The sequence below is a fragment of the Lolium perenne genome, chromosome 1 (genome assembly GCF_019359855.2).
Source record: "Lolium perenne isolate Kyuss_39 chromosome 1, Kyuss_2.0, whole genome shotgun sequence".
NCBI lineage: Eukaryota > Viridiplantae > Streptophyta > Magnoliopsida > Poales > Poaceae > Lolium > Lolium perenne.
The window spans coordinates 145646809-145718897 of NC_067244.2; positions in this window are offsets into that span (position 1 = coordinate 145646809).

Consider the following 72089-nt stretch of genomic DNA (forward strand, 5'->3'; position numbering starts at 1 on the left):
TTGGATGAACGAAACTAAAGATATGATTTTTACAAGTTTCTATGTTTCTCTGTCTAAAAATTCGAAAACAGAAACATATATGACAAGTGGCAGAATCTGGTTGGTCAATACCCCTTCGTTTAAGTGATCAGATTAGGGCCTTAGGATCAACATCCTGTGGTTGCAAGTGAAAAGAAATAAAAGGAGAAGAGTATCAAGGAAGCAGGGCAGCTCAGGAACAGGAAAAAGAACTTCGTTGATGCTGGCGTTGCACTTGTTCGTGGATGGAGTCGCGTTGCAGCGGTTCTTGGCGTCCGCGAAGTGGTGTACGAGCTGAAATCTACGACGAGTTTTACGTACGGGCTTTCTCACTGGTGCGCAGTCGCTCGCCGGTATACTGTCCCGCGGACGTGCTCACAGATGAAGATGGCGCCGTCGCTGTGGTGCATCAAAAATCACGAAACAAAATCTGAGATGTGCGCAAGGAAGAAATAGGAAGTTTGGAAAAAACTAGAGATCAAACCGTGGACTGAGCTCACCGAATTCGACGATGTACTGCGGCAGTACCGCGGAGTTGCGAGGCCAAATTCGAGCATCCTGGAGGCTCTCGGTCTGTGTGGTTTGAGGGGAAATGAAGAGGAGGGTGTGGAGCTTAAGTAGGAACAAACGGCTCGTTAAATGGTGGCTTAAATCACCGAGAATCAATCCGGGATGGAAAGCAAGAAACTGAAAACGTACGCAGTCGACTCGTCTGTTCGTGTCCTGGAGCTTGATGGTGATCCTACGTGGCAGCGGACCCCACGTGTCAGCAGAAAAATAAAAATAAGGAAAGGAGGCGTGGCTTGCTATTTGCTTGATGGCTGAATACTGATGCGTGGCCTTGAGATGGATTTGGCCACTCGGCCATGGTGTGCGTGCGTGCTGGCCTGGCTTTTGCTGGCCAGTGTCCCGCTCGCTTTCTTTCTTTCTTCTTCTTTTTTTTTACCGATTAACTTTTTTTTCGTTTCCTGTTTTAGTATTTGGGAAATTAAATTGAAAACCGAATTTGATAAAAAATGAGTCAAAACAAGTCAGAAAAATACAAATAAAATATCCACAGATTCCTTATTCAATTAAGAATATTTTGGAACCACTTTTAAAACATTTTGAAAATTTTGAATTTCGCGCATAGACCTATATAGTTTTATTTGCATTACTTCGGGTTTTAGGTTTCTTTAACAAAATTTAAAATTTCATTAAAGTTTTTCCTAGGGAATGCAACGATGCCATGATGCTCATGAATGCAATGCATGCATAAAAAAAACTCCATTTTTGGAAAATAGTTTTAAGTAACAGCAATTTTTTTTATTTCATTGTAAATTTTAAATCAAGACAACCAATCAAGCTTAAATTTTATTTTTATTTCACATATCAAAATTTGGAAAATTTTGGGATGTGACAGACTACCACCCTTAAAAGGAATCTCGTCCTCGAGATTCGGGAAAGGCTAGAAAGAAGGATGGGTTTGGGATATGTTGGGGTGGCTACCACCCTTAAAAGAGACTTTTGTAGGTAGTCTAGGTCTCGGGTTGATAGTTGGCTCATATAGGGAATGACTTGGCAATGTGTCATCTTTTGGAACATCTATAGCTTGTGACTTGATATCTAGTAGGTGGTTGTTTATTCACATATAGTGAACAACATATCTCTTCATGGTGACTTGAGTAGGCTTTTCCTCATGGTTCGGTTTCTAATACATATGGGATGGCTGTTGAACTACTTTTTACACTGAGGGGTCACTCTTTGGGTCAAACGGAAAACCAATGTGAGAGTACTTCAAGGCATCCTTCATCTTCTTACTTGAAGGTCTTCCACTATTTTTTATCTAGTGGTTAGGTCTTCAAACTCACCGTAGTCCTACGCTTGGCAACACTTGCCTACTATAAGGGTATAATATATCTACACCCTAAGGTTCAGGCTTATTCGCCGATATCTCTTTTGTAGGTACGTCTCTCTAGATTTACCATTCCTCATAACAAGAGCGAACAATATGAGTATTCGTCATGGGGGCCAGTCCATGTCGCACCCAATCATTACCTTGTTTTCAGTTTGGTATATCTCGTATTCTAACTCTTGGTCAACCTCACAAGTTTGACAAAATTTCCATGGAAAATTGAATCAATGTTTCAATTCCCATTATTGAATTGTTTTCAAAAACTTTCTATCGATCCTTAACTAGGGTTTTACCTATCTCACACTCCACGCTTCTTCACCTTGTAGGAAACATCAAGGTTGGTTTTTCTAAGGTTATCTTCATGACGTTTTGTCAAGAAAACACTTGTTGGATTGGTTATAGATGAGAATAGATAGAAAGAATTTAAAGAACATTCCTACCCAAACACCACAGATCAAAGCAATTTAGCAAACAACAATCATCTAACAAGCATCAAGCATCATGGTTCAAACATAAACAAACTAGTATGGTCATACCACAATTTGGTATGATCAATGTGTTATTACTATACCGTTGGTACGATGAAAGATAACTAATGGTGGTCTCTTCTATTTCTATTTTGGATGTTTCGAGTTTCTATTCTACTCCATCGGTGTATCTTCATGTGTTGTGCAATCTGCATTGAAGTATTTTTTCAAGTTCTTCATTGGTCTTCCATGAAACACTTCTGCGGAATTGAAGAATATATCACCTGAAGCATCAGTCCCTCACTTCAGGAACAATGTCAAAATCTCTACTTCCTTGATGGTATTCACGAGGTAGGTCATCTAAGGCGAGAGGGAAAACATTTTTGAAGATGGAATAGAAGAGAGTACTAGAAGTTCACAAAACACTCTTTTTTTTTGAAACAAGATTGGATAGATTTTTCATCCTAGGGTCTTCCTATTCAAATCCAAACCTAGGGTCACGAACCTATGGTCAACACAATGCTCTGATACCATCTGTAGCGACCTCACCTTTTAAGGTGCCGATCTCTGTGCGTATCTGTGCTAGTCCCTGGATCAATCGCTAGCACACACAGTACAAGATGTAATACCAAGAAACAAAGGTCTTTATTACATCGTATGATCCATAAATTACATAATGTATTACAAATTGCATAGCACAAGGCTAGCATATCATCAGAGTTTTACAACAAACAAACATAGACAACATGGAGTCCTTCGTCTTCATGTGCCACAGGCGAGCATGTTGAGGATAGACTCGTAACCCCTAACGTTTCCTTACTCATCGTCTGAAAAACCTGCAACATGATACGTTGCAGCCACGAATGGTCAATACATTTGAATTGTATTGGCAAGGACACTTTTGTGGACTCGAAAGGCATCCTATACCTACGTGCACATCTGGCTGGTAGAGCTCAGGTTCATTTTGCATAAAGCCAATTTTTCCCTATCATTTATCAAAACATTTTTTTTTGATCTAATTTACATTGGTAAATCCCCAATGTAAAAATTAACAGTACCATTGGTAAAGCCCCAATGTACCTTCCTACCCTTGTTCACCCATTCAAATTTTATTTAAGAAATTGGGATGAGGAGATCTTCGAACAAGGACTTGTCAGTTCGCTCAAGTTGTCCATAACCGGGGACACGGCTAAGTACTTAGATTTTACACTCTCGAGAGGTTGTACACCTTTACCCACATGGCCAGGTCAATCCTTCTACCTCGATGCACATTTTGCTCAGAGGACAGGTGCAGACCGTGGCCGAGACCTTCTGTGTGTAATCATCCGAACCATTCCCTAAGGGCCCCGTTCCACCTACAGTATCCCTCTACCACCACCTGGCCCCTAGGATCCGGGTTCATACAACATACTTTGTCAAGCCAGAGCCCATATAGCATGTGGTTGTACGGTAAGCTAATGAGCAAGGTTGTCTATTATCTCTTTGTTCCTGGGTGGCCGTCCACAAGTGCGATGCACACGGCGGTTCATAGACATGACCCCGTTGCAACCACTCAACATAAACCAAGCAATACCAATTCCACCCAGGTAGTTCATTAAACTTAGTTGTTTTTCCATAACTCGCTAACAAAATCTCTTTTATAGCATAGCTGAGCTACAACTAAATTTAATAGCGACAAAGTAAGTCAAGTAGGGGTAGCTAGACTACTCGGATTACAAAAGCAAAGCATATCCCTAGACTTACTACAAAAATCACTACGGTGCATGAATAAAATCTAGGACATTTGTGAGGGTGTGTCACTTGCCTTTTTGGTGATTGAAGAGCGTTCTCTTTTCTTTCAACAAAACACGTCGCTCTCCATACGAACTATAAGACAAAAATAGCACAACATAAGCACACATTCCAACAACAACAAAGTCAAGCAAGGCAACAAAGAATTGTTATTCATTTTATTTTAGTCTTGATCTATCTTATGGCTTAATGGAAAATGAAGATATGGCAGGAGGTATGGCTTGCAAAGATATGACTTTGGGAGATTGAATTGGAAAGGATAAAGTCAAATACTTAGAAAGAAATGTATCACTAATGATAAATTAGAAAGAGTTGATATGCTACAAAAGCATGGATAAATTAGGATAGGTATGATCTTGGAACATGAAGATAATGTAGAAATAGTTTTGGTAGATGGGTATGACCATAAGGATCATTTTGGCAAAAGGAACGATGTTGAAAATATTTATAGGATTAAACCTATGATGAAAATACACAAATTGACATATTTTTGAAATAGTTCAAAAGTTAAATTTTATTATACCAATGTGTTGTTCATATTTTTCTGAGTTCAAGGGTATAACTTTTGCACGATTTGGATAAACAGACCCAAAGATATTGATTTTACAAGATTAAACATTTCACGGTTAAATTTTAATGATGTCCGAAAAGTCGCCAGAGAAAGTTGTTTGGATGGAATAACTTTCTACACAAAAGTTGTACAGAATTTAATTACGAACTTAACTTCCGAGAAAACATCTAAAACGAAGTTCTAAATCTGAAGATATGGAATTTCAAAGTTTCGACGTGAGCTAGCACATGAGGATCGATCGATTGATGTGTTTTTTTTTTTTTGCGGGGATCGATTGATGTGTTGATGTGTTAGTGTTTTGGTTCTGCTAATAGGGTAATCGTGGGTTCTTGGATCTTGATCTAACGGTGTATGATGGACTGCTCTGATTCTGATCTAAACTGCACTTGCACGATTCAGGAAACGAGGTGCCAGCCACTTACCGTGGTAGAATGTGGCCGACCGAAGTCTCGACGGTGGCAAGTCAGACTTGATCGTTTACGTCTGTCCGGTGCTCCCCAGGTCTGGAGAAGTGGTCGACGAGGTTCCGTGAAGCCTCCCGCGCCTGTGGCTGCGAGCGGACCGTGCGACGGCGACGCGGCCAACATAGATGATATCAGAAATGTTTAATAGAACAAGTTGCTTGGAGGAAAAAGTTGATATGAAAGTAGTAGAGGATCACTAGATCAATCTACTGAACAAAGGAAAATGAATTTGGTGTAAAGAGGTGGGAGAAAATCTGGATTATACCTTCTAAGTCTGAATCTTGCAACTTGAATTTCTGCCTGCTCGGTCAACGAAACGAGATGAGACTTGCGGGAATGGATCGATCTTGACAAAGGGAACAACTTCCGTGTTGAAGACGCAGCAATCCGAGGTCATCTTGAAGTTCCAATTGAGTGGGGAAGAATAGAGATGAATTTGGACGAAAATGGTGTTCTCTGTTGATAGAGAGACCAAAGGAAGGAACTAGAATGACTGGGGGAGGGAGGAGGACGTTCTGGGTAAGGGGTTAGTGGAGGGAGAGATTAGAGGACCAAATGGGATAATTAGGAGAGCAATTGATCACGCATAAAGGAGAATAAAGGGGAGGAAGGGGAAAGGACAAGGTCGTGCAACGACCTGGTGTTTTGTGCGCCTGCGCGCGTGCGCCTCCTGGCCGGCTGGTTTTTTTTTTATTTGTTCCTATTTCCTTTATTTGATTAATTTCTAAACCATTTAAATTAGAAATAGGGTCAAACATAGTCATAAAAATGCAAATAAAATATCTATGGATTTCCTGGAAGATTTACAACATCATAGAACCATAAAAGATTTAAAATAAAGTTTGAAAATTCAAAAAGTGGTATGTTTGCTTCTATGGCTATAAATGCCTTTTCTAATTTATTACTTTCTTGAATAATAAGTCAACCTTGAAAACAAAGTAAATTTGGGTTAATATTAATTTTGAAAATAATGTTTTTGAATACTCCATTTTGAGAAGCAATTCTATATAATTTTCAAAAAGTTTTATTTCATTGTAAATTTTAAATCAAGACAACCAATCAAGCTTAAATTTTATTTTTATTTCACATATCAAAATTTGGAAAATTTTGGGATGTGACAGACTACCACCCTTAAAAGGAATCTCGTCCTCGAGATTCGGGAAAGGCTAGAAAGAAGGATGGGTTTGGGATATGTTGGGGTGGCTACCACCCTTAAAAGAGACTTTTGTAGGTAGTCTAGGTCTCGGGTTGATAGTTGGATCATATAGGGAATGACTTGGCAATGTGTCATCTTTTGGAACATCTATAGCTTGTGACTTGATATCTAGTAGGTGGTTGTTTATTCACATATAGTGAACAACATATCTCTTCATGGTGACTTGAGTAGGCTTTTCCTCATGGTTCGGTTTCTAATACATATGGGATGGCTGTTGAACTACTTTTTACACTGAGGGGTCACTCTTTGGGTCAAACGGAAAACCAATGTGAGAGTACTTCAAGGCATCCTTCATCTTCTTACTTGAAGGTCTTCCACTATTTTTCATCTAGTGGTTAGGTCTTCAAACTCACCGTAGTCCTACGCTTGGCAACACTTGCCTACTATAAGGGTATAATATATCTACACCCTAAGGTTCAGGCTTATTCGCCGATATCTCTTTTGTAGGTACGTCTCTCTAGATTTACCATTCCTCATAACAAGAGCGAACAATATGAGTATTCGTCATGGGGGCCAGTCCATGTCGCACCCAATCATTACCTTGTTTTTAGTTTGGTATATCTCGTATTCTAACTCTTGGTCAACCTCACAAGTTTGACAATATTTCCATGGAAAATTGAATCAATGTTTCAATTCCCATTATTGAATTGTTTTCAAAAACTTTCTATCGATCCTTAACTAGGGTTTTACCTATCTCACACTCCACGCTTCTTCACCTTGTAGGAAACATCAAGGTTGGTTTTTCTAAGGTTATCTTCATGACGTTTTGTCAAGAAAACACTTGTTGGATTGGTTATAGATGAGAATAGATAGAAAGAATTTAAAGAACATTCCTACCCAAACACCACAGATCAAAGCAATTTAGCAAACAACAATCATCTAACAAGCATCAAGCATCATGGTTCAAACATAAACAAACTAGTATGGTCATACCACAATTTGGTATGATCAATGTGTTATTACTATACCGTTGCTACGATGAAAGATAACTAATGGTGGTCTCTTCTATTTCTATTTTGGATGTTTCGAGTTTCTATTCTACTCCATCGGTGTATCTTCATGTGTTGTGCAATCTGCATCGAAGTATTTCTTCAAGTTCTTCATTGGTCTTCCATGAAACACTTCTGCGGAATTGAAGAATATATCACCTGAAGCATCAGTCCCTCACTTCAGGAACAATGTCAAAATCTCTACTTCCTTGATGGTATTCACGAGGTAGGTCATCTAAGGCGAGAGGGAAAACATTTTTGAAGATGGAATAGAAGAGAGTACTAGAAGTTCACAAAACACTCTTTTTTTTTGAAACAAGATTGGATAGATTTTTCATCCTAGTGTCTTCCTATTCAAATCCAAACCTAGGGTCACGAACCTATGGTCAACACAATGCTCTGATACCATCTGTAGCGACCTCACCTTTTAAGGTGCCGATCTCTGTGCATATCTGTGCTAGTCCCTGGATCAATCGCTAGCACACACAGTACAAGATGTAATACCAAGAAACAAAGGTCTTTATTACATCGTATGATCCAGAATTTACATAAAAGATTACAAATTGCATAGCACAAGGCTAGCATATCATCAGAGTTTCACAACGAATAAACATAGATAGCATGGAGTCCTTCGTCTTCATGTGCCACAGGCGGGCATGTTTAGGATAGACTCGTAACCCCTAACGTTTCCTTACTCATCGTCTGAAAACCTGCAACATAATACGTTGCAGCCACGAATGGTCAATACATTTGAATTGTATTGGCAATGACACTTTTGTGGACTCAAAAGGAATCCTATACCTACGTGCACATCTGGCTGGTAGAGCTTGTAGGATAACGTTGCATAGAAAACAAAAATTTTCCTACCGCGAACACGCAATCCAAGCCAAGATGCAATCTAGAAGACGGTAGCAACGAGGGGGTATCGAGTCTCACCCTTGAAGAGATTCCAAAGCCTACAAGATGAGGCTCTTGTTGCTGCGGTAGACGATCACTTGCCGCTTGCAAAAGCGCGTAGAAGATCTTGATCACGATCGGTTCCGGAGCCACGAACGGGCAGCACCTCCGTACTCGGTCACACGTTCGGTTGTTGACGAAGACGACATCCACCTCCCGTTCCAGCGGGCAGCGGAAGTAGTAGCTCCTCTTGAATCCGACAGCACGACGGCGTGGTGTCGGTGGTGGTGGAGAAGTCCGGCGGAGCTTCGCTAAAGCTACGCGGGAGTTATGGAGGAGAGGGGGCGGCTAGGGTTTGGGAGGGGGTGGCCGGCTTGTGGTCTTGGGGTGGCCGGCCCCCTCCCTTGGCCCCTCATTATATAGGTGGATCCCCAAGTGTTGGTGTCCAAGTCTTCGAATAAGACCCGAACCAAAAACCTTCCATAAGAGGGGGAAACCTAGCCCAACTAGGACTCCCACCAAAGGTGGGGTTTCCACCTCCCATATGGGGGGGAGGCCGGCCCCCTACGGCGGAGTCCACTTGGGACTCCTCCCCCACTAGGGTTGGCCGGCCATGGAGGTGGAGTCCCATGTGGACTCCACCTTCCTTGGTGGTTTCTTCCGGACTTTTCTAGAACCTTCTAGAACCTTCCATAGAACCTTCCGCGACATTTTAATTCACATAAAATGACATCCTATATATGAATCTTATTCTCCGGACCATTCCGGAACTCCTCGTGATGTCCGGGATCTCATCCGGGACTCCGAACAAATATTCGAACTCCATTCCATATTCAAGTACTACCATTTCAACATCCAACTTTAAGTGTGTCACCCTACGGTTCGTGAACTATGCGGACATGGTTGAGTACTCACTCCGACCAATAACCAATAGCGGGATCTGGAGATCCATAATGGCTCCCACATATTCAACGATGACTTTAGTGATCGAATGAACCATTCACATACATTACCAATTCCCTTTGTCTCGCGATATTTTACTTGTCCGAGGTTTGATCTTCGGTATCACTCTATACCTTGTTCAACCTCGTCTCCTGACAAGTACTCTTTACTCGTACCGTGGTATGTGGTCTCTTATGAACTCATTCATATGCTTGCAAGACATTAGACGACATTCCACCGAGAGGGCCCAGAGTATATCTATCCGTCATCGGGATGGACAAATCCCACTGTTGATCCATATGCCTCAACTCATACTTTCCGGATACTTAATCCCACCTTTATAACCACCCATTTACGCAGTGGTGTTTGGTGTAATCAAAGTACCTTTCCGGTATAAGTGATTTACATGATCTCATGGTCATAAGGACTAGGTAACTATGTATCGAAAGCTTATAGCAAATAACTTAATGACGAGATCTTATGCTACGCTTAATTGGGTGTGTCCATTATATCATTCATACAATGACATAACCTTGTTATTAATAACATCCAATGTTCATGATTATGAAACTAATCATCCATTAATCAACAAGCTAGTTTAAGAGGCATACTAGGGACTTCTTGTTTGTCTACATATCACACATGTACTAATGTTTCGGTTAATACAATTCTAGCATGATATATAAACATTTATCATAAACATAAAGATATAAATAATAACCACTTTATTATTGCCTCTAGGGCATATCTCCTTCAGTCTCCCACTTGCACTAGAGTCAATAATCTAGATTACATTGTAATATACCTAACACCCATGGCATTCTGGTGTTGGTCATGCTTTGCCCTAGGGAGAGCTTTAGTCAACGGATCTGCTACATTCAGATCAGTGTGTACTTTGCAAATCTTTACTTCTCCATCTTCGATGTACTCGCGAATCGAGTGGTACCGCAGCTTGATATGCTTCAGCCTCTTGTGTGACCTTGGCTCTTGTGCATTGGCGATGGCACCCATGTTATCACAGTAAATGATTAATGGGTCCAATGCACTAGGAACCACACCGAGCTCTACAATGAACCTCTTCATCCATACCGCTTCTGATGAAGCCTCTGAAGCCGCTATGTACTCTGATTCTGTTGAAGACTTCGCCACCGTGCACTGCTTCAAGCTTGCCCAGCTTACTGCAGCACCATTCAATATAAACACGTACCCAGATTGTGACTTAGAGTCATCAGGATCAGTGTTCCAACTTGCATCGGTGTAACCTGATACGTCCAAAACGTATCTACTTTCCCGAACACTTTTGCTATTGTTTTGCCTCTAATTTGTGTATTTTGGATGCAACTAACATGGACTAACGCTGTTTTCAGCAGAACTGCTCTGGTGTCTCGTTTTTGTGCAGAAATCCAACTTTCGGGAAAATCCTCGGAATTTATGCAGAAGGCCCTATTTTCCCAGAATAATGACGGAGCCAGAAGGACAATTGAGGTGGAGGCCCGAGGGCCCCACACCATAGGGCGGCGCGGCCCAGGGGGGGCCCGCACGGCCCTATGGTGTGGCCCCCTCGGCCGGCCTCCGACGCCCTCCTTCGGACTATTTATCGGCCTCGACCTAAAAACGCACGAGGAGAAGTCGAAGTCGCCAGAAACCCTCCAGAACGCCGCCACATCGCGAAACTCCGTCGCGGGAGCCAGAAGTCTCCGTTCTGGCACTCCGCCGGACGGGGAATTGGAGGAGATCATCACCGCCATCACCGCCAACGCCTCTACATCAACCAGCCATGTTTCCCCCATCCATGCGTGAGTAATTCCCCCGCTGTAGGCCGAAGGGGATGGTAGGGATTGGATGAGATTGGTCATGTAATAGCATAAGATTGTTAGGGTATAGTGCCTAGTGTCCGTAATTGGTACTTTGATGATATTGTTGCAACTTGTTATGCTTAATGCTTGTCACTAGGGCCCGAGTGCCATGATCTCAGATCTGAACATGTTATTGTTTCATCATGATATTCATTGTTTATGGTCTTACCTATAAGTTGTATACACATGTCGCTGTCCGGAACCAATGGCCCCGAAGTGACAGAAATCGGGACAACCGGAGGGAATGGTAGTGATGTGAGGATCACATGTGTTCACGGAGTGTTAATGCTTTGCTCCGGTACTCTATTAAAAGGAGTACCTTAATATCCAGTAGTTTCCCTTGAGGCCCGGCTGCCACCGGCTGGTAGGACAAAAGATGTCGTGCAAGTTTCTCATTGCGAGCACGCACGACTATATATGGAACACATGCCTATTGATTGCTTTGTACTTGGACACCGTTTTATTATTATCTGCAAATGCCCTGCTATGATTGTTACATGAGTTTCTCTCATCCATGCAACGCCCGTCATCCGTCCCCGTGCCTACAGTATTTTAATCCTGCCGTTTACTAAAATCACTTCTGCTTGTCTCTCGTTACTCGTCTGCGTTATTTCACTACCTTTCTTGCTATAAAATCACATTATCGATAAACTCTTGCGAGCAAGTCTGTTTCCAGGTGCAGCTGAATAGACAACTCCTCCGTTAAGGCTTCCTACTGTTCGTTGTCTCCCCTTGGGTCGTATCAATAAATAAGGTTTACTTCCCTCGAAGACTGTTGCGATCCCCTATACTTGTGGGTCATCAAGACTATTTTCTGGCGCCGTTGCCGGGGAGCATAGCTTTATTTGGAAGTTCACTTGGATCAATATTGTTCGCTGCAAATTCTCCATCATGGGTAAACCTCGCGATACTAAGATCGCCATATTACCATCCACTACAAGAAAAGGTACAATTCTGAATACCTCTGCTGCTCTTGATTCACCATCTGTGATTGATAAACTTGTTTCACCGCCACATGCTTCGCATGCGGGTACTTCTGCTGAATCTGAAAACTCTCATAATATTGATAATGTTTCTGCTGTGCTTGATGATAGTGGTTCATTGGGATCCTTTCTAGATGCTACAATTGCTAGATCTAGACAAATTGAAAATACTGAAACTCCTAATGCTACTACACCTGTTAATTCACCTGAACTTGATTATTTTAGTGATGATCCTGATGAAGATTATGTGGAGCTTAATGATGATTTTATTGAAAAATGCAATGCTACTACTGATGCAAGAAAAATTAAAAAGTTGCTTGCGAACATGCCGTTAGATATAAACTGTCTCCTGATCCTAAGTTTGCCACATCTCCTATAAACATTAAGGATAAAGATTATGATTTTTCTCTTGATCTATCTCATATAGCTATTGTTGAGAAAACACCCTTTTGTGGTACTGAAAAAGAAAGTGCTGTTGAACACATGACTGAGTTGTCTACTCTTAGTAGCTTGTTTTCTGATGATGTCAAGATGCGTACTTACTTTGTTGCTAAAATCTTTCCATTCTCATTAAAGGATGACGCTAAAACTTGGTATAATAATTTGCCACCTAATTCTATTAGAAGTCCGAAAGAATTGCTTGATGTTTTCTTCCGCAAATACTTTCCTGCTAGTGCTCAACATATTGCTTTGCAGAGAATCTATAATTTTGACCAGGGAGATGAAGAGAAATTGCCTGAGGCTTGGTCGAGATTTTGCTCTCTTATTAGAGCTCGGCCTGAGCATGATCTGGAAAAGCATGATTTACTTGATATATTTTATAGTGGATTAACCATTGAGTCTAGGGCATACCTGGATAGTTGTGCTGGTTGTGTTTTCAGGAAAAGAACTCCAGACGACGCTGAAGAATTATTGGCTAAAATAAGCCGGAATCATGATGATTGGACTACGCCTGAACCAACTCCAACGCCAATATTGAAGAAGAGGGGTTTAATTAAATTGAATGATGAAGATATGAGGGAAGCCAAGAAGTCTCTCAAGGAGAAAGGTATTAAATCTGAAGATGTGAAGAATCTACCTCCTATAGAAGATATATGTGAGATAATTCCCCCTTCATCCATGATTGAGGTAAACTCCCTTCAACGCTTTACTAGGGAAGATATTCCGTATTCGAAACCTCCTGCACAATGCTTAGATGAGTTTGATAATTATATTGTTAAGCAAGAAAATTTTAATATGAGAGTAGAGAATCATTTAATGGAAAATTCTCGAGCTATTAGTGAATTGCATGATATTGTGGAGAGAACCTCCAATGATGTTAAGATGCTTGTTAAACATTTTCATATGATTCAAACTCAAATTGATCAACTCACTAAAGTGCAAAATGACTTGTTAGGGAATAATTCTAAAGAGAAACATGCTTATGAAGTAACAACTAGAGGTGGTGTCTCTATCCAGGATCCTCTATATCCTGAAGGGCACCCCAAAAGAATTGAACAAGATTCTCAACACATTGAACCTAGTGCTCATTCTAGGAAGAAAAAGAAGAAGAAACATAAAAATGTTGTAGAATCCTCTGAACCTGTTAATGATCCTAATAGTATTTCTATTTCTGATGCTGAAACTGAAAGTGGTAATGAACATGATAATAATAAAGATAATGATAAGAATGATACTCCTGATAAAGAAGAAAAAGAAGAAGAACCTGAAAAGCATGCTAAAAATAAAAAGTACACTAAAGAAGATTTTATTGCTGAGAAACATGGTAATGAAAGAGAACCTTGGGTGCAAAAGCAAATGCCTTTTCCTGCTAAGAAATTAAAATCAAAGGAAGAAGAACACTATAATAAATTTTGTGATTGGATGAAACCTTTATTCTTGCAAATCCCTTTGACTGATGCTATTAAATTGCCTCCTTATTCAAAGTATATGAAAGATATTGTTACTAACAAAAGGAAAATCCCCAATGAGGAAATTTCCACTATGCTTGCTAATTACTCTTTCAATGGCAAAATTCCAAAGAAGTTGGGCGACCCAGGTATACCTACTATTCCTTGTTCTATTAAGAATAATTATGTTAAAACTGCTCTATGTGATTTGGGAGCCGGTGTTAGTGTTATGCCTTTTTCTCTTTATAAGAGACTTTATCTAGATAAGTTGATACCTACTGATATATCTTTGCAAATGGCTGATAAATCTACTGCTATTCCTGTTGGTATATGTGAGAATGTTCCTGTTCAAGTTACTACTAACTGCTTGATATTAACTGATTTTGTTGTGTTGGAAATGCCTGAAGATGATAATATGTCTATTATTCTTGGGGGACCTTTTCTTAACACCGCAGGGGCTGTTATTGATTGCAATAAAGGAAAGGTTACTTTCAATGTTGATGATAGGGAGCATACCGTTTATTTTCCCAAGAGGATTGAGAGGGCATGTGGAGTTAATACTATTTCTAATGTGAGAACTATCAAAGTGGGAACTATTTTTTTGTCCTATATATGAGCCTAAAGAAGAATATCAAACTCTCGTGATTGGATCCATATCAATACAATTCAAGGTAACATGATTGATTTGAGGTTTATTTCTTCTTATGCTATGTAAAAGTTATTTGGTGGCAAGACTTGATCAACCTTGTTAACAAATACTTTTTATATGCATAGAGGAGGTAAACAACATCTCTTTCTTCCTCCACTTGCTCTAGTTGCTGTAGCACTTTTAATTTGCAAAGTTCCTTAGTTATTTGAAGATTTCAAAAAATTTCCTGGCCAGTAATAATAAACTAAATACCCAGAAATGTGCATTTTTCAAAGTTTTCAAAAATTCACAAAAATTATACCGTTGGTCCTATTTTTCGACGAGGCACCTGGGAGCACCAGAGGATGACCTGTGGGGCACCAGAGGGCGCCAAACCACAGGCCGGCGCGGCCAAGGAGGTGGCCGCGCCACCATGTGGTGTGGGCCCCTCCTTGCCCCACTTTGTCATCTCTTTCTCCCAGCACCTTCTCTCTCCCGAAAAAACTCGTACCAAGTTCCTCTCACTCGCGTTTTTGCTCCAGAGCTCCAGATTTCTCGATCTCTTTGCTCAGCCCAGATTTACATGCGAAATTTGGCACATTTGCTCTTCGGTATGTGACTCCTCCACCCATCCAAGTAGAATTTTGTTTGGTTGAGTATATCTTGAATATTTTGCTGCTGTAGGTAACATGTTTAGTGAGCTTGCATGCTTGTTCTAAGTGGTAGAAACTAGTTTTGATGCATGATTAGTACTCTAGCAAGTTCCTATGGTAGTTCCCCTTGATTATATGTCACCAAATCAAATTTTATATCATTTGCTAAAAATTTCAGAGAAGCTATGAAGAAGTTCAACTTTGGAGAGTTGTTCAAGAAAGGGACAACCAGCACCGGGAGGCCTTCTAGGGCCGCCACCCGGATTAGGCGATCATATAATGAAGATATCATCGCGCCTAGCTTTGCGCCCGAAGAGGACAACGGGCCTCCTAATGCTTCGACTTTTCCATGCTATGATTTTCTAAGGAATGCAGGGATATTGGAGGATTTCTTAACCCTTGTCAACAGGGCAGGGTTAACCACCTATATGGGAGATGAAAGGGAGCAATACTATATGCTCACCAAAATCTTCGTCGAGAGTTTCCAGTTCAACAACAAACAATATGAGCCGACGGTTGCATTCAGGATCTATGGTAATCCTGTTACTATGCAATTGAAGGATTTTTGTCGTGCGTTGGATATTGTCCCTGTAGGTACAGCAAGTAGGATTGATGACAACCCCCGGGACTTGTTGGAGCTCTATCGAGGGATTACCGATGATGATTGTCGCACCATTCAGCGGGGCAAGATAAGGAACATTCAACTCCCCGCCATTAAGTATTTTGCATATTACATTGCTACTAGCATTCTTGGTAGGGAGAACACTAGTAATATTTCTAGCTACCATCTTGCTTTCCTGAATATTGCACTTACTGGTCAAACATCCTATCACCTTGGTGCTCTTATTGCTCGCCGCCTGACTACCAGGGGGCCTATTTTTGGAGGAACTATTGCACTGCGCGTTTTAACATATCTAAATCTTCCTATTGATCCTAATGATGTGCCATTGGCCCCTAGGAAACTTGATATTGCTGCTATGAAGAGTCATCATTTTGTGACTACTGATTCTACTTTAGATAATATGGTCTATAGAATGTTGTTTTCTGACGGGGATGAGAAAGAAATTCCTCTTCCCCAACCAGGTTTGTTCAGTATTGACAGGCAATCAAGGTCGTGCACTAAGGAGGAGGTGGATGAACATATGAAGATACAAGATTTCCACCAGCAGCATGACTCCGAGGACGTCGAGCCTTCCTATGATTACACCGTCACACATCCCGGTGCGTCTTCTAGCACATACCCGGAATACGATCCATCTTCGTCATACTACGGAGACACTACTTCATGGGATCGACGGGATTGAACTCCACTTAGGCCAAAAGCCTAAGCTTGGGGGGAGGTATACCGGCATCACTCATTCTTTGCATATTATGGTTGCTGGATACTTGTACATATTTGTTTTGTTCGTTTGAGTGGTTTTCTAATGAGAGGAAGATGATATTTGGGGAAGTGCTGCCTGAAAACAGATTCTGGACTGTTACTAGAAAAATTCGTACGCACAGCCAGAGCGTTATTTTAAGCTGCCAATTTTTGTGCAGGTTCCCCAGGTTGTTATCTAACTTTCATTAGTTGAACACTTTTCGATCTCAGCAACGTACGATTTTTGTAAAAATCGATTTCTGTACTGCTGTCAGGTTTTGGCAGATTTCTGCTATCCGGCTTTTCTGTGTTTCTTCTAGTTTGCTATTTCTTGTTTTTGCTTTGTTTCTTCCCCAAAACACAAAAAGACCAAAAATATTTCTGTTGTTTCTCTTCACCATTTGTTTGCTTTGGTTTCTTGCATTTGTTTCACTTTATTTGCTATTGCTAGTTTGCTATAAGAAAACCCAAAAAGATTTTGCTTTGTTTGTTTGTTTCCCTTTGTTCTTGTTTGCAATTTGAAAACACCAAAAATATTTGCTGTTCTTCTTTGGTTTGTAAAGTTCTTTATGAGTTCAATGGTCTTTGGTGGCTGGAGCGTGGTTTTCATTTCATATTATCCAAGCTGCACAAGTGAAAAGGCAATAATGACGATCTACGACAATCTGATTGTGGTGAGAGGCTGGTATGAACTCTATTTGTTTTCATTTTTGTACATATACTCATCCATGTGAGCATGCTTAGTTGGTTCATGTGAGGTATATGTTATTTGAGAAAGTCTAGTAGTTCATGATCTCTCATGTTTAGCACCAATTTATTAATATGAGTAGCATGTCATGGATGTTTGCTTGCATTGTTTTATTCATAAGTAAGTATGGCATTGTGGTATCCTCCTCTGAATAATTCATTTATATCGACTTGGCACATGCTCACGTATGCATATGACTGAACAAAAAGTCAATTGAGCCTCGATGATCTATATTGCTTCAGAGTTCTTGTATCACTTTTATGCCTCCGTTAATTTATTTTGCCGCAAGCATGATTATGACAGTTACTGCTCTCTTGATTTGCCGCTCCCTAGTCTATTGCTAGCCTTCACTTGTACTGAGCGGGAACGCTGCTGGTGCTTCCAAACACCTGAAAACCAAGTTGTTCCAAAAGTGTCCACCATAAATACCTATGCATGGAATTTCAAACCATTCCAAGTAAATTCTCATGCGCTACCTTTAAAACCTTCAAAATGCTTCTCAATTTGTGTTTATGTTTCATAGCTCATGAGGAAGTATGTGGTGTTTAGCTTTCAACCTTGTCATTTACTTTTGACGGATTCTCATATGGACTAGTGGCACATCCGCTTATCCAATAATTTTGCAAAAAGAGCTGGCAATGGGATTCCCAGTCCCGAATTAATTAACTTAAATAGACACTCCTCCATGGTTTGTGATTGTTGGACGGCACCCGAAGGATTCGGTTAGCCATGGCTTGTGTAAGCAAAGGTTGGGGGGAGTGTCATCATCATAATAAAACTAAAATAGAAAGGCACTCCTTCATGGTATGAGATTGTTGGCAGGCACCCGAGGATTCGGTTAGCCATGGTTTGTGTAAGAAAGGTTGGAAGGAGTGCCAAATAAATATGCAATAATTCATGGGAGCCGCTCTTGAAAGTCCGGTTGGCGAGGTAGTTGGTGTACCCATTACCATTCGTTGACAACAACAAACACCTCTCAAAATAATTTTACTCCTGTCTTTATAAAAATGAAAAGCTCTAGCGCATGTTAATCCCTGCTTCCCTCTGCGAAGGGTCAATCTTTTACTTCTATGTTGTGTCTCCATTATTTCTTTGAGCACTATCTTGAGAGCACAACTGTCATTCTTAGTATAATATGCTTGTCTCAAAATATGATTGATTGTGGTATAACTTTGATGCATTTATCTTTTGACAATCACTACTTCTAGTCTTTCTATGAACTCCAGAGGTGCCCGGGCATTTATGTTTTGCCAATCAAATACAGGCAAGCGAGATACCACTTTATCATACTCTCTTATGAACATTGCAATCCTGCTTATATATATATGATTCATGATGCTTATTATTAATTGTTGGTACCTCTCCATGATTGACATAGCTGTTAGATGATCTTAATTGCATGTGTCTCATTATGAACTGCTTAAGTATTAGCCATAGCATGAGAATATATACATCATATGAGCAAATGTGTTCGTGAAAGTTCTTTTATCGCTCAGTTGTTAACTGAATTGCTTGAGGACAAGCAATAAGCTAAGCTTGGGGGAGTTGATACATCCAAAACGTATCTACTTTCCCGAACACTTTTGCTATTGTTTTGCCTCTAATTTGTGTATTTTGGATGCAACTAACACGGACTAACGCTGTTTTCAGCAGAATCTGCTACAGTGTCTCGTTTTTGTGCAGAAATCCAACTTTTGGGAAAATCCTCGGAATTTATGCGAAGGCCCTATTTTCCCGAATAATGACGGAGCCGAAGGACAATTGAGGTGGAGGCCCGAGGGCCCCACACCATAGGCGGCGCGGCCTGGGGGGCCGCGCGGCCCCGTGGTGTGGCCCCTCGACCGGCCTCCGACGCCCTCCTTCGGACTATTTATCGGCTTCGACCTAAAAACGCACGAGGAGAAGTCGAAGTCGCCGGGGAAACCCTCCGAACGCCGCCACATCGCGAAACTCCGTCGCGGGAGCCGGAAGTCTCCGTTTCCGCACTCACGGGACGGGGAATTGGAGGAGATCATCACCGCCATCACCGCCAACGCCTCTACATCAACCAGCCATGTTTCCCCCATCCATGCGTGAGTAATTCCCCCGCTGTAGGCCGAAGGGGATGGTAGGGATTGGATGAGATTGGTCATGTAATAGCATAAGATTGTTAGGGCATAGTGCCTAGTGTCCGTAATTGGTACTTTGATGATATTGTTGCAACTTGTTATGCTTAATGCTTGTCACTAGGGCCCGAGTGCCATGATCTCAGATCTGAACATGTTATTGTTTCATCATGATATTCATTGTTTATGGTCTTACCTATAAGTTGTATACACATGTCGCTGTCCGGAACCAATGGCCCCGAAGTGACAGAAATCGGGACAACCGGAGGGAATGGTAGTGATGTGAGGATCACATGTGTTCACGGAGTGTTAATGCTTTGCTCCGGTACTCTATTAAAAGGAGTAACTTAATATCCAGTAGTTTCCCTTGAGGCCCGGCTGCCACCGGCTGGTAGGACAAAATATGTCGTGCAAGTTTCTCATTGCGAGCACGCACGACTATATATGGAACACATGCCTATTGATTGCTTTGTACTTGGACACCGTTTTATTATTATCTGCAAATGCCCTGCTATGATTGTTACATGAGTTTCTCTCATCCATGCAACGCCCGTCATCCGTCCCCGTGCCTACAGTATTTTAATCCTGCTGTTTACTAAAATCACTGCTGCTGTCTCTGTTACTCTGCTGCTGTTATTTCACTACCATCTTGCTATAAAACTGTTACTACTGATAAACTCTTGCGAGCAAGTCTGTTTCCAGGTGCAGCTGAATTGACAACTCCACTGTTAAGGCTTCCAAGTGTTCTTTGTCTCCCCTTGTGTCGAATCAATAAATTGGGTTTTTACTTCCCTCGAAGACTGTTGCGATCCCCTATACTTGTGGGTCATCATAACCGTTTACAACGAGCTCTTGGTCACCTCCATAACAAGAAACATATCCTTAGTTCTTTTCAAGTATTTCAGGATATTCTTGACCGCTGTCCAGTGTTCCATTCCTGGATCACTTTGATATCTGCTAGTCAAACTAACAGCATGTGCTATATCCGGTCTAGTACATAGCATGGCATACATGATAGATCCTACTGCCGAGGCATAGGGGATGTTACTCATCCTTTCTCTTTCTTCTGCCGTAGCCGGTCCTTGAGTCTTACTCAATACCTTGCCTGGTAACATAGGTAAGAACCCTTTCTTACTTTCGTCCATTCTAAACTTCTTTACAATCTTGTCCAGATATGTACTCTGTGATAGCCCTATTAGGCGTCTTGATCTATCTCTATAGATCTTGATGCCTAATATATATGATGCTTCACCAAGGTCTTTCATTGAAAAACTATTATTCAAATAACCTTTAACACTGCTTAATAGTTCTATATCATTCCCGATCAATAATATGTCATCTACATATAATATCAGGAATGCTACAGAGCTCCCACTCACTTTCTTGTAAATACAGGCCTCTCCATGACACTGTATAAACCCGAAGTCTTTGATCACCTTATCAAAGCGTCGGTTCCAACTTCTTGATGCTTGCTTCAGTCCATAGATTGAACGCTGAAGTTTGCATACTTTGTCAGCATTTTTAGGATCGACAAAACCTTTGGGTTGTACCATATACAACTCTTCCTCAATGTCTCCATTAAGGAACGCCGTTTTGACATCCATCTGCCAAATCTCATAATCGAAAAATGCAGCTATTGCTAACAAAATCCTCACAGATTTTAGCTTCGCTACGGGTGAGAAAGTCTCATCGTAGTCAACTCCTTGAATTTGTCGGAAACCCTTTGCGACAAGTCGAGCTTTATAGACAGTAATATTACCATCAGCATCTGTTTTTCTCTTGAAGATCCATTTATTCTCGACAGCCTTTCGGCTATCAGGTAAGTCTACCAAAGTCCATACTTTGTTATCATACATGGATCCCATTTCGGATTTCATGGCTTCTTGCCATTTGTTGGAATCTGGGCTCATCATTGCTTCTTCATATGTCGCAGGGTCCTCATCATTGTTATCCACAATCATGACATTTAGACAAGGATCATACCAATCAGGAGTGGCACGTTCCCTTGTCGATCTGCGAGGTTCAGTAGTTTCCTCGTTCGAAGTTTCATGATCATTATCATTAGCTTCCTCTGTTGCCGGTGTATGCGGTACAGGTACAATTTCCGGTACTGCGCTACTCTGATCAACGAGTATAGATTCATCAATCTCATCGAGTTCTACTTTTCTTCCAGTCACTTCTTTAGTGAGAAATTCTTTCTCAAGAAAGGTTCCGTTCTTAGCAACAAAGATTTTGCCTTCGGATCTGTGATAGAAAGTGTACCCTATAGTTTCCTTAGGGTATCCTATGAAGACGCATTTCTCCGCTTTGGGTTCTAGCTTGTTCGGTTGTAACTTCTTTACATAGGCTTCGCAACCCCAAACTTTCAGGAACGACAGCTTAGGTTTCTTATTAAACCATAATTCATACGGTGTCGTTTCCACGGATTTTGATGGTGCTCTATTTAAAGTGAATGCGGCTGTCTCTAATGCATAACTCCAAAATGATAACGGCAAATCAGTAAGAGACATCATAGAACGAACCATATCTAAGAGAGTTCGATTACGACGTTCGGACACACCGTTACGTTGAGGTGTTCCCGGCGGTGTCAATTGTGAAAGTATTCCACATTTCTTTAAATGCATGCCAAACTCATAACTCAGATATTCACCTCCACGATCAGATCGTAGAAATTTAATCTTCTTGTTACGTTGATTTTCTACTTCACTTTGAAATTCCTTAAACTTCTCGAAAGTTTCGGATTTATGTTTCATGAAATAGATATACCCATATCTACTCAGATCATCTGTGAAGGTTAGAACATAACGATAACCACCGCGCGATGCTACGCTCATTGGTCCGCACACATCGGTATGTATGATTTCCAATAAGTCAGTAGCTCGCTCCATCATACCAGAAAATGGAGTCTTTGTCATTTTACCCATTAGACATGCTTCGCATCTATCAAGTGACTCAAAGTCAAGTGATTCAAGTAATCCATCGATGGAGTTTCTTCATGCGTTTCACTCCAATATGACCAAGGCAGCAAGTGCCACATATAAGTAGAATTATCATTCAATTTAATTCGCTTAGCATCAATGTTATGTATATGCGTATCACTACTATCGAGATCTAATAGAAATAAGCCATTCTTTTGTGGTGCTCGACCATAAAAGATATTATTCATAAAAATAGAACAACCATTATTCTCAGACTTGAATGAATAACCGTCTTGCATTAAACAAGATCCAGATATAATGTTCATGCTCAACGCAGGTACATAATAGCAATTATTTAGGCTTAAAACTAATCCCGAAGGTAGATGTAGAGGAAGTGTGCCGACTGCGATCACATTGACCTTGGATCCGTTTCCAACGCGCATCGTCACTTCATCTTTCAGCAGTTGTCGTTTATTCTTTAGTTCCTGTTTCGAGTTACAAATATGAGCAACCGAACCAGTATCAAATACCCAGGTACTAGAACGAGAACCAGTGAAATGAACATCTATAACATGTATATCAGATATACCTTCTTTCTTCTTCTTGACAAGGCCGCTCTTGATCAGCCAGATACTTGGAGCAATTACGCTTCCAGTTGTCCCTTCTCCTTGCAGTAATAGCACTCAGCATCAGGCTTAGGGCCGTTCTTAGGTTTCATAGGAGGCGTGGCAGCTTTCTTGCCACCCTTCTTGAATTTTCCCTTAGACTTGCCCTGTTTCTTGAAACTGGTGGTCTTGTTGACCATCAACATTTGGTGCTCTTTCTTGATCTCAATCTCAGCAGCTTTTAGCATGCCAAAGAGTTCAGGTAACTCCTTGTTCATGTTCTGCATATTGTAGTTCATCACAAAGTTCTTGTAACTTGGTGGCAGTGATTGAAGGACACGATTAATCCCAGTCTGTTAGGAATCACTATTCCCAAGTCAACGAGTTTCTTCGCATGCCCGGTCATGGCGAGCATGTGCTCACTAACGGAGCTACCTTCTTCCATCATGCGATTTGAAGAAATGTTTCGATGCTTCATAGCATTCCACAGCCGCATGAGTCTCGAATATAGCTTTCAGCTCATTCATCAACTCATGAGGATCATGGTGCTCAAAACGTTTTTGAAGATCGGATTCCAGACTGCATAGGATGGCACACTGAACTTGAGAGTACCGAGTTTTCCGAGTCGTGTAAACAGCTTTTACTTCATCGGTTTCAGTTTCTGCAGGAGGGTCACCTAGCGGTGCATCAAGCACAAATTGCAGATTTCCGCCAGAGAGGAAGATCCTCACATGACGGAACCAGTCGGTGAAGTTGCTACCGTTGCTCTTAAGTTTCTCTTTCTCTAGGAACTGATTAAAATTGATTGGGGACGCCATCTCTACAACATATATTTGCAATAGTTTAGACTAAGTTTATGACAAATTGAGTTCAAATTTTAATTCAACATAATTAAAAACCTAAGTGAACTCCCACTCAAAACAATATCCCTCGCATTGTCTTAGTGATCACACGAACCAAATCCACCGCACCTAAACCCGATCATCACGAGAAAAGGTGTGATTTCAATGGCGAACACTCAAAGTGTTCATCATATCAACCATATGATTCATGCTCTACCTTTCGGTATCACGTGTTCCGAGACCATGTCTGTACATGCTAGGCTCGTCAAGGCCACCTTAGTATCCGCATGTGCAAAACTGTCTTGCACCCGTTGGATGTACTTATTGAATCTATCACACCCGATCATCACGAGGTGCTTCGAAACGAAAAGACTTGGTAACGGTGCTACTAAGGATGAACACTTTATTATCTTGAGATTTTAGTGAGGGATCATCTTATAATGCTACCGTCGCGATCTAAGCAAAATAAGATGCATAAAAGGATTAACATCACATGCAGTTCATATGTGATATGATATGGCCCTTTTGTCTTTGCGCCTTTGATCTTCATCTCCAAAGCACGGATATGATCTCCATCATCTTCGGGCATGATCTCCATCATCGTCGGCGTAGCGTCAAGGTCAATGGCGCCATCTTCATGATTGTCCTCCATGTAGCAACTATTACAACTACTTTGAAATACTACTCAACATGAAATTTAAAGACAACCATAAGGCTCCTGCCGGTTGCCACAATACAATAATGATCATCTCATACATATTCATCATCATATTATGGCCATATCACATCACCAAACCCTGCAAAAACAAGTTAGACGTCTCTAATTTGGTTTGCATATTTTACGTGGTTTAGGGTTTTCGAGAGAGATCTAATCTACCTACGAACATGAACCACAACGTTGATACTAATGTTTTCAATAGAAGAGTAAATTGAATCTTCACTATAGTAGGAGAGACAGACACCCGCAAAGCCTCTTATGCAATACAAGTTGCATGTCGAACGAGGAACAAGTCTCATGAACGCGGTCATGTAAAGTTAGTCCGAGCCGCTTCATCCCACTATGCCACAAAGATGCAAAGTACTCAAACTAAAGATAACAAGAGCATCAACGCCCACAAACCATTGTGTTCTACTCGTGCAACCATCTATGCATAGACACGGCTCACGATACCCTTTGTAGGATAACGTTGCATAGAAAACAAAAATTTTCCTACCGCGAACACGCAATCCAAGCCAAGATGCAATCTAGAAGACGGTAGCAACGAGGGGGTATCGAGTCTCACCCTTGAAGAGATTCTAAAGCCTACAAGATGAGGCTCTTGTTGCTACGGTAGACGATCACTTGCCGCTTGCAAAAGCGCGTAGAAGATCTTGATCACGATCGGTTCCGGCGCCACGAACGGGCAGCACCTCCGTACTCGGTCACACGTTCGGTTGTTGATGAAGACGACGTCCACCTCCCGTTCCAGCGGGCAGCGGAAGTAGTAGCTCCTCTTGAATCCGACAGCACGACGGCGTGGTGTCGGTGGTGGTGGAGAAGTCCGGCGGAGCTTCGCTAAAGCTACGCGGGAGTTATGGAGGAGAGGGGGCGGCTAGGGTTTGGGAGGGGGTGGCCGGCTTGTGGTCTTGGGGTGGCCGGCCCCCTCCCTTGGCCCCTCATTATATAGGTGGATCCCCAAGTGTTGGTGTCCAAGTCTTCGAATAAGACCCGAACCAAAAACCTTCCATAAGAGGGGGAAACCTAGCCCAACTAGGACTCCCACCAAAGGTGGGGTTTCCACCTCCCATATGGGGGGGTGGCCGGCCCCCTAAGGGGGAGTCCACTTGGGACTCCTCCCCCACTAGGGTTGGCCGGCCATGGAGGTGGAGTCCCATGTGGACTCCACCTTCCTTGGTGGTTTCTTCCGGACTTTTCTAGAACCTTCTAGAACCTTCCATAGAACCTTCCGCGACATTTTAATTCACATAAAATGACATCCTATATATGAATCTTATTCTCCGGACCATTCCGGAACTCCTCGTGATGTCCGGGATCTCATCCGGGACTCCGAACAAATATTCGAACTCCATTCCATATTCAAGTACTACCATTTCAACATCCAACTTTAAGTGTGTCACCCTACGGTTCGTGAACTATGCGGACATGGTTGAGTACTCACTCCGACCAATAACCAATAGCGGGATCTGGAGATCCATAATGGCTCCCACATATTCAACGATGACTTTAGTGATCGAATGAACCATTCACATACATTACCAATTCCCTTTGTCTCGCGATATTTTACTTGTCCGAGGTTTGATCTTCGGTATCACTCTATACCTTGTTCAACCTCGTCTCCTGACAAGTACTCTTTACTCGTACCGTGGTATGTGGTCTCTTATGAACTCATTCATATGCTTGCAAGACATTAGACGACATTCCACCGAGAGGGCCCAGAGTATATCTATCCGTCATCGGGATGGACAAATCCCACTGTTGATCCATATGCCTCAACTCATACTTTCCGGATACTTAATCCCACCTTTATAACCACCCATTTACGCAGTGGTGTTTGGTGTAATCAAAGTACCTTTTCGGTATAAGTGATTTACATGATCTCATGGTCATAAGGACTAGGTAACTATGTATCGAAAGCTTATAGCAAATAACTTAATGACGAGATCTTATGCTACGCTTAATTGGGTGTGTCCATTATATCATTCATACAATGACATAACCTTGTTATTAATAACATCCAATGTTCATGATTATGAAACTAATCATCCATTAATCAACAAGCTAGTTTAAGAGGCATACTAGGGACTTCTTGTTTGTCTACATATCACACATGTACTAATGTTTCGGTTAATACAATTCTAGCATGATATATAAACATTTATCATAAACATAAAGATATAAATAATAACCACTTTATTATTGCCTCTAGGGCATATCTCCTTCAGAGCTCAGGTTCATTTTGCATAAAGCCAATTTTTCCCTATCATTTATCAAAACATTTTCTTTCAATCTAATTAACAGTAACATCGGTAAATCCCCAATGTACCAATTAACAGTAACATTGGTAAAGCCCCAATGTAACTTCCTACCCTTGTTCACCCATTCAAATTTTATTTAAGAAATTTGGATGAGGAGATCTTCGAACAAAGACTTGTCAGTTCGCTCAAGTTGTCCATATCCGGGGACACGACTAAGTACTTAGATTTACACTCTCGAGAGGTTGTACACCTTTACCCACATGGCCAGGTCAATCCTTCTACCTCGATGCACATTTTGCTCAGAGGACAGGTGCAGACCGTGGCCGAGACCTTCTGTGTGTAATCACCCGAACCATTCCCTAAGGGCCCCGTTCCACCTACAGTATCCCTCTACCACCACCTGGCCCCTAGGATCCGGGTTCATACAACATACTTTGTCAAGCTAGAGCCATAGTAGCATGTGGTTGTACGTGAAGCTAATGAGCAAGGTTTGTCTACAATCTCTTTAAGCCTGGGTGACTTTCCGCAAGTGTGCACTAGCACCAGGGTCTTGCCCCCTGATACAGCCACCATCTCCATAACTCCACCGTTCACCCAGGTAATTCATTAAACTTAGTTGTTTTTCCTTAACCTCTATCAAAACCTTTTTGCATGGCATAGCAGGTAACAACTAAATTTAATGGCGGCTAGGGAGTCTAGTAGTGGTGTAGCTAAACTACTAGGATTTAATAGCAAGCAAAAAGCATAAACCCTAGACATGTCTACTATAAAAACACTAATGTGCAAGAATTAAAACTGGAACTTTTGGTGTGTGTCACTTGCCTTGGTGAGAGGACGAGTTTGTACACTCTTCGCAGAAACACTCGTTGCAATCAGCACAAGCACAATCTACAAATAAAATTTTCACTCCATAAGCACATAGCAACATATAGACAATCACAAATGGAATATGGATGCAATATGTGGCTTAAACTTGAACAACACACTTAATATGTTCTCTGATTTTCAACTATATGCATGATGCCATGGAAATTTTTTAGCGTTGAAATAATAATTGAAAACATTTTCTAACACTAGAAATTGATTTAACGTAAAGGAACACTACAAAGGAATTATATTTGGCTGCGTTTTTCTTGGTCTAATGCTACTGTACATAGGGTGCAAATATCTGCTAATAGCAAAAGGAATTACTTCCAAAATAATTGTAGAACTATTTATATGGCCAAAATACGGTATTTGAGTTTCTGCAAAAACTGTGTAAAGATATGATGCAAAAGTGCAATATTATGGCTCTACTGTATTCTTCACATTTTTATGATTTCGGGGACACGAAGTTTGCTAAATTTGGATGAACGAAACTAAAGATATGATTTTTACAAGTTTCTATGTTTCTCTGTCTAAAAATTCGAAAACAGAAACATATATGACAAGTGGCAGAATCTGGTTGGTCAATACCCCTTCGTTTAAGTGATCAGATTAGGGCCTTAGGATCAACATCCTGTGGTTGCAAGTGAAAAGAAATAAAAGGAGAAGAGTATCAAGGAAGCAGGGCAGCTCAGGAACAGGAAAAAGAACTTCGTTGATGCTGGCGTTGCACTTGTTCGTGGATGGAGTCGCGTTGCAGCGGTTCTTGGCGTCCGCGAAGTGGTGTACGAGCTGAAATCTACGACGAGTTTTACGTACGGGCTTTCTCACTGGTGCGCAGTCGCTCGCCGGTATACTGTCCCGCGGACGTGCTCACAGATGAAGATGGCGCCGTCGCTGTGGTGCATCAAAAATCACGAAACAAAATCTGAGATGTGCGCAAGGAAGAAATAGGAAGTTTGGAAAAAACTAGAGATCAAACCGTGGACTGAGCTCACCGAATTCGACGATGTACTGCGGCAGTACCGCGGAGTTGCGAGGCCAAATTCGAGCAGCCTGGAGGCTCTCGGTCTGTGTGGTTTGAGGGGAAATGAAGAGGAGGGTGTGGAGCTTAAGTAGGAACAAACGGCTCGTTAAATGGTGGCTTAAATCACCGAGAATCAATCCGGGATGGAAAGCAAGAAACTGAAAACGTACGCAGTCGACTCGTCTGTTCGTGTCCTGGAGCTTGATGGTGATCCTACGTGGCAGCGGACCCCACGTGTCAGCAGAAAAATAAAAATAAGGAAAGGAGGCGTGGCTTGCTATTTGCTTGATGGCTGAATACTGATGCGTGGCCTTGAGATGGATTTGGCCACTCGGCCATGGTGTGCGTGCGTGCTGGCCTGGCTTTTGCTGGCCAGTGTCCCGCTCGCTTTCTTTCTTTCTTCTTCTTTTTTTTTACCGATTAACTTTTTTTTCGTTTCCTGTTTTAGTATTTGGGAAATTAAATTGAAAACCGAATTTGATAAAAAATGAGTCAAAACAAGTCAGAAAAATACAAATAAAATATCCACAGATTCCTTATTCAATTAAGAATATTTTGGAACCACTTTTAAAACATTTTGAAAATTTTGAATTTCGCGCATAGACCTATATAGTTTTATTTGCATTACTTCGGGTTTTAGGTTTCTTTAACAAAATTTAAAATTTCATTAAAGTTTTTCCTAGGGAATGCAACGATGCCATGATGCTCATGAATGCAATGCATGCATAAAAAAAACTCCATTTTTGGAAAATAATTTTAAGTAACAGCAATTTTTTTTATTTCATTGTAAATTTTAAATCAAGATAACCAATCAAGCTTAAATTTTATTTTTATTTCACATATCAAAATTTGGAAAATTTTGGGATGTGACAACACAAATAAGGAGTAATAAAGTTTGAATTGTTTAAAGGTAGCACATGAAGTATGTACTTGGAATGGAAGAAAAATACCACATAGTAGGTAGTTATGGTGGACACAAATGGCATAGGTTTTGGCTCGAGGTTTTGGATGCACGAGAAGCATTCCCTCTCAGTACAAGGCTTTGGCTAGCAAGGTTATTTGAAGCAAACACAAGTATGAACCGGTACAGCAAAACTTACATAAGAACATATTGCAAGTATTATAAGACTCTACACTATCTTCCTTGTTGCTCAAACACTTTTACCAGAAAATATTTAGACCTTAGATAGACTAATCATGCAAACCAAATTTTAACAAGCTCTACGGTAGTTCTTCACTAATAGGTTTAAACCACATGATGCAAGAGCTTAAACAGGATCTACTTGAAAGCTCAAAACAATTGCCAAGTATCAAATTATTCAAGACAATATACCAATTACCACATGAAGCATTTTCTGTTTCCAACCAAATAGCAATAAGTGCAGCGGCTTTCAGCTTCCGCCATGAATATTAAAAGTAAAACGAAGAACACAAGTGTTCAAATGAAAAAGCGGAGCGTGTATCTCTCCCACACAAGCATGTTAGGATCCGATTTATTCAGAGAATGAAAATAACAAAACAAAAATAAAAGCACACAGACGCTCCAAGTAAAGCACATAAGATGTGATGGAATAAAAATATAGTTTCACTAGGGGTGACCTGATAAGTTGTTGATGAAGAAGGGGATGCCCAAGGCATCCCCAAGCTTAGATGCCTGAGTCTTCTTGAAATATGCAGGGATGAACCACGGGGGCATCCCCAAGCTTAGACTTTTCACTCTTCTTGATCATATTATATTATCCTCCTCTCTTGATCCTTGAAAACTTCCTTCACACCAAACTCAAAGCAATCTCATTAAATGGTTAGTGCATAGTCAAAAATTCACATGTTCAGCAAGGACACAATCATTCCCAACACTTATGGACATTACCCAAGGTTACTGAAATTTAATGGAGCAAAGAAATCCACTCAAACACAGTAAAAAAGGCAATGCGAAATAAAATGCAGAATCTGTCAAAACAGAACAGTCCGTAAAGACGAATTTTTTCGAGGCACTTAACTTGCTCAGATGAAGAATCTCAAATTGAATGAAAGTTGCGTACATATCTGAGGATTACTCATGAATTTTTACAGAATTTTTAGATTCTCCTACAGAGAGAACAGCTCAAATTCGTGACAGCTAAAAATCTGTTTCTGCGCAGAAAATCTAGTATCAACCTTCTATCAAAGACTTTACTTGGCACAACAATGCAATAAACATGATAAGGAGAGGTTGCTACATTAGTAACAACTTCCAAGACACAACAAAACAGTAGAAAAATAAAACATGGGTTATCTCCCAAGAAGTGCTTTCTTTATAGCCATTAAGATCGGCTCAGTAATTTTAATGATGCTCTCGCAAGAAATAAGAGTTGAAGCAAAAGAGAGCATCGAAAGAAAATAAGAAACACTTTTAAGTCTAACCCACTTCCTATGAAAAGGAATCTTGTAAATAAACAAGTCATGTAAGCATAATGCAATAAGCATAGGAAAACAAGACAAGCGCAACTTCAAGATTTTCAGCAAAAAAAGAGGTGTTTTAGTAACATGAAAATCCCTACAACCATCTTGTCCTCTCTCATAAAGATTTTCAGTAGCATCATGAACAAACTCAATAATATAACTATCACATGAAACATTCTTATCATGAGCTACATGCATAAAATTATTACTCTCCACATAAGCATAGTCATTACTATTAATTGTAGTGGGAGCAAATTCAATAAAATAGCTATCATTATTATTCTCATCACCATAATCATCATATATAGGAGGCATATTGTAATCATAATTAATTTTCTCCTCAATAGTAGGTGGACTGAAAATATGATAGTCATCATTTTAATCATCATATATAGGAGGTAAAGTATCATCAAAGTAAATTTTCTCCTCCATGCTTGGGGGACTAAAAATATCATGCTCATCAAAACCAGCTTCCCCAAGCTTAGAATTTTCCATAGCATTAGCAAAAATGGTGTTCAAAGCATTCATACTAATAACATTGCCATTAACATGCATATAAAGTTCCATAGGTTTTTTAATTTTCTCTTCAAACACCCCATGTCCTAACTCAAGATAAATACTATAAAGATCTCTAATATTTTCGTTGTTTTCCATTAAGCCTAACTAGTGAAATAAAAACAAGAAACAAAAAGATATAATTGCAGAATCTAAAGGAAATAGCTTCGAGCACTCACACACCGGCAATAGTGCTAGGAAATAGCTTAGTAGTCGGAGGATGCGAATACATTTTACCTTACCTCCCCGACAACGGCGCCAGAAAATAGCTTGATGTCTACGCACGCTTCTATTTGAAAGATCGAGATGTCGCCTAGAGGGGGGGGGTGAATAGGCAATTACAAACTCTTGCGGATTTGTCTTGTATGAATGCGGAATTAAACTATCGTTTAGTTTACAAGCACAAACCCTAAATATGCTAAGCTCAACTAAGTGTAACAATAGCAACTAGAGCTAAGCAAGATAGGCACAAGATATATGTAGCACAAGTGATAGCAAGATATATGTACTTCAAGCACGATGGCTATCACAAGGAAAGAGAGCTCGGGTATAGAAATAACCGAGGCACGCGGAGACGAGGATGTATTCCCGTGTTCCCTTGCTTTGCAACAAGGTACGTCACGTTTGGAGGAGTGGAGGTCCCACGAAGGATTCCCCGCGCCACGAAAGCTCACCCTATTCTCCGAACTACACCCACTAAGGATAATGGCCCTTTCCTTATGGTTAGCTTTGATACGTCTCTGACGTATCGATAATTTCTTATGTTCCATGCCACATTATTGATGATATCTACATGTTTTATGCACACTTTATGTCATATTCGTGCATTTTCTGGAACTAACCTATTAACAAGATGCCGAAGTGCCGATTCTTTGTTTGCTGTTTTTGGTTTCAGAAATCCTAGTAAGGAAATATTCTCGGAATTGGACGAAATCAACGCCCAGGTTCCTATTTTGCCCGGAAGCATCCAGAACACCCGAGAGCCGCCAGAGAGGGGGCACTGGGCCCCCATACCATAGGCCGGCGCAGCCCAGGCCCTGGCCGCCCCGCCCTATAGTGTCGTCGCCCCTTCGACCTTCTGACGCCGCCTCTTCGCCTATATAAAGCCCCTGGACCTAAAACTTCGAGACGAAAAAAGCCACGGTACGAGAAACCTTCCAGAGCCGCCGCCATCGCGAAGCCAAGATCTGGGGGACAGGAGTCTCTGTTCCGGCACGCCGCCAGGACGGGGAAGTGCCCCCGGAAGGCTCCTCCATCGACACCACCGCCATCTTCATCACCGCTGCTGTCTCCCATGAGGAGGGAGTAGTTCTCCATCGAGGCTCGGGGCTGTACCGGTAGCTATGTGGTTCATCTCTCTCCTATGTACTTCAATACAATAATCTCATGAGCTGCCTTACATGATTGAGATTCATATGATGATGCTTGTAATCTAGATGTCGTTATGCTAGTCAAGTGAATTTTACTTATGTGATCTCCGGAGACTCCTTGTCCCACGTGTGTAAAGGTGACAGTGTGTGCACCGTGTGGGTCTCTTAGGCTATATTTCACAGAATACTTATTCACTGTTATGAATGGCATAGTGAAGTGCTTATTTATATCTCTTTATGATTGCAATGTGTTTTGTATCACAATTTATCTATGTGCTACTCTAGTGATGTTATTAAAGTAGTTTTATTCCTCCTGCACGGTGTAATGGTGACAGTGTGTGCATCCGTGTTAGTACTTGGCGTAGGCTATGATTATGATCTCTTGTAGATTATGAAGTTAACTATTGCTATGATAGTATTGATGTGATCTATGCCTCCTTTCTTAGCATGAAGGTGACAGTGTGCATGCTATGTTAGTACTTGGTTTAGTCGTATTGATCTTTCATGCACTCTAAGGTTATTTAAATATGAACATTGAATTGTGGAGCTTGTTAACTCCGGCATTGAGGGTTCGTGTAATCCTACGCAATGGTGTTCATCATCCAACAAGAGTGTAGAGTATGCATTTATCTATTCTGTTATGTGATCAATGTTGAGAGTGTCCACTAGTGAAAGTCTAATCCCTAGGCCTTGTTCCTAAATACTGCTATCGCTTGTTTACTGTTTTACTGCGTTACTACTGCTGCGTTACTACTGCTTGTTTACTGTCCTGGGCAAAGCACTTTTCTGGTGCCGTTGCTACTACTTATACCACCTGTATTTCACTATCTCTTCGCCGAACTAGTGCACCTATTAGGTGTGTTGGGGACACAAGAGACTTCTTGCTTTGTGGTTGCAGGGTTGCATGAGAGGGATATCTTTGACCTCTTCCTCCCTGAGTTCGATAAACCTTGGGTGATCCACTTAAGGGAAAACTTGCTGCTGTTCTACAAACCTCTGCTCTTGGAGGCCCAACACTGTCTACAGGAAAAGGAGGGGGCGTAGACATCAAGCTATTTTCTGGCGCCGTTGCCGAGGAGGAAAGGTAAAAGGTACTCACACTCCGGATCTCAGCTACTAAGCTATTTTCCGGCGCCGTAAGTACTCAAAGCTATTTCCTTTAGATCCTGCAATTGCAACTTTTTGTTTCTTGTTTACACTAGTTAGGCATAATGGAAAACAACAAAAATATGAGAGATCTTTATGAACTTTATCTTGAATTAGGACATGATGTGTTTGAAGAGAGAATTAAAAAACCCATGGAACTTTATATGCATGCTAATGGGAATGTTATTAATATGAATGCTTTGAACACTATTGTTGCTAATGCTATGGAAAATTCTAAGCTTGGGGAAGCTGGTTTTGATGAGCATGATCTTTTTAGTCCCCCGGGCATGGAGGAGGAAATTTACTTTGATGATACTTTACCTCCTATTTATGATGATTATAATGATAGTAGTCTTTTGTTACCACCTGTTATGGAGGATGAATTTGATTATGAATACAATATGCCTCCTATATTTGATGATGAGAATAATAATGATAGCTACTTTGTTGAATTTGCACCCACTACAACTAATAAAATTGATTATGCTTATGTGGAGAGTAATAATTTTATGCATGAGACTCATGATAAGAATGTTTCATTTGATAGTTATATTGTTGAGTTTGCTCATGTTGCTACTGAAAGTTATTATGAGAGAGGAAAATATGGTTATAGAAATTTTCATGTTACTAAAATACCTCTCTATGTGCTGAAATTTTTGAAGCTACACTTGTTTTATCTTCCTATGCTTGTTACTTTGCTCTTCATGAACTTGTTTATTTACAAGATTCCTATGCATAGGAAGCATGTTAGACTTAAATGTGTTTTGAATTTGCCTCTTGATGCTCTCTTTTGCTTCAAATACTATTTCTTGCGAGTGCATCATTAAAACTGCTGAGCCCATCTTAATGGCTATAAAGAAAAGAACTTCTTGGGAGATAACCCATGTGTTATTTTGCTACAGTACCTTGTTTTTATTTTGTGTCTTGGAAATTGTTTACTACTGTAGCAACCTCTCCTTATCTTAGTTTAGTGTTTTATTGTGCCAAGTAAAGTCATTGATAGAAAAGTTCATACTAGATTTGGATTACTGCGCAGAAACAGATTTCTTGCTGTCACGAATCTGGGCCTAATTCTCTGTAGGTAACTCAGAAAATTATGCCAATTTACGTGAGTGATCCTCAGATATGTACGCAACTTTCATTCAATTTGAGCATTTTCATTTGAGCAAGTCTGGTGCTATTTTAAAATTCGTCTTTACAGACTGTTCTGTTTTGACAGATTCTGCCTTTTATTTCGCATTGCTTCTTTCGCTGTGTTGGGTGGATTTCTTTGTTCCATTACCTTCCAGTAGCTTTGGGCAATGTCCAGAAGTGTTAAGAATGATTGTGTCACCTCTGAACATGTGAATTTTTGATTATGCACTAACCCTCTAATGAGTTTGTTTCGAGTTTGGTGTGGAGGAAGTTTTCAAGGGTCAAGAGAGGAGGATGATATACTATGATCAAGAAGAGTGAAAGCTCTAAGCTTGGGGATGCCCCGGTGGTTCATCCCTGCATATTTCAAGAAGACTCAAGCGTCTAAGCTTGGGGATGCCCAAGGCATCCCCTTCTTCATCGACAACATTATCAGGTTCCTCCCCTGAAACTATATTTTTATTCCATCACAGCTTATGTGCTTTGCTTGGAGCGTCGGTTTGTTTTAGTTTTTGTTTTTTTTGAATAAAATGGATCCTAGCATTCTTTGTGTGGGAGAGAGACACGCTCCGCTGTTGCATATGGACAAGTATGTCCTTAGTTTCTACTCATAGTATTCATGGCGAAGTTTCTTCTTCGTTAAATTGTTATATGGTTGGAATTGGAAAATGATACATGTAGTAATTGCTATAATGTCTTGGATAATGTGATACTTGGCAATTGTTGTGCTCATGTTTAAGCTCTTGCATCATATGCTTTGCACCCATTAATGAAGAAATACATAGAGCTTGCTAAAATTTGGTTTGCATATTTGGTCTCTCTAAAGTCTAGATAATATCTAGTATTGAGTTTTGAACAACAAGGAAGACGGTGTAGAGTCTTATAATGTTTACAATATGTCTTTTATGTGAGTTTTGCTGCACCGCTTCATCCTTGTGTTTGTTTCAAATAACCTTGCTAGCCTAAACCTTGTATCGAGAGGGAATACTTCTCATGCATCCAAAATCCTTGAGCCAACCACTATGCCATTTGTGTCCACCATACCTACCTACTACATGGTATTTCTCCGCCATTCCAAAGTAAATTGCTTGAGTGCTACCTTTAAATTTCCATTCTTCTACCTTTACAATATATAGCTCATGGGACAAATAGCTTAAAAACTATTGTGGTATTGAATATGTACTTATGCACTTTATCTCTTATTAAGTTGCTCGTTGTGCGATAACCATGTTCACTGGGGACGCCATCAACTACTCTTTGTTGAATTTCATGTGAGTTGCTATGCATGTTCGTCTTGTCTGAAGTAAGGGCGATCTACCACCTTATGGTTAGAGCATGCATATTGTTAGAGAAGAACATTGGGCCGCTAACTAAAGCCATGATCCATGGTGGAAGTTTCAGTTGTGGACATATATCCTCAATCTCAAATGAGAAAATTAATTGTTGCTACATGCTTATGCATAAAAGAGGAGTCCATCATCTGTTGTCTATGTTGTCCCGGTATGGATGTCTAAGTTGAGAATAATCAATAGCGAGAAATCCAATGCGAGCTTTCTCCTTAGACCTTTGTACAGGCGGCATAGAGGTACCCCTTTGTGACACTTGGTTAAAACATGTGCATTGCGATGATCCCGGTAGTCCAAGCTAATTAGGACAAGGTGCGGGCACTATTAGTATACTATGCATGAGGCTTGCAACTTGTAAGATATAATTTACGTGATACATATGCTTTATTACTACCGTTGACAAAATTGTTTCTTGTTTTCAAAATCAAAGCTCTAGCATAAATATAGCAATCGATGCTTTCCTCTTTGAAGGACCATTCTTTTACTTTTATGTTGAGTCAGTTCACCTATTTCTCTCCATCTCAAGAAGCAAACACTTGTGTGAACTGTGCATTGATTCTTACATACTTGCATATTGCACTTGTTATATTACTTTGCATTGACAACTATCCATGAGATATACATGTTATAAGTTGAAAGCAACCGCTAAAACTTAATCTTCCTTTGTGTTGCTTCAATACCTCTACTTTGAATTATTGCTTTATGAGTTAACTCTTATGCAAGACTTATTGATGCTTGTCTTGATGTACTATTCATGAAAAGTCTTTGCTTCATGATTCATTTGTTTACTCATGTCATTACCATTGTCTTGGATTGCTGCATTCATTACATGTGTTTACAATAGTATGATCAAGTTTATGATGGCATGTCACTCCAGAAATTATCTTTGTTATCGTTTACCTGCTCGGGACGAGCAGAAACTAAGCTTGGGGATGCTGATACGTCTCCGACGTATCGATAATTTCTTATGTTCCATGCCACATTATTGATGATATCTACATGTTTTATGCACACTTTATGTCATATTCGTGCATTTTCTGGAACTAACCTATTAACAAGATGCCGAAGTGCCAGTTGCTGTTTTCTGCTGTTTTTGGTTTCAGAAATCCTAGTAAGGAAATATTCTCGGAATTGGACGAAATCAACGCCCAGGTTCCTATTTTGCCCGGAAGCATCCAGAACACCCGAGAGCCGCCAGAGAGGGGGCACTGGGCCCCCAGACCATAGGCCGGCGCGGCCCAGGCCCTGGCCGTGCCGCCCTATAGTGTCGTCGCCCCTTCGACCTTCTGACGCCGCCTCTTCGCCTATATAAAGCCCCTGGACCTAAAACCTCGAGACGAAAAAAGCCACGGTACGAGAAACCTTCCAGAGCCGCCGCCATCGCGAAGCCAAGATCTGGGGGACAGGAGTCTCTGTTCCGGCACGCCGCCGGGACGGGGAAGTGCCCCCGGAAGGCTCCTCCATCGACACCACCGCCATCTTCATCACCGCTGCTGTCTCCCATGAGGAGGGAGTAGTTCTCCATCGAGGCTCGGGGCTGTACTGGTAGCTATGTGGTTCATCTCTCTCCTATGTACTTCAATACAATAATCTCATGAGCTGCCTTACATGATTGAGATTCATATGATGATGCTTGTAATCTAGATGTCGTTATGCTAGTCAAGTGAATTTTACTTATGTGATCTCCGGAGACTCCTTGTCCCACGTGTGTAAAGGTGACAGTGTGTGCACCGTGTGGGTCTCTTAGGCTATATTTCACAGAATACTTATTCACTGTTATGAATGGCATAGTGAAGTGCTTATTTATATCTCTTTATGATTGCAATGTGTTTTGTATCACAATTTATCTATGTGCTACTCTAGTGATGTTATTAAAGTAGTTTTATTCCTCCTGCACGGTGTAATGGTGACAGTGTGTGCATCCGTGTTAGTACTTGGCGTAGGCTATGATTATGATCTCTTGTAGATTATGAAGTTAACTATTGCTATGATAGTATTGATGTGATCTATGCCTCCTTTCTTAGCATGAAGGTGACAGTGTGCATGCTATGTTAGTACTTGGTTTAGTCGTATTGATCTTTCATGCACTCTAAGGTTATTTAAATATGAACATTGAATTGTGGAGCTTGTTAACTCCGGCATTGAGGGTTCGTGTAATCCTACGCAATGGTGTTCATCATCCAACAAGAGTGTAGAGTATGCATTTATCTATTCTGTTATGTGATCAATGTTGAGAGTGTCCACTAGTGAAAGTCTGATCCCTAGGCCTTGTTCCTAAATACTGCTATCGCTTGTTCTTGTTTTCTTTGCGTTACTACTGTTGCGTTACTACTGCTTGTTTACTGTCCTGGGCAAAGCACTTTTCTGGTGCCGTTGCTACTACTTATACCACCTGTATTTCACTATCTCTTCGCCGAACTAGTGCACCTATTAGGTGTGTTGGGGACACAAGAGACTTCTTGCTTTGTGGTTGCAGGGTTGCATGAGAGGGATATCTTTGACCTCTTCCTCCCTGAGTTCGATAAACCTTGGGTGATCCACTTAAGGGAAAACTTGTTGCTGTTCTACAAACCTCTGCTCTTGGAGGCCCAACACTGTCTACAGGAAAAGGAGGGGGCGTAGACATCAAGCTTTTCCTCCGCTCCGGAGATGGCAAGCTCCACAACCACTTCACAAGCTCCACGAAGGAGAAGCCCGGGCCTCTTCACAATCTTCTTGAAGAGATCACCGGAGCACCAATCAAGCCAACTAGGAGGTCACCCTCCAAGAGTAACAAGCTCACGGTCTCTCACTTGAACAAATCGTGGTGGAGAGCTCAACACTATGCAATGATGCAAAGCAAGAACACCGGAGGTGTTCAAGTCCTTCACACTCAAATCCCACCAAAGCAACGAATGCTAGGATGAGATTGGAGAGGAAGAACAAGGGGGAAAGTCAACCAAAGACTCCAAGATCTAGATCCCAAGAGATTCCCTCACTTAGAGAAGAAATGGTTTGGTGGAAGTGTAGATCTAGATCTCCTCTCTCAAATCCTCAAGTATGAGCAAGAATGGTTGGAGGAATCAAGGGAGAGAGCAACTTCTTCAAATGCAACAATGGAGGTGAGAGAAAGGGGAAGAAGTGTTGGCTCAAGGTAGAAGAAAGGTCTATTTATAGCTAGGGAGCAAATATACCCGTTGGGGAAAACACACTTAAAATCGCATAAAAAGGGCAAGAAAAACGGCCCAGCCGGCTGCCAGGCCGGCCGACCGGAGCAGCAGCCGACCAGGCCGGTCAGCAGCCGGTCGGACCGGCCCACCAACCGGGTGGGGCACAGGCCGCGCTGTGCGGCAGGAATCGCAAGGCGCGCGGGCGAGCAGGCCGCGTGGGCGGCAGAGGCCCGCGCGCGCGAGCGGCCAGGAAGACAGGTCGCGCGCGGCGGCGGCCCAGCAGCACTCGGGCGACGCGGAGGGCAGGCCGCGCGGGGAGGCGGCCGCGTGGGCCGCGCGGCGGTGAGGCGGCCCAGTTGGAAATCCGGTCGGTCCGGAGGACGCGCCAGGCAGGCCGGTCAGGGACCGGGCCTTAGGCCGGTCATGGGCCAAAAGGCCTCTGGCCGTGGCCCGGATGGCACCAGTGCTGGGTCCGGCGCGGACCGGATGGGCCGGTGGCCGGTCCGGTCAGACCGGCCGGTCCGCTGGCCCCTTTTCTCCTTTTTCTTTTTATTCTATTTCCTTTTTCCCTTTTCTTTAAAAACTAATGCTCCCGAACTCCGAATCGCATGAAACCAATTTTGTTTGGAAGATAACAACAAATGCTATCTCATAGAAAGTGAAAACCCAAGAATCTGTAGGAGGGGATTTTATCATGAATATAAAAGGTAGAACCTTATATCATGAATAATCGGTAAAATCACCCAACCTCGAAAACGCAATAGAAGATGCATGCGAACTCCATTTTCGATGAACTTGGGCTTGTTGTAAAGCTAGCAACAAGCTCAAGAACCTCACACCGAGAAATACCAAGAAGCAATAAGAATATGCAACGCATGCAAGGATTGAGCTCCCTAAGACGATGTGATCAAGTTACCCAACCGAAAGCCCCTCTTAATAGTGCGGCTATCTATCCTATAATCCGGTCTCCCATCAACCACCTCGAGACCGGTAAAAGAAAAACCTATCAAGGTCATACCTTTGCCTTGCGCATCCCGCTTGATCTTGATGATAACACTTCAAGCTCTACACAAGCCGGAATGCCACACTTGACCAATGTTGCTTCGTGAAGACTCACAAATGCTCCCCCATACACTATGATGGGAAAGCTCCATTGATGCACATCTTCACTAGTCCATTATCACCAAATGGACGGCAAGCTTCAAGCATGTGATTCACTTGAGATGCTCATCTTGAACTTGCCCAACTCAACCTTGTATCTTCACATACTCACATAAGATAGAGCATGGCTAATATTGAGTTCCACATAAGAACTCCATCTTCATTTCTTCTTCTTGATCATATCACATATATATCTTCATACCGATGATCTTGATGCCAATACACAAGGTATACCTTTATCTTCATGGCATCCATACTTGAATCCAACACATGGAGTACAAGTAGCACCTATGGAATATTCCTTCATATACTCAATGAAAAACATTAGTCCATAGGGGTTGTCATTAATTACCAAAACCACACATAGGGGCAATGTACCCTTACAATCTCCCCCATTTTGGTAATTGATGACAACCACAATAAGAGGGTTTATATAATGAATATTAGTGACAAGTACGCAACTTATCCGAGAATAAGTTGTATACAAGAGGTTGTATTTGATATGGTCAAGTAACACAAAGCTACTAGCCCATATCAAAACCGGCTCTACTCACACAACTACAACAAATGCAATGGATGTGAGTAGAACCAATATATATAGAGAAAACTCCCCCACAATGTATGCACGTGTGATGAACATGAATTCATTGCATACATTGTCAAGATTAACCTTTGGGATAGTTTCCACTATATATATACAACCATGCAAGACATATAAATATGGAATGCATAAGAGGCAAAACACTTAAGCACAAACCAAACTTAAGTATAAAACCATTCCCTTAAACCCTCTAAACTTCTCCCCCATTGGCATCGATTGTCAAAATGGGTGAAAAATTTAGAAGGCCAATATAATGTGAGTTCCTCCCCAAAGTGTGCACTTCTCATAATTTGAGTGGAATCAAGTGCACATATCCAATGATGAATACTTGAAGGAAGTCAAACTATATTGAGGATCAAAGATTGCAAAAAGATACCATGGTGAAATGAGCTTCAACAAGTAAAGCAAGCAATCAAAGATCCAATTGGACAAACAAAGATATCATGATAAGAGAGATATAGTGCTTCTAAAAATGAGAAAGCTCCCCAAGGTTCGTGCACAATTTATAATGTTTGCATTTGAATACAATATGCACAAACATGGAATCCTCACTCCCTATATATCATTTAGAACACAACTAAGATAAATAGAGTATGCTTATCAAGAACAACTTTAGTCCAACAATTACGAGATATGAGTGCATGAAGAAAATAAATAAACCAAGCACTCATAAATTTTCTTTACCAACCCACTAAAAACAAAAAGGGGTAAAAGATGGTCGGCAAAGAACAAGGATATCAAGATGATGGATTAACGCTCTTATGTATATGAGTTTCTAAAGTGGACAAAGTGATCCATAAAGAAACACGCACACACAAGAGGTTAACAAAATAGATAAGACAAGATATCCAAGATGAAGTCATAAAATATACCAAAGGATGTTTACTTAAGAAGCATATATAGCCTATGGCTCCAATTTTCACTTATGGTATATGACAAGGTATTGACTTGTCAATGCCTATGGATTGTAGGCTAGGGTTTAGTTAGAAGTAGAGGGCAAGTAGATCTCGAAGGTTTCAGCCGAAAAGTACTCGACGACTATGAAAACTAGGGTTTGCAGACAATGATTCGATTGATTCTTTGTCCCTCGACTCCCCCTTATATATGAGGTGGAGCCGAGGGATTCGTGCTATACAAGTTTACATAGTCCGGGACGGTTTCTAACTCATCCCGCCAGATCACAAACAACACTTCCTATTACAACTCTATCTTTCCTTAGTAAATCTTGGGCTCCCGAATCTTCTTATTCTTCGGGTATTGGGCTTCCAGTAAACCCCGGGTACCATCTTCGGCAGGCCCATTTGGGATGCCTATGTCAGTAGCCCCCGAGATTTTGCTTGAATCGTAGAGTCAGGGAAAATCTCCATTGTTTATTTTTACTCGAAAGCTTTAACCTTTTATATTTCTTCACATAAAATTCTATATTGTACAGGGATACTGGTAATTGGGGCTAGTTCATCTGACGGATCAGGTACTAGTTAACTGCTCTAGTGGCAATCCGCAAAAACCTACTTCAAAATCACGTCCCCGGACATGATCTCGGGATACTGGTGTAAACGTCGACAGGTGCCGCTTAAGGTCTTACCATTCTGTCGAGTCCCAGTCAAATTTATCGGGTACCTAACGCGTCCGTTAGGATTTTTCTTCGTATCTGTTGATACGGATAAAAGTAGCAGAGCGCAGTCTTTGGCGATGCCACGCCCAGCAGAACGGATCTGGGGTCTTACCTTCGCAAATTTTGCGGCATTCAGAAATTGATCGCAACTTCGGCGTTCTGAGAATATATTGTCGAGTGCTTTTCCGGCTGTTGGAATGGCACATTTTATCGAGTCATATATGACTTATATTGTTCTCCCGATGGGAGTATATGTAGAGTTAATTATAACTCGAAATATACTCTCTTGTTTTTCTATTTTTGTTAATTTCATCGGGCACGCGAACAGCGTTCCCGATGGGAGTAGCCCCCGAGGCTACAACCAAGAACTTGTGCTTGGTTGTAGGCTCAACATTTTAGTCCACCTTGTCGCTATATTTTCATTACTTCCCAATATGATCTCTTTCTTCTTCTCTCTTTTTTTATCTCTCGGGTGCGGGTAGAGCGCTCCCGATGGGAGTATACGCCGAGGCTACAGCCACGGAATTGTGCTTGGTTGTAGGCTCCCGCAATTTCTATCTTTGACATACTCGAAAATTTACTTTTTTCTGAAGTAGCCCCCGAGCATTTGGGCAAAAACTTGTATTTGATCAAAGGCTCCCGAAGTATTGAATAATTCTTTCTGTCGTCACTTTTCTTTTATTTTTCTTGTCGACATACTTCCCTTAATCAAATTTACTTCATCCTTCTCGAATAATCGTGAGTTCTCTGCCCTGTGGGTCCATTGCTTCGACCATGTTGACACGTCGTGCAAGTGGGGGACACACGTCCTCCGCTTTTCCTGGCGCACGTACGGTAACGCCTATCTCAATAAAAATACTGTTTTGCCCTTGTGTCTAGAAGATCCATTTTCACCACACGATTTCTTCATCCAACGGCACACTGCTTCACCCGATTCTTATATAAACCCTTCTTCAACCTCCGTTCATCCCCTTGCTTGCGCCGCTTACCTGTTCCTCTTCGCAAAACTTCCCCTGCGCCCAACTCTCTCCAATCTTCCGTACGCACATACATTGCTCTGCCCACTGCCGTTGATGCCACCGCGCACGCGTCTGACTCGCCACAGCACGCCGGAATCCAAGATGGCCACCGAGGATCTTGAGTGGGAGAGATCCAAAATCTCCAATCAAGACATCAACACGCTGAAGAGGCTCGGCCTCATGACGAAGGAGGACGCCATCCGCTTTCCTAGCGAAGAAAGCTACCCCAAGCCTCCAATGGAGTATCGGGTTAGTTTTGTTGATCACCTGATCCGCGGCCTTTCAACCCCAATCCATGATTTCCTCCGCGGCCTTCTTTTCGTTTATGGGATTCAACTGCACCAGTTGACTCCCAATTCCATCCTTCACATTTCTATTTTTATCACACTTTGCGAATGCTTCCTCGGAATCCCTCCCAATTGGGCTCTGTGGAAGCGCATTTTCTGCCTCCGCCGTAATGGCTCCCACAACGTCACTTATAACATAGGTGGCGTTGTTATCTGTGTTCGGACTGATGTCGATTATTTCGACGTCAAGTTTCCTGATTCTGTCCAAGGATGGCGCAAAAAGTGGCTCTACATCCACGAAGAAAGCGCCAATTCTGTGGAGCACAACATAGTTCCTTTTGACGGAAGTGCCAGGATTCAGCGTCGCCGTTCCTGGGATGCCGAAGCTTCTGAAGAAGAGAAAAGGCGACAGAGGCGCTCATGGCTCGTATCCGTCATCTTCAAAACACTCGAGGCAAAGAGCTATCTGGTGTTCAAATTACTGCCTACTTCCTTAGGATTAGAGTGCAGCCTCTTCAGGCTCGCAAAAATCCCCTTTGGACGTATTCTGGTGAAAATGACGCCAACAGAATCTCCAGTGATCTCTCTGTAAAGGACTTGGAAAAATTGGTTCGAAGAATTTCTCGATTAGGCAAGAAGGATCCTATTCCCTCCTCCTGTCGAGTGGAACCATACAGTGCTTCCAATCCTCTTCCCGAGGTATTTTCTCTTCTCGAAGTTCTATCTTGTTACGAAGCTGTTCCTCGTATCTTATTGCAGTGGTATCTCACTTATTCTCTTTTGTCACTATTTCCTTGTAGAATCATCCTACTATGGCTTCCCTTCCTCCTCTTCCTGAGGATGGAGAGGTCGAAGAAAGAGCCGTTGTCGATGATGTCAACCAGGAGACCCCCTCTTTTGTGAATGAACCCGCAGATTCTCGAAAATCTGCGGGATCTCCTGAGAAGGATGCTGCCTACGAAGATACAACATCAGCGCAATCTCCTCCTCCTGCTGTTTCTCCGAAGAGCAAAAGGAAAAGGAGCAATGCCGAAGATTCCGGGACCTCGAAACCCGAAGAAACTGCTCCTGCACCTCGAAAAGCAGCTTATGATCCATACATCGAGAGTATCATCAGCTCGTAGGTTCCTTGCTCTTTTTCCTTTTTTATTTGAAGAATTTTATCTTGCCTTGCTTTTATGCTGCCGCTATTTTGTCACAGTGATGATGAAGAAACACCAACTTTAGATGTGGCTGCTCGAACGAGCACGTCACATACTTTAGTTATTTCAGAAAAACCAGTTGAAGGGGAGGAATCGTCGCCTCCTCAACAAAATGTTGATACATCTACTCCTTCGAGCCCTCGTGCCCCTTCACCAAAAAGGGCACGGGTTGAAAAGATTGTTGATCCTGCCCCTCAGTTGGGCAGTTCGTCGCCCCCGCTCCTAGATGATGTAAGTTTGTCGACATCTATATTTTCTTTATTTTGTTTCTTCACATCTCTTTTTTTTTTTTTTTTTTTTTTTTTTATGCCGATGTTTCTCTTACTGTGTTCACGTTGAACAGCCTATGATCAAGGATCTTCTCCGCATCGGTTCCCAATTTATTGGGTACCGTGAATATGCTAATAGAGCCGAAGGTAACGACTTTCATACTTGTCGTTTTTCCTTAATTTGTCACTCCTGTTACTTGCCGCGATTTTTTGATCTTTCTTCTCTCTTTTTTCCATATCTCGACAGAGAAACTTGCAGAGGCTAACGAACGCGCCGACGCACTGGCTCAAAAACTTGAGCAAAGTGAGGCGGCTCGCAAGAAAGCCGAACTCGCTGCTAGCAAAGCCAAGGTCGAAGCTGATGAAGCTAAGGCGAAAGCTGCTGGTGTCGAGGAACTGCAGAAGAAACTTGAGGATGCGACAGCTGCCTTGGATGAGCACAAAGCTGCACAAGCTTCTCGTGACGAAGGAATCCTCAAGCGTTTGAAGTCGCAAAGTCGACGTACTACGAGTAATATTATCAATCCCTTTTATTTTCTTGCACTTCTGTTTCTTGGTTGTTGGTGATGTCTTGTCTCGTGTGGCAGCCCAAACAAACCAGGATTTTGATCTGGATAATCCTGTCAACGATCCTCTCCTTGACGCACTTTCTCTTCTGGAGTTTCACGGGCGCGAAATTCGTGAAGGCGTGGCAAATGCTAATGCAGGATTGTCAGCGTTGTTCCCTTATTTCTTCCCGAAGAAAGAAGAACCCGCAACTTTCCTTAACCTCGCCAAGATGTTTAATGCTTCGGAAGACCTGGGATTGAAGATGCGTCAGGAGAATATGAAGGTTCTTTGTCGAAATCTTGTTGCCCTGGTTGCGACAGCCAACGAGACGCTTGATTGGATGAAGGTTGGCGACACCGGTCGGATAGAGCAGTCAAGATGGAGGTCGCTGATCAAGGCGGCCAAGCCCAACACGAAGAAGATCTTGGCGTATCTCGGGGATCAAGCCAGCTTCAACTCCTAGCTCCTCGAGGCCGGAGGTCTAGTTGCATGCCTCTCGTTTTTCTTCTGTTTCTTTTGCTTACGTCGCCAAAGTAGTCATTTGGCGACACGTACTTTCTTAACTCCTTTGTAATGCCCTTGTAATTATTCCAAGAGATTAATGAAGACTTCTATCTTTGCTTGTTATTTGATGTTGTCTTGTTTATTTTTCAGTTGATATTTGATAACTATACTCCATCTTCTGCTCCTTCCAATGTTTCGCCTTCTTCTTCCCGCGCGAGGAAAGCTTTTGGTGATACCGCTCCTGTCGACGATACCTTGTCGCAAGAACTGGATGAACTTCGGCAACAACTTCAGTATGCGAAGAAGCAAACACTTGTGATGATGGAGCAATCTCGTAAGTCATCTGAAGCCGAAAAAATTGTTCTTCAACAAGCTCGCGAGGCTGTAGCTGCTAAGGAAATTGCTGCTTCCGAGGCTGAAAAGGCGACTATTCGAGAAAATTTCATGCTCGAATTAATGAATGAAGCCAGTGCAGATATGTCGGGTATGCCTGTTTCATCTGCTGATATCCTTTATCTGCATACTATTGTTTCTTTGAAGGTTTCCGTTTTTTTTTGTTTTGATAGGTGCCTTTACTGATGCTGCTGCCGAGGAAGAGAGGGTGAATGCTAGGACAACCCTCCTTGTTAATCTCTCCTTGGACCATGGTTCTTTGTTTTGGGCTACCCCGGAAAGGACCCGCCAAATTGTCAGATTTCAAGATCGCGCCTCTCAAACTCGTGATTTCCTCGACTTCTGTACCAAGACCTTGTCCATGGTTTACAACTCCATGTTTCCTCGGAACGTCCAACCAAAAACTCTTCCTGAATTGATGGAAAGGTTCAAGGATGCTCGCAGTATCCATGATTTTGTCAAAGCTCAACTAGTAGCTGGCGCCAGATTTGCTCTTATCATGCTCCAAATCTGCCACTCGAAGCTTGACCTTACCCAGGTTGTCGAGAAGGTTCACCAAAAAGTAAAACGTCGGAGAGTTGGTGTTGACAGGATTAACACGAAGGTTACGCCTATAGCCGAAGAAATGATTGAGGACCTACTTCGGATGGATGCCGACTTTTTTGCCGATGGCCATTATGCCGATTTTCTTGGTGCTGCTCCTGAGGAAAACAGGGTTACTCTTTATGACATATTGAATCAAGACTAGTTAGTTTCTTCTTGTAGATATTTTTTCTTTGTAATCCACGACTATATTGTAAAGCAATCATTATATTTCTCTGTTTGTTTAGCCCCCGAGTGTTTCGGTGACTCTTTACTATATTTGTATACTTGCGAGGTTTTGAACCAAGGCATTTTATATATTTAAGGCGAATATGAGCCCCCAAGCTTTTTATTGAGTACTATTTTGTATTTTTGTTGACTCACGAGGTATTTGAATACCAAGGCAAGTTTTTCCTTTTGTTGATGAACTATATTGAAATTCGTCGGAGCGAAGACTTTGGTCATGTCGATAAAGAAGAAAAGTTATATTGTCACTATCTTTATTATATTGCAGCACCGCGAGCCCGCCTCATTAAAAACCTTCTCCGGCCCCACTCGGTGCCCCGAAAAAGGAAAAGAGTGCGTCTGAAAACTCGCGGGCGTTTCAGTACATTGAAGCTTTACAAAGACTATATTTTGACTCTAGGCGTAAAAACGCCTAAGTTGCGCCACGTTCCAGGGGTTTGGCTCCTCCACCCCTGTCTTCTTGTCCTTTATTCTGTATGCTCCTCCTCCAATTACTTCCGTGACAATGTAAGGGCCAAGCCATGGTGACTCGAGTTTTTCATGACTTTTTTGCGTGAGCCGAAGAACTAGGTCTCCCACCTGAAAAGATCTTGGCCGCAAACGTCGACTGTGGTAATTCTTCAAATCCTGTTGATATTTGGTTACCCGAGATAATACTTCATCTCGAGCTTCATCAAGTGCGTCGACGTCGTCTTCTAGCACTCTTCTCGACGTTTCTTCATCATATTCAGCGACACGTGGAGAGTTGTGCTCTATCTCGATTGGTAGTACTGCTTCTGCTCCATGAACCAGGAAAAACGGAGTTTCCTGCGTTGCTGTGTTTGGTGTTGTTCGGATGCTCCACAACACGCTTGGTAGTTCTTCTGGCCACGTATGTCGAGCTTTTTCCAGTGGTCCTAATAAGCGCTTCTTGATACCATTGCAGATGATGCCATTGGCTTTCTCGACTTGCCCATTGGTTTGAGGATGTGCAACTGACGCAAAGTTCAGCTTAATACCCACCTCTTCGCAATAATCTTTGAATTCATGGGATGTGAAGTTGCTGCCGTTGTACGTGACGATCTTTGTGGGGCACTCCAAATCTGAAGACGAGGCCTTTTACGAATTTTACTGCGGATGCTCCATCTGGTGAATTTATCGGCTTCGCTTCTATCCACTTTGTAAACTTATCGACAGCTACTAGCATGTACTCCTTTCCTCCTGGCCAGGATTTGTGTAACTTACCCACCATATCAAGTCCCCATTGAGCAAAGGGCCAAGACAATGGTATTGGTGCTAACTCTGCTGCTTTGGAGAGTGAGGTTTTGCGGCGAACCTTTGACATGCGTCGCAAGTTCTTACTATGTCCTTGGCGTCCTCGATTCTTTGTCAACCAGTAGAATCCTGCCCGAAAAACCTTGGCTGCGATAGCTCGACTACTTGCGTGGTGGCCACATATTCCTTCGTGTACATCCTTCAGGATTATTCTTCCTTCTTCGGGTGTAACGCACCTTTGCAAAACGCCTGAAATACTTCGCTTATACAATTCTCCCTTGACCACCGTAAAAGCTTTGGAGCGTCGAATTACTCGCCTTGCTTCAACTGGATCATCGGGTATTTCTTTCCTCATGATGTATGATATGTACGGCTGCATCCACGGTATCTGTATCACCATGACCAAGTCCTGATCCTCTTCTTCGTCCTCTTGCTTTTCCTTGGCAGCCCCCGAGGGTTTCTTCTCCTTCTTTTTTGACTTTGTTGGCTTAGTGGATCTCTCTGTTATCTCTTCCCAGAATACACCTGGCGGGATTGGAAGGCACTGTGACCCGATGTTTGCAAGAACGTCGGCTTCGTCGTTGCTCAACCTGCTAATATGATTTACTTCGCATCCATCGAATAACTTTTCAAGCTCGTTGTACACCTCCTTGTATGCCATCATGCTATCATTGATTGCATCACATTGGTTCATAACTTGCTGAGCCACCAACTGTGAGTCGCCAAAGATTTTTAATCGAGTTGCTCAGCAGTATTTCGACATCTTCATCCCGTGTAAGAGAGCCTCATATTATGCGTCATGGTTAGATGCGTTAAGGAACGTCATCCGGAGGATGTACTTCAATTTGTCGCCTTCGGGTGATATGAGTACTACTCCTGCGCGGCTCCTTCTAGTCTCTTGGACCCATCAAAGTTCATGGTCCAAGTTCTCGATAAATCTGGTGGTCTGTATTTTGCAACTCCATCCATTCTGCGATGAAGTACGCAGTATTTGCGACTTTATTGCTTTTCTTTTTTCATACGTGATGTCCCGAGGGGAAAGTTCTATTCCCCAAAGGGAGACACGACCCGTAGCTTCTGGGTTATTCAGTATATTTGACAAGGGAGCTTCATTGACCACTATGATCGGGTGTGCCGAAAAATAGTGGCGCAATTTTCGTGCTGTCGTGAACACTCCATATGCTAGCTTTTGGTACTGAGGGTACCTTTGTTTTGAAGGTGACAAGACTTCGCTCACGAAGTATACTGGCCGCTGCACTCCATGGATTTTCCCTTCTTCCTCTCTTTCGACAACTAATACTGTGCTAACCACTTGGGGCGTGGCTGCAATATACAGCAGGAGAGGTTCCTTTTCCTTTGGAGCCACCAGGATTGGTGGTGTCGAGATTTTTCGCTTCAGATCCTCGAAAGCTCTGTCGGCCTCTTCGTTCCACTGGAATTTATCTCCTTGTTTTATCAGCGCATAAAATGGTAACGCTTTTTCTCCTAACCTGGCGACGAACCTGCTCAAAGCTGCGACTCGCCCAGTTAGCTGCTGTATTTCTTTCAACTTTGTTGGCTTTCTCATTGTTACTATGGCTTGTATTTTGTCGGGATTTGCTTCAATCCCTCTTGCCGAAACTAGAAACCCCAGAAGTTCTCCTGCTGGGACGCCAAAAGAACACTTCGTCGGGTTCAGTTTGAGGCAGAATTTGTCGAGGTTGTCAAAAGTTTCTTTGAGATCCTCGATCAATGTTGTCCCCTTTTTTGATGTTATGACGACATCATCGATGTATACTTGCACGTTTTTCCCGATCTGTGTTGCTAAACACTTCTGCATCATCCTCTGATATGTTGCTCCCGCATTTTTTAGACCAAAGGGCATTGTTTTGTAGCAAAACACGCCGTAAGGTGTAATAAACGCTGTCTTGGCTTCATCATCTTCTTTTAATCTGATCTGGTTATAACCAGAGTATGCATCCAAGAAGGAAAGACGTTCGCAACCTGCCGTGGAGTCGATAATTTGATCGATCCTTGGGAGGGGAAAGTGATCCTTAGGACAATGTTTATTGAGACACGTAAAGTCGACGCACATGCGAAGGACTGTCGTGTTTTTCTTCGGCACCATCACTGGGTTAGCTACCCATGTGGCTTCTGTAGATATTTCTCTGATAAAACCAGCCTCTTCGAGTCGATTTATTTCTGAAAGCACGGCTTCGCGGATCGGGACCGAAAAACGCCGCAAAGGATGTCCGATTGGTTTAGCTGTTGGATCCAAATTTAGGTGGTGCTCGGCAAGTTCCCTGGGTACTCCTGGCATCTCAGCATTACACCATGCAAAGATTTTCCAGTTCTCACGGAGGAACTTGACGAGCGCTTTCCTATGCGATATCCATATCGTTTGCGATAGATGTCGTCTTTTTTGGATCTTTCGGGTGAATCTGCACCTCCTTAGAATTTTTCTCTGTGTTGAAAGTTGATTCTTTATTTGGCCTTCCAGCGTCTGGCAGTACGTCGTAATCAGTCATGCTTTTTGACGCCAAGTACTCGGCTTGCATCCCGAAAGTTTCTGCCAACTTTGTGAAAATCCTTGTCGCACTTATCGGCTAAGGCAAAGCTTCCCTTGACTGTGATTGGTCCTCTTGGTCCGGGCAACCTCCACAACAGGTATGTATAGTGTGGTACTGCCATAAATCTAGCATATGCTGGTCGTCCCAACAGAGCGTGGTATTGTGATGGAAAATCCACGACTTCAAATTCGAGCTTCTCGATTCTATAATTTTCTCGGGTCCCAAATTGAACATCGAGATTGATTTTTCCCAATGGATAACTTGGTTTCTCTGGTGTAATGCCGTGGAACCTTGTGTCTGTTGGTTTCAAGTTTGCTAAGGATATGTTCATCTTCCTCAATGTATCTGCATACATGAGGTTCAAGCTGCTGCCGCCGTCTATGAACACTCGAGAGACATCAAATCCTGCGATAATCGCCGCGAGAATAAGTGCGACTGCCCTGGTCGAGGAACTTGCTGCGGATGATCTGCTATTGTGAAGCCGATATCTTGTCTGACCAATTAAGGTACTCAACTGTTGGTGGAGGCATTTTCTCTGCCATAAACACCTGTCGTGAGATTACTTTTTGAGCTCTATTGGACGGCCTTCCCTTCTGAATCATCAACACTGCTCCGTTGGAATTAGGATCAACATAGGGTGGTGGTGCAGGTGCTGCCGCTATTCTTAGCTGGTGTCGATTGTCCTCTGTAATCGCGGGAGGTGGCGGGAGATGAACCTCGCTCCTAGGCTCCCGAGGGTTTCTCTGTGCTGCTCGAGCGTGAGCATTTTCTGCGTATCTGAACATTGCTTGAAAATTTCGACAGTCTTTCTGCAGCAGTGCCCTGACTGTCTTTTCCCGTTCTTTGTCGAGGAAGAAGTGCATCTGGCACGGTCCGTTCAGCATTTCCTCGGGGGACACGAAAGGTCTTGGAAACCTCGGCCCACTATTTTGCCTGTTGCGTGAATCATCCCTATTATCACCTCGCTGTTCACTGCTTCTCTGGTAATCATCTCTCGTTGCCTCCTGTATTTGTCCGAAAACCTGCCGAAATTTGTCTGGGGCATCGTAGTTACGGTACGTCCGAGGAAATCTTCGCCTCGGTTGATAGTTTCGACCACGGTCCTCCTCGCGACCTGTGTCGTTTGTTGTGGACAGCGTCTTCTCCATCTGCCCATTTATTTGCTATCTCCATTAACGCGGATACCGTCCTTGGATTGGTCCTTCCCAAATCCTCGACAAAGTCTCCACGCTCGACTCTCGCGACAAACGCATCTATTGCTCTCTCGTCGGATATGTTTTCTCGCCGAGTTTTTGATGATATTCCACCTACGGATGTACTTTCTCATTGGCTCATCTGGCTTTTGTCGACACGCTCTCAACTCCTCTAACGATGCGGGTTTTTTGCACGTGGATCTGAAGTTCTTGACGAACACGTCCTCGAAACTTTCCCAGCTGTCGATGGATCTGGAGCGAGTTTCTTTATCCATGATCGTGCGGCACCACTCGGGTGCACCTGGATGCTTTGCATGGCTGTTGCCCTAGTTCCTCTGTCGGCTTCACCGTCTCCGGATAGTCGACTAGCCAATCCTCTGGATCTTGAAGGCCGTCGAATTTCTTGAAATTATCGGGTAACTTGAATCCCGAGGGGACTCGCGTTTTTCGGACTCTCCTCGTGAAGCATGGTAAGCCGCACATATCTTCGTCGTTAAGTTCGGGGATTGCCGATGATCCCTTCGCTTTGTCGCTCTGTCGACTCTTGCTTGTGCTTCTTTGTGTCTCTTGCTCCACTTGGCCCTTCAGGTGCTGCCGATGTTGCTGCGGCGGGTCGCGGACTATATTGCCTAGCCACTCCTTCGGGAGGCGTTGATATAAACGCTGTCCCCATAGCTCCAACTCCTGCTACCGCCCTATTGTACAGTGTTTCCCTTGGGTCACCCGGAGGTGATTTAGATGCAAGGATAAAAGCATGTGTCGCCATATACCCAGCCTCTGGTGTCTTAGGGATGATGTTTCCTCTTGTATCTATCGACATAAAGGACATGTCGAGGTTTTGAACAAAGTGCTCTCTTTCCGCTTCGGGTATGTGTTGCGATCTTGACCTTGCTCTGTTCCGCGCCTCCCGATGGCTATCACCCGTAGTTCTAGATTGTCGACTTAGATCTGCCCTTCTCTGCTGGATGCGTAAGCTGCCTCCTTTCTCTGTTCAACTCAGTTGTCTGTTTTTCCAATTCCCTGGCAGCTCGTGCGAGCCTATATTGATATGCTTGCAATTCTTCTGGTGTGGCTGTGGTAGCCATTGGTTCTGTGCCGTTCATAGCTCTCGCAGCTCTGTCCCACGCTGCTTGTGCAAGTTGACCTCTATCTCGCGGCTCGGCCCGACGTATTTGTTGCCCAAGCCTTGTCGCAGATTGGAGGGATCGACGTATGGATTTCCCAAACTGTCGAAAGCCTCAGATGTCTCTTCTTGATCTTCAATGGCGTAAATCTGATGATACTTTGTACTCAGATCTATGTTGGGTTTGGTGACATCGTCGTTGAGATTGATGAAGACCTTGCCCATTGTCAAAGATTTGTCGATGAAGTCGTAGCGTCGACATTGCTTGAACCATCGCTTATATATGAATCCGCAGATGACTCAAACGACATGTCGTTGAAGATCTTGGCGAGTTTCTCTCTTGCTCTGATGCTGACGTAGCGTGTCGCCGAGGTTTCTTCTTCTCCTGATTCGTTTGACGATGTATAGCTTGAAAAATCGGAATCGGCCACTGATGATTCCGACGAAATCGGAATCTCGACACGATACGATCCTTCCTTCTCGACGCGAAAGTGGAACCTTCCGAACGTCATCTCCATGGGCTCCGCCAGATACGCATATGCATCCAAACGGGAGGGTGGGTGAGGAACAAAATCGACAAGACCAGTAGCGATCTGTTTACCTCGATCCATTGTGTTGCTTGCGGTTGACGATGTCGAAGATCTTGAGCGTGCCATCGAGATCAGCTCCTTACGCCTCTAATTCCCACAGACGGCGCCAATTGACAAGGTATTGACTTGTCAATGCCTATGGATTGTAGGCTAGGGTTTAGTTAGAAGTAGAGGGCAAGTAGATCTCGAAGGTTTCAGCCGAAAAGTACTCGACGACTATGAAAACTAGGGTTTGCAGACAATGATTCGATTGATTCTTTGTCCCTCGACTCCCCCTTATATATGAGGTGGAGCCGAGGGATTCGTGCTATACAAGTTTACATAGTCCGGGACGGTTTCTAACTCATCCCGCCAGATCACAAACAACACTTCCTATTACAACTCTATCTTTCCTTAGTAAATCTTGGGCTCCCGAATCTTCTTATTCTTCGGGTATTGGGCTTCCAGTAAACCCCGGGTACCATCTTCGGCAGGCCCATTTGGGATGCCTATGTCAGTATATGAATAAACTTCAACCAAGTTAAACCTCAAAAACATCACAACTAACAATAAGGGAAATAGAGCTAGTTGGAGTGTTTTGAGAAAGGCAACAAGTATCATAAATATGGATTTATTTCGCAATTTCATCAATATTGCACATAAGAGCTCTTTGAGGAATTGATATGCAATAAATTGCTAGAGGGCATATTTGGGTAGGTGAATCATAAACATGATGTATATATATTCCCAACATATGCATCTTCTCAAATTACTCAAATGTACAATAAAAAGTTTTACTTTAAAAATGAGTTTTCAATAACCGCAATATTTTTGAAATAAATAATTTCATGCCAAGATACAACCTACAAGAGGTTGGATGCTATATGAGAATGCATGAATAAGATACTTGTTACCGAGATAGCAATGGCTTGATGTAGTAGATAAGAGTTCATCGATCATCCTAGCTTGACTCCAATTCTCATATGGTGACAACACCTTCCTTATAGATGAGACAAGCTCCATTGCATCTCCAATGTACCTAAAACATTATTCAAGTACATCTTGGTCCCCAAACTTATTGGGTCCAACATGGTTAGACTAACCACAATATATAGGACACACTCCATATAAACATGTGCATATTTAGATGAAGTTTGAATTTCATGCACATCTTAGTCATTTAGGATTTGATGGAGTATATCCTACATAATGGATCAAAAGAAAGCAAGCATGCTACAAGTATAAACAAATTACATATAAGCATGCACCAAAACTTTTAAAGATCCAAGAAAGATATACTTTGGACAAAACACCAAAAGAATTAAATAAGGCATAGAGGTGTGATGCGTGTGGTTGGCACGTCCGTTGGGAACCCCAAGAGGAAGGTGTGATGCGCACAGCGGCAAGTTTCCCTCAGTAAGAAACCAAGGTTTAATCGGACCAGTAGGAGTCAAGAAGCACGTTGAAGGTTGATGGCGGCGGGATGTAGTGCGGCGCAACACCAGGGATTTCGGCGCCAACGTGGAACCTGCACAACACAACCAAAGTACTTTGCCCCAACGAAACAGTGAGGTTGTCAATCTCACCGGCTTGCTGTAACAAAGGATTAACCATATTGTGTGGAAGATGATTGTTTGCAGAAAACAGTAGAACAAGTATTGCAGTAGGTTGTATTTCAGTAAAGAGAATTGGACCGGGGTCCACAGTTCACTAGAGGTGTCTCTCCCATAAGACGAACAACATGTTGGGTGAACAAATTACAGTTGGGCAATTGACAAATAAAGAGAGCATGACCATGCACATACATATCATGATGAGTATAGTGAGATTTAATTGGGCATTACGACAAAGTACATAGACCGCCATCCAACTGCATCTATGCCTAAAAAGTCCACCTTCAGGTTATCATCCGAACCCCCTCCAGTATTAAGTTGCTAACAACAGACAATTGCATTAAGTATTGCGCGTAATGTAACTAGTGACTACATCCTTGAACATAGCACTAATGTTTTATCCCTAGTGGCAACAGCACATCCATAACCTTAGAGGTTCTTGTCACCCCTCCAGATTCACGGAGACATGAATCCACTATCGAGCATAAATACTCCCTCTTGGAGTTACTAGCATCAACTTGGCCAGAGCATCTACTAATAACGGAGAGCATGCAAGATCATAAACAACACATAGATATAACTTTGATAATCAACATAACAAGTATTCTCTATTCATCGGATCCCAACAAACGCAACATATAGAATTACAGATAGATGATCTTGATCATGTTAGGCAGCTCACAAGATCCGACAATGATAGCACAATGGGGAGAAGACAACCATCTAGCTACTGCTATGGACCCATAGTCCAGGGGTAGACTACTCACACATCACACCGGAGGCGACCATGGCGGCGTAGAGTCCTCCGGGAGATGATTCCCCTCTCCGGCAGGGTGCCGGAGGCGATTTCCTGGATCCCCCGAGATGGGATCGGCGTTGGCGGCGTCTCTGGAAGGTTTTCCGTATCGTGGCTCTCGGTACTGGGGGTTTCGTCACGGAGGCTATTTGTAGGCGGAAGGGCAGGTCAAGAGGCGGCACGGGGGCCCCACACCACAGGGCCGCGCGGCCAAGGGGGGCCGCGCCGCCCTATGGTTTGGCTCCTCGTGGCCCCTCTTCGTCTCTCCTTCGGACTTACGGAAGCTTCGTGGAAAAATAGGCCCCTGGGCGTTGATTTCGTCCAATTCCGAGAATATTTCCTTACTAGGATTTCTGAAACCAAAAACAGCAGAAAACAGCAACTGGCACTTCGGCATCTTGTTAATAGGTTAGTTCTAGAAAATGCACGAATATGACATAAAGTGTGCATAAAACATGTAGATAACATCAATAATGTGGCATGGAACATAAGAAATTATCGATACGTCGGAGACGTATCAGCATCCCCAAGCTTAGTTCTGCTCGTCCCGAGCAGGTAAAATGATAACACAGATAATTTCTGCAGTGACATGCCATCATAATCTTGATCATACTATTTGTAAAGCATATGTAGTGAATGCAGCGATCAAAACAATGTATATGACATGAGTAAACAAGTGAATCATAAAGCAAAGACTTTTCATGAATAGCACTTCAAGACAAGCATCAATTAAGTCTTGCATAAGAGTTAACTCATAAAGCAATAATTCAAAGTAAAGGCATTGAAGCAACACAAAAGAAGATTAAGTTTCAGCGGTTGCTTTCAACTTGTAACATGTATATCTCATGGATATTGTCAACATAGAGTAATATAATAAGTGCAATAAGCAAGTATGTAGGAATCAATGCACAGTTCACACAAGTGTTTGCTTCTTGAGGTGGAGAGAAATAGGTGAACTGACTCAACATTGAAAGTAAAAGAATGGTCCTCCATAGAGGAAAAGCATCGATTGCTATATTTGTGCTAGAGCTTTGATTTTGAAAACATGAAACAATTTTGTCAACGGTAGTAATAAAGCATATGCATCATGTAAATTATATCTTATAAGTTGCAAGCCTCATGCATAGTGTACTAATAGTGCCCGCACCTTGTCCTAATTAGCTTGGACTACCGGATCATCACAATGCACTTGTTTTTACCAAGTGTCACAAAGGGGTACCTCTATGCCGCCTGTACAAAGGTCTAAGGAGAAAGCTCGCATTGGATTTCTCGCTATTGATTATTCTTCAACTTAGACATCCATACCGGGACAACATAGACAACAGATAATGGACTCCTCTTTTATGCATAAGCATATAACAACAATTAATAATTTTCTCATTTGAGATTTGAGGATTGTTGTCCAAAACTGAAACTTCCACCATGGATCATGGCTTTAGTTAGCGGCCCAATGTTCTTCTCTAACATATGCATGCTTAACCATAAGGTGGTAGATCTCTCTTACTTCAGACAAGACGAACATGCATAGCAACTCACATGAAATTCAACAATGAATAGTTGATGGCGTCACCAGTGAACATGGTTATCGCACAACAAGCAACTTAATAAGAGATAAAGTGCATAATTACATATTCAATACCACAATAGTTTTTAAGCTATTTGTCCCATGAGCTATATATTGCAAAGGTGAATAATGGAATTTTAAAGGTAGCACTCAAGCAATTTACTTTGGAATGGCGGAAAATACCATGTAGTAGGTAGGTATGGTGGACACAAATGGCATAGTGGTTGGCTCAAGTATTTTGGATGCATGAGAAGTATTCCCTCTCGATACAAGGTTTAGGCTAGCAAGGCTTATTTGAAACAAACACAAGGATGAACCGGTGCAGCAAAACTCACATAAAAGACATATTGAAAACATTATAAGACTCTACACCGTCTTCCTTGTTGTTCAAACTCAATACTAGAAATTATCTAGACCTTAGAGAAACCAAATATGCAAACCAAATTTTAGCATGCTCTATGTATTTCTTCATTAATGGGTGCGAAGCATATGATGCAAGAGCTTAAACATGAGCACAACAATTGCCAAGTATCACATTACCCAAGACATTTATAGCAATTACTACATGTATCATTTTCCAATTCCAACCATATAACAATTTAACGAAGGAGAAACTTCGCCATGAATACTATGAGTAGAAACCAAGGACATACTTGTCCATATGCTACAGCGGAGCGTGTCTCTCTCCCATAAAGTGAATGCTAGGATCCATTTTATTCAAACAAAACAAAAACAAAAACAAACCGACGCTCCAAGAAAAAAGCACATAAGATGTGATGGAATAAAAATATAGTTTCAGGGGAGGAACCTGATAATGTTGTCGATGAAGAAGGGGATGCCTTGGGCATCCCCAAGCTTAGACGCTTGAGTCTTCTTGATATATGCAGGGGTGAACCACCGGGGCATCCCCAAGCTTAGAGCTTTCACTCTCCTTGATCATGTTGCATCATACTCCTCTCTTGATCCTTGAAAACTTCCTCCACACCAAACTCGAAACAACTCATTAGAGGGTTAGTGCACAATATAAATTGACATATTCAGAGGTGACACAATCATTCTTAACACTTCTGGACATTGCATAATGCTACTGGACATTAGTGGATCAAAGAAATTCATCCAACATAGCAAAAGAGGCAATGCGAAATAAAAGGCAGAATCTGTCAAAACAGAACAGTTCGTATTGACGAATTTTAAAATGGCACCAGACTTGCTCAGATGAAAATGCTCAAATTGAATGAAAGTTGCGTACATATCTGAGGATCATGCACGTAAATTGGCTTAATTTTCTGAGCTACCTACAGGGAGGTGGACCCAGATTCGTGACAGCAAAGAAATCTGGAACTGTGCAGTAATCCAAATCTAGTACTTACTTTTCTATCAACGGCTTAACTTGGCACAACAAAACACAAAACTAAGATAAGGAGAGGTTGCTACAGTAGTAAACAACTTCCAAGACACAAAATAAAAACAAAGTACTGTAGGAAAAAAAAACATGGGTTGTCTCCCATAAGCGCTTTTCTTTAACGCCTTTCAGCTAGGCGCAGAAAGTGTGTATCAAGTATTATCAAGAGACGAAGTGTCAACATCATAATTTGTTCTCATAATAGAATCAAAAGGGTACTTCATTCTCTTTCTAGGGAAGTGTTCCATACCTTTCTTGAGAGGAAATTGATATTTTATATTACCTTCCTTCATATCAATAATATCAACAAATTTTCTAATAAAATGTCTTACCAATATAATGGGACAAGATGCATTGCATTCAATATCCAAGACAACAAAATCAACGGGAACAAGGTTATTGTTAACGGTAATGCGAACATTATCAACTTTCCCCAAAGGTTTCTTTGTAGAATGATCAGCAAGATTAACATCCAAATAACAATTTTTCAGCGGTGGCAAGTCAAGCATATTATAAATCTCCTTAGGCATAACAGAAATACTTGCACCAAGATCACATAAAGCATTACAATCAAAATCTTTAACCTTCATCTTAATGATGGGCTCCCAACCATCCTCTAGCTTTTTAGGAATAGAGGCTTTGCGCTCTAATTTCTCTTCTCTAGCTTTTATGAGAGCATTTGTAATATGATGCGTGAAAGCCAAATTTATAGCACTAGCATTAGGACTTTTAGCAAGTTTTTGCAAGAACTTTATAACTTCAGAGATGTGGCAATCATCAAAATTCAAACCATTATAATCTAAAGCAATAGGATCATCATCCCCAATGTTGGAAAAAATTTCAGCAGCTTTATCACAGGCAGTTTCAGCAGTTTTAGCAGTTTCAGGCAGTTTTTCGCGCTTTGCATTAGAAGTGGAAACATTGCTAACACCAATTCTTTTATTAGTATTAGTAGGGGGTGCAGCAACATGTGTAGCATTAGCATTACTAGTGGTGGTAATAGTCCAAACTTTAGCTACATTCTTCTCTTTAGCTAGTTTTTCATTTTCTTCTCTATCCCACCTAGCACACAGTTCAGCCATTAATCTTATATTCTCATTAATTCTAACTTGAATGGCATTTGCTGTAGTAACAATTTTATTATGATGATTCTCATTAGGCAAAACTTTTGATTTCAAAAGATCAACATCAGCAGCAAGACTATCGACTTTAGAAGCAAGTATATCAATTTTCCCAAGCTTTTCTTCAACAGATTTGTTAAAAGCAGTTTGTGTACTAATAAATTCTTTAATCATGGCTTCAAGTCCAGGGGGTGAACTCCTATTATTGTTGTAAGAATTCCCATAAGAATTACCATAGCCGTTGCCATTATTATAAGGATATGGCCTATAGTTGTTACTAGAATTGTTCCGGTAAGCATTGTTGTTGAAATTATTATTTTTAATGAAGTTTACATCAACATGTTCTTCTTGTGCAACCAATGAAGCTAACGGAACATTATTAGGATCAATATTAGTCCTATCATTCACAAGCATAGACATAATAGCATCAATCTTATCACTCAAGGAAGAGGTTTCTTCGACAGAATTTACCTTCTTACCTTATGGAGCTCTTTCCGTGTGCCATTCAGAGTAATTGATCATCATATTATCAAGAAGCCTTGTTGCTTCACCAAGAGTGATGGACATAAAGGTACCTCCAGCAGCTGAATCCAATAAATTCCGTGAAGAAAAATTTAGTCCTGCATAGAAGGTTTGGATGATCATCCAAGTAGTCAGTCCATGGGTTGGGCAATTTTTAACCAGAGATTTCATTCTTTCCCAAGCTTGAGCAACATGTTCAGTATCTAATTGTTTAAAATTCATTATGCTACTCCTCAAAGATATAATTTTAGCAGGGGGATAATATCTACCAATAAAAGCATCCTTGCATTTAGTCCATGAATCAATACTATTCTTAGGCAGAGATAGCAACCAATCTTTAGCTCTTCCTCTTAATGAGAAAGGGAACAATTTTAGTTTAATAATATCACCATCTACATCTTTATATTTTTGCATTTCACATAATTCAACAAAATTATTAAGATGGGCAGCAGCATCATCAGAACTAACACCAGAAAATTGCTCTCGCATAACAAGATTCAGTAAAGCAGGTTTAATTTCAAAGAATTCTGCTGTAGTAGCAGGTGGAGCAATAGGTGTGCATAAGAAATCATTATTATTTGTGGTTGTGAAATCACACAACTTAGTATTTTCAGCGTTGGCCATTTTAGCAACAGTAAATAAAGCAAACTAGATAAAGTAAATACAAGTAAACTAATTTTTTTGTGTTTTTGATATAGCAAACAAGATAGCAAATAAAGTAAAACTAGCAACTAATTTTTTTGTATTTTGATTTAGTGCAGCAAACAAAGTAGTAAATAAAACTAAGCAAGACAAAAACAAAGTAAAGAGATTGAGAAGTGGAGACTCCCTTGCAGCGTGTCTTGATCTCCCGGCAACGGCGCCAGAAATTTGCTTGATGCGTGTGGTTGGCACGTCCGTTGGGAACCCCAAGAGGAAGGTGTGATGCGCACAGCGGCAAGTTTCCCTCAGTAAGAAACCAAGGTTTAATCGGACCAGTAGGAGTCAAGAAGCACGTTGAAGGTTGATGGCGGCGGGATGTAGTGCGGCGCAACACCAGGGATTCCGGCGCCAACGTGGAACCTGCACAACACAACCAAAGTACTTTGCCCCAACGAAACAGTGAGGTTGTCAATCTCACCGGCTTGCTGTAACAAAGGATTAACCGTATTGTGTGGAAGATGATTGTTTGCAGAAAACAGTAGAACAAGTATTGCAGTAGGTTGTATTTCAAGAAAGAGAATTGGACCGGGGTCCACAGTTCACTAGAGGTGTCTCTCCCATAAGACGAACAGCATGTTGGGTGAACAAATTACAGTTGGGCAATTGACAAATAAAGAGAGCATGACCATGCACATACATATCATGATGAGTATAGTGAGATTTAATTGGGCATTACGACAAAGTACATAGACCACCATCCAACTGCATCTATGCCTAAAAAGTCCACCTTCAGGTTATCATCCGAACCCCCTCCCGTATTAAGTTGCTAACAACAGACAATTGCATTAAGTATTGCGCGTAATGTAACTAGTGACTACATCCTTGAACATAGCACTAATGTTTTATCCCTAGTGGCAACAGCACATCCATAACCTTAGAGGTTCTTGTCACCCCTCCAGATTAACGGAGACATGAACCCACTATCGAGCATAAATACTCCCTCTTGGAGTTACTAGCATCAACTTGGCCAGAGCATCTACTAATAACGGAGAGCATGCAAGATCATAAACAACACATAGATATAACTTTGATAATCAACATAACAAGTATTCTCTATTCATCGGATCCCAACAAACGCAACATATAGAATTACAGATAGATGATCTTGATCATGTTAGGCAGCTCACAAGATCCGACAATGATAGCACAATGGGGAGAAGACAACCATCTAGCTACTGCTATGGACCCATAGTCCAGGGGTAGACTACTCACACATCACACCGGAGGCGACCATGGCGGCGTAGAGTCCTCCGGGAGATGATTCCCCTCTCCGGCAGGGTGCCGGAGGCGATCTCCTGGATCCCCCGAGATGGGATCGGCGTTGGCGGCGTCTCAGGAAGGTTTTCCGTATCGTGGCTCTCGGTACTGGGGGTTTCGTCACGGAGGCTATTTGTAGGCGGAAGGGCAGGTCAAGAGGCGGCACGGGGGCCCCACACCACAGGGCCGCGCGGCCAAGGGGGGGCCGCGCCGCCCTAGGGTGTGGCCCCCTCGTGGCCCCTCTTCGTCTCTCCTTCGGACTTCTGGAAGCTTCGTGGAAAAATAGGCCCCTGGGCTTTGATTTCGTCCAATTCCGAGAATATTTCCTTACTAGGATTTCTGAAACCAAAAACAGCAGAAAACAGCAACTGGCACTTCGGCATCTTGTTAATAGGTTAGTTCCAGAAAATGCACGAATATGACATAAAGTGTGCATAAAACATGTAGATAACATCAATAATGTGGCATGGAACATAAGAAATTATCGATACGTCGGAGACGTATCAAGGTGCCACACAACAAATTTGTTGTCCAAGTTATATCTAAGAAGTAAAACTCAAAAGATTTGTTCAACAAAGTTCAACAAATGAACTAAGAAGAAACCAATGAGCATAGAGGATGAAATAAAGCAAACATGCTCAAAGATTTACCTCATTCAAGCTAATAAAATATGTAAGAAGGAATGAGATAGCAAACTCCCCAAAAGAGCAAGGTTTGAACAAATAAACCAAACCCTCACTTTTCACAATGGCACAATGTACCGTAAAGAAAAGGTATGTATTCCAAAACAAACACTTGATATGAATCAAGAGGATTTATCAAAAGATTTTTCAAAGGGACAAGGAAGACATATGGGAGATATAAAGATTTCTTGGAAATAAAAAAAAGGAAGTAAGAAACAATCCAAGGTGAAGATGATCCAAAAATTCAACCACATACAAGGTTATCAATTGTCAAAGACAATGAGTATATTGGAAATAATTTCCGGTGGAGTATTGACAATGATAGTAAGGATCAACTTCGCAATAAAGGCATAGGATAAGTATATAGAATTAAGCACTATGCACGGATGAAGATTCTTGATAACTTCAACTAGTCACACAATCACGCACGGCAATGATTATAATAACTTGAAGCAAACGGTGTCCCAAATAAGATATAGAGATATGTATTTGAGGGAAAAACCGCACCAAGAATTTCATATTCAAACAAAAGCCCACAAGATGAGTAATAAAATATTTTTATTAGGAATGGAGCTTGTTTGAGCAAACATGCCACCTAGGAACAAGATAATTAAGAGCATCAACTCTAAGTGGCATAACCTCATATGTTCACATTTTCTAGGCTTGTGATATGTACAAAACATATTACTCCCCCATAATGTGATAAAACATTTCTTCTACATAAGAGGCAACTAAAATTCAACTAGAGATGATTAATGGATATTTAGAATTTGAATTTCTCATGAGTATGACACACCACATAGTGACTAGATAATCTTGCAATATCAATACTAAGTGGTGGTACCCATGTACACATTTTAAAGAAAGAGAGATGCACAAAGCATATCACTCCCCCAAAATGGGATGTTCCATTAATCACTTCAAAGAGAGCCAAATAAGATATCATCAAGATGCATTAGGCTCAAAACAATACACAAGTATATGATGAGTCAAACAAACATACTTGAATACACAAGATAGGCAAGTAAGACACAACACATACATACACATATTTGGTACAAAAACCAAACATGCAAAGGGGCAAGTAACTTACAATAAACATGAAGAGTTGAAATATAAGTTACCGCAAAGAGGAACATTGGATATAAGATATAGATGATAATCCATACGACTTGGCTTGGTAAAAATATAATATATGAAGATCCCTTAATTCTTCATGAAGTAGCCAAGTCTCCAATGACCTCCACATACACCTATTGATCAAGTTTGAGATTGTTGGTCCCCAACCAAGTTGGGTCCTAAGAGGTTAGTCACAATAGGCTTGGCAACCCAAATGGTTCTTTTCTTGAAACCACTTTGAGTTCCAACAAACTTGGCAAACACATTGCCATTCTTATCCTTCCCTAGAGAATAATCATTATCAACAATTATAGGGTTAGATAAGATACCACCTAAGCAAGAAGAAGCAAAGTGCCCCTTCTCACGACATAAGTAGCAAGTGTTCCCCTTTTTCTTCTTTATTGATTTCTTCTCTTGGGGAACAATATCTTGATTCTTCTTGGGAAGTGGCCTATCTTCAACTTGAGGTCGAGCATGAGCTTGACCTTGACCTTGTGGCCGTTTCCCTTGTTGTTTCTCACTCAAGTGCTTCTTCTTCTTCAATGGGCATGATCTAACATGATGCCCTTCAACCTTGCACTTGAAGCAAACCAACTTGGCCGGATCATCGACTTTATCTTGGCCCTTCTTCTTGTTGCTCTTGCTCTTGGACTTGTTCTTGTTATTGGAGTTGAATCCAAGTCCACTCTTGTCATTGCGAGATTGTTGCACACTTAGCATCTTGTCAAGTGCGGATTTCCCTTCATGACGCTTTTCTAAGTCTTTCTTCAAAGAAAGGGCTTGGGCCTCGAGCTCTTTTATTTCCTCTACATGGTTAGTAGAAATACAAGTACTAGAGGAAGTAGAAGCTTCATTGTTAGAGCAACAAGGCAAAGTGAGTAATCCAACACAAGGTGTATCACCAGTTTGACTAGATGGATTACAAGGACTAGCACATGGCAATATAGCATTTGTAGTAGAGATTGTGCTAATGTCCACATGAGGCTCACAAGATGTTACCTTAGTGATACTAGCCTCATGAGCTAACTTAAGCCCATCATAGGAAATTAGAAGGTCATCATGAGAGCCCGAGAGCTTTTTATGACTTTCTTCCAACTCCCTATAATTGCTAGTTAGCAACTTTAGTTGAGCCCTCAACTCAACATTCTCCTTTAAGATAGATGCTTCACAAGAAGTAGAATTAGTAGCACAAGCATCAACAATAGTTTTCTTATTTTCATGCATATAGGATTCAATTTTTTGTGTAAGCATAAAATTAGTATGCTTCTCATCTTTTAGCTCATGCTTGAGGAGAGTGAATCTCATTTCCCCATTTTCAACATGGGACTCCAACTCCACTATGGTTTCCCTATATTTATACAAGGTATCCATAGAGTGTTCGAGATTAGCACGAGCTTCTTTATTACCACGAAGAGAAGCATAAAACATTGCCATATCATGAACCAAGGTATTATATTCTTCATCATTATCATCATCATCATTCTCATCATTAGAGGTCGTGTTAGGAGTCAAAGTAGGAGATACCTTTGATCCATTTGCCATAAGGCATATGTGCATACCAGAGGATGAAGATGAAGATATTCTTGAATCCTCATTTGAAATTATGTCTTGATCCATAGAGTGTTCGGTTTCCTCTACATTGTTAGTCAACAAGCAACTAGAGGAAATAGAAGCATTTTGATTATGGGAGCAAGACAAGGCAAGCATATCATCATGAGATCTATGTAAGCAATTTACACATGATATGCAAGGACTATTGATACGTCTCCGACGTATCGATAATTTCTTATGTTCCATGCCACATTATTGATGTTATCTACATGTTTTATGCACACTTTATGTCATATTCGTGCATTTTCTGGAACTAACCTATTAACAAGATGCCGAAGTGCCAGTTCCTGTTTTCTGCTGTTTTTGGTTTCAGAAATCCTAGTAACGAAATATTCTCGGAATCGGACGAAATCAACGCCCAAGTTCCTATTTTCATCGGAAGCATCCAAAACACCCGGGAAGGACCAGAGGGGGGGGCACTGGGCCCCCAGACCATAGGCCGGCGCGGCCCAGGCCCTGGCCGCGCCGCCCTATGGTGTCGTCGCCCCTTCGACCCTCCTGCGCCGCCTCTTCGCCTATATAAAGCCCCTGGATCGAAAACCCTGAGGCGTTCGACGAAAACCACAGAAACCTTCCAGAGCCGCCGCCATCGCGAAGCCAAGATCTGGGGGACAGGAGTCTCTGTTCCGGCACGCTGCCGGAACGGGGAAGTGCCCCCGGAAGGCTTCTCCATCGACACCGCTGCCATCTCCATCGCCATCTTCATCACCGCTGCTGCTCCCATGAGGAGGGAGTAGTTCTCCATCGAGGCTCGGGGCTGTACCGGTAGCTATGTGGTTAATCTCTCTCCATGTACTTCAATACAATGATCTCATGAGCTGCTTTACATGATTGAGATTCATATGAGTTTTGTATCACAATTCATCTATGTGCTACTCTAGTGATGTTATTAAAGTAGTTCTATTCCTCCTGCACGTGTGTAAAGGTGACTAGTGTGTGCACCGTGTGGTTCTTGTCGTAGGCTATGATCATGATCTCTTGTAGATTGTGGAGTTAATTATCATTATGATGGTATTGATGTGATCTATCTGGTTATATTGATCTATCTTACACTATAAGGTTACTTAAACATGAGCATTATTGTGGAGCTTGTTAACTCCGGCATTGAGGGTTCGTGTAATCCTACGCAATGTGTTCATCATCCAACAAAAGTGTAGAGTATGCATTTATCTATTCTGTTATGTGATCAATGTTGAGAGTGTCCACTAGTGAAAGTGTAATCCCTAGGCCTTGTTCCTAAATACTGCTGAGTTACTACCGCTTGTTTCATCGTTTTCATGCGTTACTACTGCTGCAATACTACCACCATCAACTACACGCCAGCAAGCTATTTTCTGGCACCGTTGCTACTGCTCATATATATTCATACCACCTGTATTTCACTATCTCTTCGCCGAACTAGTGCACCTATTAGGTGTGTTGGGGACACAAGAGACTTCTTGCTTTGTGGTTGCAGGGTTGCATGAGAGGGATATCTTTGACCTCTTCCTCCCTGAGTTCGATAAACCTTGGGTGATCCACTTAAGGGAAAACTTGCTGCTGTTCTACAAACCTCTGCTCTTGGAGGCCCAACACTGTCTACAGGAAAAGGAGGGGGAAGTAGACATCAAGCACTTTTCTCTCGGGCGCTGCTGTCGGGGAGGAAAGGTAAAAGGCACTCATACTCCGGTTCCAGGTAAAGTACTTTTCTGGCGCCATTGTGTTTGTGCTCGAAGCTATTTCCTTTAGATCCTGCAATTGCATCTTTTTGTTTCTTGTTTACACTAGTAAGGCATAATGGAAAACATCTGTGAGCTCTTTGTACTATTTCCTGAGTCAAGACATGAATGGTTTAATGCGAAAATTAAAAAACCCATGGAACATGTGAGCATGAATGCTTTGAACACCATTGTTGCTAATGATATGGAAAATTCTAAGCTTGGGGAAGCTGGCTTTGATGAGCATGATATTTTTAGTCCCCCAAGCATTGAGGAGAAAATTTTCTTTGATGATACTTTGCCTCCTATTTATGATGATTATAATGATAGTGGTCTTTTAGTGCCACCTACTATGGAGAGTAATTTTTATGATGATAATACTATGCCTCCTACACTTGATGAGAATAATAATGATAGCTACTTTGTTGAATTTGCTCCCGCAATTACTAATAAAATTGATTATGCTTATGTGGAGAGTAATAATTTTATGCATGAGACTCATGATAAGAATGCTTTATGTGATAGTTATATTGTTGAGTTTGCTCATGATGCTACTGAAAGTTATTATGAGAGAGGAAAATATGGTTGTAGAAATTTTCATGTTACTAAAATACCTCTCTATGTGCTGAAATTTTTGAAGCTACACTTGTTTTATCTTCCTATGCTTGTTACTTTGCTCTTCATGAACTTGTTTATTTACAAGATTCCTTTGCATAGGAAGCATGTTAGACTTAAATGTGTTTTGAATTTGCCTCTTGATGCTCTCTTTTGCTTCAAATACTATTTCTTATGAGTGCATCATTAAAACTGCTGAGCCCATCTTAATGGCTATAAAGAAAAGAACTTCTTGGGAGATAACCCATGTGTTATTTTGCTACAGTACTTTGTTTTATATTTGCGTCTTGGAAGTTGTTTACTACTGTAGCAACCTCTCCTTATCTTAGTTTTGTGTTTTATTGTGCCAAGTAAAGCCGTTGATAGAAAAGTAAGTACTAGATTTGGATTACTGCGCAGTTCCAGATTTCTTTGCTGTCACGAATCTGGGTCTACCTCCCTGTAGGTAGCTCAGAAAATTAAGCCAATTTACGTGCATGATCCTCAGATATGTACGCAACTTTCATTCAATTTGAGCATTTTCATTTGAGCAAGTCTGGTGCCATTTTAAAATTCGTCAATACGAACTGTTCTGTTTTGACAGATTCTGCCTTTTATTTCGCATTGCCTCTTTTGCTATGTTGGATGAATTTCTTTGATCCACTAATGTCCAGTAGCATTATGCAATGTCCAGAAGTGTTAAGAATGATTATGTCACCTCTGAATATGTTAATTTTTATTGTGCACTAACCCTCTAATGAGTTGTTTCGAGTTTGGTGTGGAGGAAGTTTTCAAGGGTCAAGAGAGGAGGATGATATACTATGATCAAGAAGAGTGAAAGCTCTAAGCTTGGGGATGCCCCGGTGGTTCACCCCTGCATATTTCAAGAAGACTCAAGCGTCTAAGCTTGGGGATGCCCAAGGCATCCCCTTCTTCATCGACAAATTATCAGGTTCCTTCTCTTGAAACTATATTTTTATTCGGTCACATCTTATGTGCTTTACTTGGAGCGTCTGTGTGCTTTTGTTTTTGTTTTTGTTTGAATAAATTGGATTACATCATGCTTGTGTGGGAGAGAGACACGCTCCGCTGTTGCATATGAACACATGTGTTCTTAGCTCATAATATTCATGGCGAAGTTTCCTCTTCGTTAAATTGTTATATGGTTGGAATTGGAGAATGCTACATGTAGTAATTGCTATAATGTCTTGGGTAATGTGATACTTGGCAATTGTTGTGCTCATGTTTAAGCTCTTGCATCATATGCTTTGCACCCATTAATGAAGAAATACATAGAGCATGCTAAAATTTGGTTTGCATATTTGGTTTCTCTAAGGTCTAGATAATTTCTAGTATTGAGTTTGAACAACAAGGAAGACGGTGTAGAGTCTTATAATGTTTTCAATATGTCTTTTATGTGAGTTTTGCTGCACCGGTTCATCCTTGTGTTTGTTTCAAATAAGCCTTGCTAGCCTAAACCTTGTATCGAGAGGGAATACTTCTCATGCATCCAAATCCTGAGCCAAACAACACTATGCCATTTGTGTCCACCATACCTACCTACTACATGGTATTTTCCGCCATTCCAAAGTAAATTGCTTGAGTGCTACCTTTAAAATTCCATCATTCACCTTTGCAATATATAGCTCATGGGACAAATAGCTTAAAAACTATTGTGGTATTGAATATGTAATTATGCACTTTATCTCTTATTAAGTTGCTTGTTGTGCGATAACCATGTTCAATGGGGACGCCATCAACTATTCTTTGTTGAATTTCATGTGAGTTGCTATGCATGTTCGTCTTGTCTGAAGTAAGAGAGATCTACCACCTTATGGTTAAGCATGCATATTGTTAGAGAAGAACATTGGGCCGCTAACTAAAGCCATGATCCATGGTGGAAGTTTCAGTTTTGGACAATATCCTCAATCTCATATGAGAAAATTATTAATTGTTGTTACATGCTTATGCATAAAAGAGGAGTCCATTATCTGTTGTCTATGTTGTCCCGGTATGGATGTCTAAGTTGAGAATAATCAATAGCGAGAAATCCAATGCGAGCTTTCTCCTTAGACCTTTGTACAGGCGGCATAGAGGTACCCCTTTGTGACACTTGGTTAAAACATGTGCATTGTGATGATCCGGTAGTCCAAGCTAATTAGGACAAGGTGCGGGCACTATTAGTATACTATGCATGAGGCTTGCAACTTGTAAGATATAATTTACACGATACATATGCTTTATTACTACCGTTGACAAAATTGTTTCATGTTTTCAAAATAAAAGCTCTAGCACAAATATAGCAATCGATGCTTTCCTCTTTGAAGGACCATTCTTTTACTTTTATTGTTGAGTCAGTTCACCTATTTCTCTCCATCTCAAGAAGCAAACACTTGTGTGAACTGTGCATCGATTCCTACATATTTGCATATTGCATTTGTTATATT